The sequence below is a fragment of the Entelurus aequoreus genome, linkage group LG02, assembly GCF_033978785.1.
Source record: "Entelurus aequoreus isolate RoL-2023_Sb linkage group LG02, RoL_Eaeq_v1.1, whole genome shotgun sequence".
NCBI classification, from domain to species: Eukaryota; Metazoa; Chordata; class Actinopteri; order Syngnathiformes; family Syngnathidae; genus Entelurus; species Entelurus aequoreus.
Genome location: NC_084732.1, coordinates 62,139,452 through 62,209,048, shown reverse-complemented (window position 1 = coordinate 62,209,048; position 69,597 = coordinate 62,139,452). Strand labels below are relative to the sequence as shown.

The 69,597-nt window shown below is 42.2% G+C and overlaps 1 protein-coding gene across 1 annotated transcript; it reads left to right on the top strand.

Moving 5' to 3' along the window:
* Positions 1-30,870: 30,870 nt before the first annotated feature.
* Positions 30,871-61,755, top strand: LOC133637145 (alpha-2Db adrenergic receptor-like). Its single transcript, XM_062030460.1, has 2 exons — positions 30,871-31,507; positions 60,299-61,755. The coding sequence occupies exons 1-2, from the start codon at positions 31,208-31,210 to the stop codon at positions 61,394-61,396; spliced, it is 1,398 nt and encodes a 465-aa protein (XP_061886444.1). The 5' UTR covers positions 30,871-31,207; the 3' UTR covers positions 61,397-61,755.
* Positions 61,756-69,597: the final 7,842 nt, after the last annotated feature.

Here is a 69,597-nt window from a genome sequence, read left to right as displayed (position 1 = left end):
GGAGGTGGGAGGAAGCCAGAGGAAACCCATGCAGTCATGGAGAGAACATGCAAACACAGATCGAACCCAGAACCTTCTTATTGTGAGGCACCAGCGCATAATATATATATAATGAGTCATTATAATTACAGAAAGAAACACCACAAAAGGCTTCTTTTATGTCTGCTGTCTACTCTGTCGTTGCAGACATTCTCAGTGTATGTTTTACTGTTGAAAAATGTTTGTCCATCTTAAACATTCATTTATGTTCCAATATATTTACCCCCGTATGTTAAAAGCATTTGTGAACTGTTGAAAGTTATGTATAGCGGTAATTTTAATGTTTATATTCTACCTTACCCAGAACGCATAGCGTTTTATTTAGATTAGTACCGGAAGTAGGTCTAAGCTACGCGGGAAGATGACAATTGTTCCGTTTGATCAATGTAGAGGAACTATTGTATTACCCTTTGCTGTTCCAGCTTCATTAATAAAATTTAAAAAACATGATATTTGATTAAACAGCCTTTGCGCTCCCCTCGGAGACAAATTCGAATACGACGATGCATTGGAGCTAAGTTGCGAGGCCGTGTATATAATTTGCTTTGGGTGGTTGAGTTTGCAGAGATAACCAGGACCGAGGTTGCCCAAGCAATCAAGAGCCTCAAGAACAGCAAGGCACCAGGACTCGACGAGGTATCTGCTGAATTGCTGAAGCACGGTCAAGAGGTGGTCGTGGAAAGCCTCACGCACCCGTTCAACTTGATCTGGCATGCCGAAGAGGTCCCTGCCGACTGGAGACGGGGGGTTATATTGACGCTGCCAAAGAAGGGAAACATCGCAGACTGCAACAACTGGCGGGGCATCACACTACTGTCGATCCCAGGCAAGGTTTTCTGTAGTGTGCTGCTCCAACGCCTAAAAGACGAGGTAGATAACATCTTAAGGGAAGAGCAAGCCGGCTTCCGAAAGGGAAGGTCCTGCGCGGAACAGATCTTCACTCTTCGCAACATCATAGAACAGTGCCAAGAACTCCAGACACCCCTCATCATCAATTACATCGATTTCAAGAAAGCCTTCGGCAGCATCCACCGGGAATCACTGTGGCAGATCCTCCAGCTATACGGTATACCATCAAAGTACGTCAACATCTTCAGAGCCCTGTACCACAACTCCACCTGTCGAGTGAAAACCACCAACAGGACAACCGACGACTTTGACATTGTGACCGGGGTAAGACAGGGTTGCATCTTGTCTCCCTTACTGTTCATCATTGTCATAGACTTTGTCATGAGGAAGTCTGTCGTCGGAGCAAACCTCGGCATTTAGTGGGGAGGGGGCAGACTGGCAGATCTGGACTTTGCGGACGACTTGGCTCTGCCTAGCCATTCCTACGCTGCACTCCAAAAATTGACCAACAATCTGCATGAGCAAGGGGAAAAAGTCGGCCTAGGTATAAGCCAAGAGAAGACCAAGGCCATGACCGTCGCACAAGACCAAAACGTTCCACTGCTCACCGTAGGCGAACAAGGCATAGAGTATGTTGAGAACTTCACGTATCTTGGAAGCAACATCTCAAACACTGGAGACGCAGAAAAGGATGTACAGACCAGAATCGGAAAAGCTGCAGGAGTCTTCCAACGCCTCCGGAACATCTGGTCATCAAAATCTATCAGTACGTCCACAAAGCTGCGCCTCTATATGTCAGTGGTCATCCCTACAGTGACCTATGCCTGTGAGACGTGTATGAAGACATCAAGCATTACTAACAAGCTGGATGTCTTCCACCGACGGTGCCTCAGATACATCTTGAGGATCTCATGGAGAGACCACATCACCAATGAAGAGGTGATGAGAAGGGCATTGGTAGCACCATTGTCTGACATAGTCTCTGACATGAGAAGGAGCATGGCTGGACACGTACTCCGACTGCCAAAAGAGAGACCGGCAAGTGTGGCAATGGACTGGGTGCCAGAAGGGGGAAAGAGGAAGAGAGGACGGCCAAAGAAGACGTGGAGACAAACAGCCAAGGAAGACCTGAGAGAGATGGGAGTCAGCTGGCATGGAGCAAGAAGGGTCGCCAGTGACGGAACAAATGGAGGGGACTCGACGCCCAATGTTCCAACAGGAATGGGAGGAACTAAGTCTAAGTAAGTAAGGTTGAGTTTGCGCAATTGCAAATTCTTGGAAGGGCTGTTTAATGTTATTAGAGCTTTTCATGTGTGAAAAAAAAAACTTTAAAAACATTACAACAAAACTGCACTCTTTTGGAATTTTGCCTATTGTTCATATTAGAGATGCGCGGATAAGCAATTATTTCATCCGCAACCGCATCACAAAAGTCGTCATCCACCCGCCATCCACCCGAACTAACATTTTATCAAAACCACAACCACCCGCCACCCACCCGTTGTTATATATCTAATATAGACGATGCAAGGCAGAAAGGAGACTGATCCAATGCAGCAGAAACATTCAATGCATGCCAAAAAACACATAGTTAAATGTTGTTACCCACATACGAAAAACGAGCAGCACTCTTTGAAACAGGCAATTATTCATCAGGCACTGCTGCAGCTGTCACGCCAAATTCCCCCCCCCCCCCCCCCCCCAGCGTCCTTTCTTTCTGCTGCTCGATCGCCGTTTTCTGCTGCATATTTCACTACGTTCAGCTTGTAATCTGCAGTATATGATTTCCTTTTCGGTGCCATTTTAGTTCAGTCCTTATCGGTTTTTATAAGTTACCGCCAACGTTGATGTTGTCCATTTTAATAGCTCCGGGAGTAGCGTATAGCATATAGCAGTTAGCATTCCAAAACCCACAATGCATCTCTGCCATGACCCGCCCCCGCTGAATTCTTATTGGTTGGCATGTGTGTGACGATGGCTGCTCGATCGCTGTTTTCTGCTGCATATTTCACTACGTCCAGCTTGTAATCTGCAGTATATGATTTCCTTTTCGGTGCCATTTTAGTTCAGTCCTTCTCAGTTTTTATAAGTTACCGCCAACGTTGATGTGGTCCATTTTAATAGCTCCGGCAGTAGCGTATAGCATATAGCAATTAGCATTCCAAAACCCACAACGCATCTCTGCCATGACCCTCCCCCGTCAAATTCTTATTGGTTGGCGTGTGTGTGACGATGGCTGCCATTTGCTTCGTCGCTGACGCGAATGAGATAAATAATATTATTTGATATTTTACAATAATGTGTTAATAATTTCACACATAAGTCGCTCCGGAGTATACGTCGCACCCATGGCCAAACTATGAAAAAAACTGCGACTTATAGTCCGAAAAATACGGTATGTATTTTTTTTTTTCTGAATTGGTTCAACCGCCACCCGCCCGAATCTATTTAAAATCAATTTTTTTCATCATGCATCCGCCCGACACGCGGATTATCCGCGGAGTCCGCGGTTGTGTCCGCAAACCGCGCATCACTAGTTCATATGTATTTTTATTTTGTATTTTTTTGCTTTCTAATTTGTAATTTTTTGGCTTGTTCTAGGATTCTCGCAATACAGCTAATAGGAGCGATCAATCAATCAATCAATCAATCAATCAATGTTTACTTACATAGCCCTCAAAAAAAAACTCAAACCATAGGAACAACAAGAAACCTTGGAATGGACCGCAGATATGCTTCTACTGAGGTAGCATCTCTGACTGTTACCGGGAGGGCTTTCCAGAGTACTGGAGCCCGAATAGAAAACGCTCTGTAGCCCGCAGACTTTTTTTGGGCTCTGGAATCACTAATAAGCCAGAGTTCTTAGAACACAGATTTCTTGCCGGGAAATATGGTACAATACAATCAGCAAAATACAATGAAGCTAGACTGTTTAGTATTTTATACATAAGCAGTAAAATCTTAAAGTCGCATCCTAAATTGCATTCAGTCTCACACTGCAATGGCATTAGCAAGAGGAAAGCTAGCCTCTGTCTCAGCAGCTGAATGGCTTTTAAAGGCCTACTGAAATGATTTTTTTTATTTAAACGGGGATAGCAGATCCATTCTATGTGTCATACTTGATCATTTTGCGATACTGCCATATTTTTGCTGAAAGGATTTAGTATAGAACAACGACTATAAAGTTCGCAACTTTACACCAGCAGCGAGAGCGATTCGGACCGAGAAAGCAACGATTACCCCATTAATTTGAGCGAGGATGAAAGATTTGTGGATGAGGTACGTTAGAGTGAAGGACTAGAATGCAGTGCAAGACATATCTTTTTTCGCTCTGACCGTAACTTAGGTACAAGCTGGCTCATTGGATTCCACGCTCTCTCCTTTTTCTATTGTGGATCACAGATTTGTATTTTAAACCACCTCGGATACTATATCCTCTTGAAAAAGAGTCGAGAACACGAAATGGACATTCACAGTGACTTTTATCTCCACGACAATACATTGACGAAACACTTTAGCTACGGAGCTAACGTGATAGCATCATGCTTAACTGCATATAGAAACAAAATAAATAAATCCCTGACTGGAAGGATAGACAGAAGATCAACAATACTATTAAACCAGGGACATGTAAATACACGGTTAATGCTTTCTAGCTTGGCGAAGCTTAAAAATGCTGTTGCTAACGACGCCATTGAAGCTAACTTAGCTACGGAGCTAACGTGATAGCATCGGGTTAAAATGCAGATAGAAACAAAATACATAAACCCCTGACTGGAAGGATAGACAGAAAATCAACAATACTATTAAACCATGAACATGTAAATACACCGTTAATGCTTTCGAGCTTGGCGAAGCTTAAAAATGCTGTTGCTAACGACACCATTGAAGCTAACTTAGTAACGGGACCTCACAGAGCTATGATAAAAACATTAGCGCTCCACCTACGCCAGCCAGCCCTCATCTGCTCATCAACACCCGTGCTCACCTGCGTTCCAGCGATCGACGGAAGGACGAAGGACTTCACCACGATCATCCGTGCGGTCGGTGGATAGCGTCGGCTAGCGCGTCTGCTATTCGAGTCAAAGTCTTCCTGGTTGTGTTGCTGTAGTCCGCCGCTAATACACCGATCCCACCTACAACTTTCTTCTTTGCAGTCTTCATTGTTCATTAAACAAATTGCAAAAGATTCACCAACACAGATGTCCAGAATACTGTGGAATTATGAGATGAAAACAGAGCTATTTTGTATTGTATTCAATGGGGTACCGATACTTCTGTTTCACTGGTTACGTCACGCGCATACGTCATCATCCAAAGACGTTTTCAGCCGGAAGTTTCGCGGGAAATTTAAAATTACACTTTATATGTTAACCCGGCCGTATTGGCATGTGTTGCAATGTTAAGATTTCATCATTGATATATAAACTATCAGACTGCGTGGTCGGTAGTAGTGGGTTTCAGTAGGCCTTTAAGTTTGTAATGCTCAACACAATGCGACAGGACACCAATCTGTACTGACTGAAAAACATGAACAATCATATTACAGTATCTGTAAGTATTAGCCCACATGTCATGTTTTGTTTGTACACAGCTAGCTCGACAGTGTATGTAGTTGTACTAACAAGCATGACGTGCTGCATGTATCATGATCAACATTATAGTGACTCACTTGATGGACAGTTGTCAGGTTTGGTCCAGCTGGTGGGGACGTTTTTTTCCCAGTTGATTTTGGGTATGTGGAAAAAAGTTTCTACCACTGCAGTGTTTGTTAGTGCTAACAGTTCATCTTTCGTTGTAATGCAGTTTTTTAGAGCTGTGTCCTCCTCGCCAAATTCAAAAAGCCTTTCCATCGATAATTACATTGTGTGCCACTCAGTGTTTGAAGCTACGCTGACAGAAATGGAGTGCTTCTGCTATGCAAGCTCCACATTTACAACAGCAAGTCTGCCATGATTAGAACACACACGTTTGTTGACGGAAGTCGGAATGCACATTTGTTGTGGAAGTAGGAAGTGCTTCGCTATGAGCACTGAAATATGGCCACAAAAGAAATTCTGGTTATGCAGTGCTTCTCAAATATTTTCTGTTACACCCCCCCTAGGAAGAAGAACATATTTTGCCCACCCCCAACTCTCCAACGACATTATAAATAGTGTAATTTGTTTTGAAAATTGTTATAACTATACCTCTGCATAACATTGTAAGCTTATTGACAATAAAGGAAAGACGGTGTCTTTCCTCGTCTCCCACCGTGGTTACAGTGAATCCAAGTGCTACATACGCTTCATCATATTCTGGTACGGCAAAAAAAAACACTATTTGAAAAGGTATTGTACATATTACATGTTGTTATGAACGCGTTTGTTACTACTGAAGTGAATTAATTAACTCATATTATGTTTTGCATATGGTGAATCTTCATATTCATCTTGGAGAAAGCAAACCACCAAGTTGAAGTATGAAGTGGTATTTTAGTTTGAGCACATAATAAGATAAGGCCCCTTCGTTTGACATTCGCAGGTGGATTGAATCACTTCTCGTAGGAAAGTGGCCCTAATTGGGACTTTGGAATGCAAAAGTGATAGCCCTATCCTTGAGAAGAGACTAATAAACTATACTAGCTCAGCGCCAACATTTAAGTTATGACTTAAAGCAGTTGTTTTCCGGGCACTGACACACGAACATCTCCTTTTATGGTCAGGATGTGCTCGCCTGACTTAGCACACACACACAGAGAGACAGGAAGGAGGAATATAAAACTGATGGTTTGGCTTCTCCAAGTCAGGAGTGCCTCATTTTTTCGACTTGACCTCCTCTAGGTACTGCAGACCTGTATAATGACGCTCGCTCGTAATAAAGCAACTTTTGGTTCAGTAAAGTGTCTCCGACGTTTCTTTTGATCCAGCCGCACTGCCGTGTCACCCTTCTGTCCGGACAAGGATGACAAGACCAGTAATACACATCACTACATTATTTATATACTTGCAGTGTGTGTATAAAACGTTGATGGAGGGTTTTGTAGTTGTTTTAGAGGGCTTTGAAATCCGATAGGGAACTCCCATTAGCTGCAATGTTAGCCGCATTTTGCAAGCGTATTTTTTTAATTTTTAGAATCCAAAAAAAACATGCAGTTTTCCTTTAACAGACCAAAGGAAAATGTTTACCTCCAACACAAACCAATAGCAGTTGGATACGACCAATGCGGAGGCATCATATAAACAGTGGGGTTCGGGTTCGCTTAGGTTGGTTAGGGGTTAATCCTAAACATTGCACGACACTATGCATCATGTAGTGATGTGCGATACCACTGATTTCCTTCCCGATCCGATTAGAGTAAAATTTAGGCTGGTATCAACGATACCGATTCAATACTGATACTTTGTGCAAATAATCTAAATGTGTCTGGTTCAATGTAATGTATGTCTTCAAACAATATAAAATCACAGGGTGGACCAAAGAAGGCTTTATTCTTTATTCTTATTTATAGTCAACTCTGTATGTACTGTCTCCAAATAGCCTACAATAAAAAATACATACACTTGCTATTTTATAATACTGAGTGACTCATTTTAATAGCCAGCCATTTTCTTGCTTGGACATGACTTACTTACCTGCGCAGAACAAAAAGTAGTTCCCACCAATTGTTGTTCATTTAGACAAGATCTTAATTATTTAGGTACTTTATGAGGTGGCGACTTGTCCAGGGTGTACCCTGCCTTCTGCCCGAATGCAGCTGAGATAGGCTCCAGCACCCCCCGCCACCCCAAAAGGGACAAGCGGTAAAAAATGGATGGATGGACACTGTGTTCCTGTTAATGATATACCTTATCTCAAAAAGCTAAAGTATTAAAAGTATTGCTATTTTGGTAAAGTATTGCTATTTTGGTAAAGTATGGTATTTTTTTGTTGTTGTTGTTGTTGTTGTTGTTGTTGTTGTTTTTTGTCATATAGAAATACAATCATGTGTGCTTACGGACTGTATCCCTGCAGACTGTATTGATCTATATTGATATATAATGTAGGAACCAGAAATATTTATAACAGAAAGAAACAACCCTTTTGTGAGAATGAGTGTAAATGGGGCAGGTTTTTTGGGGGGTTGGTGCACTAATTGTAAGTGTATCTTGTGTTTTTTATGTTGATTTAATAAAATAAAAAAAAAAAATAAAAAAATATATATATGTATATATATATATATATATATATATATATATATATAGATATATATATATATATATATATATATATATATATATATATATATATATAATTTACTAATTGTAAGTGTATCTTGTGTTTTTTATGTTGATTTAATAAAATAAAAAAAATAAAAAATAAAATATATATATGTATATATATATATATATATATATATATATATATATATATATATATATATATATATATATATATATATATATATATATATTGTTTATTTTTTTTATTTTTTTTATTTTATTAAATCAACATAAAAAACACAAGATACACTTACAATTAGTGCACCAACCCCAAAAAAAACCTGCCCCATTTACACTCATTCTCACAAAAGGGTTGTTTCTTTCTGTTATTAATATTTCTGGTTCCTATATATATATATATATATATATATATATATATATATATATATATATATATATATATATATATATATATATATATATATATATATATTATTTATTTATTTTTTTTAAATTTCTTGTGCGGCCCGATACCAATCGATCCACGGACCGGTACCGGGCCGCGGCCCGGTGGTTGGGGACCACTGCTTTAGTGTATTCAATTTAGAATATTTTTAATAGCGTCTTGTTCACAGCGTCTTACAAATTAGTAAAGTTCCAATGTCATCGAGAGTTGATAACGTTAGCGTAATTGCTTTGGCCTTTTCTGTATGTTTGTATTGAATATGTTTACTGCCTGGTTTGACTCGGTGCCTCGTCAATACAATCTGCATCTGTCTCTCTGCTAGCCTGTCTCACAGCTTTGCTTTTTCTCTTTCATCAAAGTTAAAGACGTGACTCACTCAGAGGGCGCACAGACAACACGCCTCAATTCACACTTCAGGCTATTAAAAAAGCAAATCACTGCAGAGTGTTTTCTTTTCAGGCAGGTGCTGGCGTCTTATGAAGTAGCTGTGCATTGCTGTCAAATATATTCTGGCTGCAATTTCTCTTCTGTTTATAATGCATTGGTTCTAATATCCTGCGACTGTCTCCTGTTGCTCCTTTGTTTTTTTTATTGATTAATGTTTTTAATACTACGTGCCCTATTTTAACATCACTATGAATTTAAACAGCCAACAGTTCCAGAACTGTCATAGTCGAAGCCTGCATCTAGCAATCGTAACATCTTGGGGAGTTACTAAAACTAACAAAACCCAAAACCAGTAAAGCTGGCACGTTGTATAAATTGTAAATAAAAACAGAATACAATGATTTGCAAAACCTTTTCAACCTATATTCAATTGAATAGACTGCAAAGACAAGATACTTAAAGGCCTACTGAAATGAATTTTTTTTATTTAAACGGGGATAGCAGATCCATTCTATGCGTCATACTTGATCATTTCGCGATATTGCCATATTTTTGCTGAAAGGATTTAGTAGAGAACAACGACGATAAAGATCGCAACTTTTGGTATCTGATAAAAAAAAGCCTTGCCCCTACCGGAAGTAGCGTGACGTAGTCAGTTGATAGCCTCCTCATATTTTCCTATTGTTTTCAATGCAGCTAGAGCGATTCGGACCGAGAAAGCGGCGATTACCCCATTAATTTGAGCGAGGATGAAAGATTTGTGGATGAGGAACGTTAGAGTTAAGGACTAGAATGCAGTGCAAGACATATCTTTTTTCGCTCTGACCGTAACTTAGATAAAAGCTGGCTCATTGGATTCCACACTCTCTCCTTTTTCTATTGTGGATCATGGATTTGTATTTTAAACCACCTCGGATACTATATCCTCTTGAAAATGAGAGCCGAGAACGCGAAATGGACATTCATGGTGACTTTTATCTCCACGACAATACATCGACGAAACACTTTAGCTACGGAGCTAACGTGATAGCATCGTGCTTAACTGCATATAGAAATAAAATAAATAAATCCCTGACTGGAAGGATAGACAGAAGATCAACAATACTATTAAACCGGGGACATGTAAATACAGGGTTAATGCTTTCCAGCTTGGCGAAGCTTAAAAATGCTGTTGCTAACGACGCCATTAAAGCTAACTTAGTATAACGGGACCTCACAGAGCTATGATAAAAACATTAGCGCTCCACCTACGCCAGCCAGCAATCATCTGCTCATCAACACCCGTGCTCACCTGCGTTCCAGCGATTGACGGAAGGACGAAGGATTTCACCACGATCATCCTTGCGGTCGGTGGCTAGCGTCGGCTAGCGCGTCTGCTATCCAAGTCAAAGTTTTCCTGGTTGTGTTGCTGTAGTCTGCCGCTAATACACCGATCCCACCTACAACTGTCTTCTTTGCAGTCTTCATTGTTCATTAAACAAATTGCAAAAGATTCACCAACACAGATGTCCAGAATACTGTGGAATTATGAGATGAAAACAGAGCTATTTTGTATTGGATTCAATGGGGCACCGATACTTCTGTTTCACTGGTTACGTCACACGCATACGTCATCATCCAAAGACGTTTTCAACCGAAAGTTTAGCGGGAAATTTAAAATTGCACTTTAAAGTTAACCCGGCCGTATTGGCATGTGTTGCAATGTTAAGATTTCATCATTGATATATCAACTATTCAGACTGCGTGGTCGGTAGTAGTGGGTTTCAGTAGGTCTTTAACGTTCGAATTGGAAAACTTTGTTATTTTTTGCAAATATTAGCTCATTTGGAATTTGATGCCTGCAACATATTTCAAAAAAAGCTGGCGCAAGTGGCAAAAAAAACTGAGAAAGTTGAGGAATGCTAATCAAACACTTATTTGGAACATCCCACAGTTGAACAGGTTAATTGGGAACAGGTGGGTGCCATGATTGGGTATAAAAGCAGCTTCCATGAAATGTCAGTCATTCACAAACAAGGATGGGGCGAGGTTCACCACTTTGTTAACAAATGTGTGAGCAAATTGTCGAACAGTTTAAGAACAACATTTGTCAACGAGCTATTGCAAGGAATTTAGGGATTTCACCATATACGGTCTGTAATATCATCAAAAGGTTCAGATAATCTGGAGAAATCACTGCACGTAAGCGGCAATGCCCGTGACCTTCGATCCCTCAGGCGGTACTGCATCAAAAAGCAACATCAGTGTGTAAAGGATATCACCACATGGGCTCAGAAACACTTCAGAAAGCCACTGTCAGTAACTACAGTTTGTTGCTACATCTGTAAGTGCAAGTTAAAACTCTCCTATGCAAAACAGAACACCCAGAAACACTGCCGGCTTTGCTGGGCCCGAGCTCATCTAAGATGGACTGATGCAAAGTGGAAAAGTGTTCTGTGGTCTGACGAGTCCACATTTCAAGTTGTTTTTGGAAACTGTGCACGTCGTGTCCTCCGGACCAAAGAGGAAAAGAACCATCCGGATTGTTATAGGCGCAAAGTTGAAAAGCCAGCATCTGTGATGGTATGGGGGTGTATTAGTGCCCAAGGCATGGGTAACTAACACATCTGTGAAGGCACCATTAATGCTGAAAGGTACATACAGGTTTTGGAGAAACATATGTTGCCATCCAAGCAACGTTATCATGGACGCCCCTGCTTATTTCAGCAAGACAATGCTAAGCCACGTGTTACAACAGCGTGGCTTTATAGTAAAAGAGTGCGGGTACTAGACTGTCCTGCCTGTAGTCCAGACCTGTCTCCCATTGAAAATGTGTGGCGCATTATGAAGCGCAAAATACCACAACGGAGACCCCCGGACTGTTGAACAACTTAAGCTGTACATCAAGCAAGAATTGGAAAGAATTCCACCTGAAACGTTTTAAAAATTGGTCTCCTCAGTTCCCAAACGTTTACTGAATGTTGTTAAAAGGAAAGGCCATGTAACAGGGTGGTAAAAATGCCCCTGTGCTAACTTTTTTGCAATGTGTTGCTGCCTATCAATTCTAAGTAACTGATTATTTGCAAAAAAAAGAAAAATGTTCTCACTTCTAACATTAAATATCTTGTCTTTGCAGTCTATTCAATAGAATATAAATTGAAAAGGATTTGCAAATCATTGTACTTTGTTTTTATTTACAAATTACATAACGTGCTAAATTCACTGGTTTTGGATTTTGAACACAAATTGGGGTTAAGAACTATCCAATGCTAAACAGCAGTGATAGCTTAACTACATTTCCCAGTTGCGTGGCGGAAGTGTCACTACCTTTTCGACCAGTACCCATTCATGTAACTTAGCTATTTTTAGGTCTATGTAACCACATAGCGTCCATAAAAGCTACAAGCTACAACAGACAATGGAATACATCCATCCATTATTGTTCGTGGTTCGATCCCTAGCTTCTACCAACCAAGTAACGTCCGTTGTGTCCTTGAGCAAGACACTTCACCCTTGCTCCTGATGGGTCGCGGTTAGGGTCTTGCATGGCAGCTCCCGCCATCAGTGTGTGAATGTGTGATAGAGAAGTCCAATAATATCGGCCGATGAATGCTTTAAAATGTAATATCGGAAATTATCGGTATCGGTTTCAACCTCCCGATTTTCCCGGGAGACTCACAAATTTCAGTGCCCCTCCCGAAAATCTCCCGGGGCAACCATTCTCCCGATTTCCACCCGGACAACATTACTGGGGGCGTGCCTTAAAGGCACTGCCTTTAGCGTCCTCTACAACCTGTCGTCACGTCCGCTTTTCCTCCATACAAACAGCGTGCCGGCCCAGTCACATAATATATGCGGCTTTTACACACACATAAGTGAATGCAATTCATACTTGTTCAACAGCCATACAGGTCACACTGAGGGTGTCCGCATAAACAACTTTAACACTGTTACAAATATGCGCCACACTGTAAACCCACACCAAACAAGGATGACAAACACATTTCGGGAGAACATCCGCACCGTAACACAACATAAACACAACATAACAAATACCCAGAACCGCTTGCAGCACTAACTCTTCCGGGACGCTACAATATACACCCCCCGCTACTACCAAACCCCGCCCCCCCGCCACACCCCCCCACCCCCCATCTCCAAAATTCGGAGGTCTCAAGGTTGGCAAGTATACTCTAGTACAGACCTGGGCATTGTACGGCCCGCGGGCCGCATCCGGCCCTTTGCGCATCCCTGTCCGGCCCGCGTGAGGCCAATCATAAATTACAAAATAAATTTAAAAAAGTATCTATGTCGAGTGTGCAATACAACGGTGCTGCTTTTGTTTTGAAAAGCGTTATTTGTATTACTTCCGTGTGGACGTATGCGCGTGTGCGATTGTGAGTGAATTGAACGGCGCAATTACAAATTACAAAATAAAGTTTAAAAAACATCTATGTCGTGCGCGCAATACAACTGTGCTGCTTTTATTTTGAAATGTGTTATTTATGCCGTATGTCCGGGGGGAACCTGTGAGTGAAGGTGCATAGAGACAAGTGATGAGACGCTAAAAAAAAGAAAAGTTGATGAGGAATGGCGTGTTTCCAACAAGAGATGGACTGCCAAGTATTTCTTTACATAAATTAATGGTAAAGCCGTGTGCTTAATGTGTGGTACACATGTTGCTGTGTTTAAATATCATTTTAATCGCCACTACACGAAGAAACACGAGGGAAAATACCGGAATGTGTCTGATGAAGCGCGCGCAAGGGAGGCTGATGCGTTGATGGTAAAACTGCAAACCCAACAAGGACTTTGTGCCATATTTCACACCCCCAGAGATGCAGCCGTCAGGACAAGTTTCGTCATTTCTCACAAAAGCGCCAGAAAAAGTAAGGCGTTTTCTGACGGAGAGTTTATTAAGGAGTGCTTATTGGACTTTGTTGCGCTGATAATGCCCGGAGACATGGGCTGTTTTTCGCTAACTTTGGATGAGAGCTCTGATGCAGTCAATTAAAGAGACAACCACAGGTAATGACTTGTTCACAGAGGTAAATGCGTGTTGGGACACGCTGGCAGGTGTGACAATCCAATCCACTTAATTTATATAGCACATTTAAACAACAAAATGTTTCCAAAGTGCTGCACAACAATATTACAAACAATATTCAAATATTATCCTTAGCTCCACCAATGACTGAATAAAAAGAAAAAACAATTACATATAAAACCAATATAAAAAACAATATAAAATAAATATGATTAAAAACTATTTTTAACAACAGATGGTTGTCCAAATCTGATGGGGAAAAATGTTGGATAATGCAGGATAAAGTGACCATCAAAAGCAATCTGCTTTTGTATAAAGTTAAGTTAGGTTAAATTAAATTATTATTATTATTATTAATTATTATTATTATTATCATCATTATTATTTATCTTACGGTATATCAAAAATAATATTGAGCAAAATTTAATTGAAATATTGTCGTGTGGCCCTCCAGCAGTGCTCGGGTTGCTTATGCGGCCCCCGGTGAAAATTAATTGCCCACCCCTGCTCTAGTAAATGGTAAATGGGTCGTACTTGCATAGCGCTTTTTTACCTTTTTAAGGAACTCAAAGCGCTTTGACACTATTTTCCACATTCACCCATTCACACACACACATTCACACATTCACACACTGATGGTATACTCTGGACTGAAGCTGTGTGCCTTCATTGTTTTTGTAGCTGTTGTTTTGAGGCATATTTAAAAAAATAATGAACTTTGTGAAAGTCAAAGTATAGTATTTCCCATAGTTGTAGTGGGTATCAGGATTATCTCAGGGAGAGCATGTCCCATATTCCAAGCTGCTGTTTTGAGGCATGTTAAAAAAAATAATGCCCTTTGTGACTTCAATAATAAATATGGCAGTGCCATGTTGGCATTTTTTTTCCATAACTTGAGTTGAAGTTGTTCTCTTATTTGGAAAACTGTTTTTGATTGATTGATTGAAACTTGTATTAGTAGATTGCACAATACAGTACATATTCCGTACAATTGACCACTAACTTAACCTTAGACAAACTTTAATGATCCACAAGGGAAATTGTTCTACACAGTAGCTCAGTTACAATGATGGAAAGTGTAAGGATGGAAAGGACAATGCAGGTATAAATAGCCTAAATGGTAACACCCGAATAAGTTTTTCAACTTGTTTAAGTCGGGGTCCACGTTAATCAATTCATGGTAAAGTTATATTGTCTAATGCATCCAGCGGGGCATCACAACAAAATTAGGCATACTAATGTGTTAATTCCACGACTGTATATATCGGTATCGGTTGATATCGGAATCGGTAATTAAGAGTTGGACAATATAGGATATCGGCAAAAAAGCCATTATCGGACATTTTTACCAATTTACCATTATTGCTTGTCCCTCCCAGGAATCCAGGGGTAGAAAAGAACAAAAAAACATGAATAAAATCCATATTTTTTTGTGAGAAAATCCATGATGATTTGTTGGTTTACCTGTGATGAGTTGCGATTGGCTAAGGTTAGGGCAAAACATTACGGCAGGCCAATCAGAGACAAAATAGGGCGGGTCATAACGCCTTAAAACCAGTAACCAAAATGCGGTGGCAGAAACCACATGAGGCAAGAGTCTTGTTTAAAAACCTATGTTTCTTCCAGGGTCCATCAATAGGCCATTTACCGGTACTTTTATTTAATTGACCTTATTTTTAACATCTTATAAACCTTTGTTTTGTTCTGGCTAACTTGACAGTGCACAACTGTGTGAGCAAAGCACAAAGGGAGGGGGGAGGCGATGGGAAAGTGTCAATACCGACTAGCCCATCTTGCTTAGTTAACCATGGTATAAAATTCTCATAGCACTCCAGTCCTGGCACAAAGAATATGTTAACTTTAATTGATTCATGCAAATATGGAGTTTGTTAATGTCTGTTTTGTGAAACAAGTGTTTTGCACTTTTCCTTTGGCCAGGTTATTGTCATTTTGCCACTTTGGTTTCTGTTGAACCAGTAAATTATCCTGTGCTGAAAATTTCCCATTCCAATAGAGAGCATATACTGTATTTTGGTGTTCATTTATTATTATGGGCCTGCTGCAATGCCAGCGCCTATTCACTTTACAGATGATGAAGATAAAGTTAAACTTAAAGTACCAATGATTGTCACACACACACTAGGTGTGGCGAAATTACTCTCAGCATTTGACCCATCCCCATGTTCACCCCCTGGGAGGTGAGGAGAGCAGTGGGCAGCAGCGGTGGCCATGCCCGGGAATCATATTTGGTGATTTAACCCCCAATTCCAACCCTTGATGCTGAGTGCCAAGCAGGGAGGTAATGGGTGCCATTATTATAGTCTTTGGTATGACTCGGCTGGGGTTTGAACTCACAACCTACCGATCTCAGGGCAGACACTCTAACCACTTCAAGCCATACAAGTCATATAACTTGGTATTTGAAACATGCTAACTGTATGCATGTTTATGTTAGCATGCTAGCATGCTAATATTAAAGTGCTAGCTTTTTGCACTAATTTTGCAACCGTTTACCCTACAGTCAGATAACTTGGTATGTGACACTTGTTAACTGTTAGTGTGCTAATGTTAGCATTAGGGCTGTGAATCTTTGGGTGTCCCACGATTCGATTCAATATCGATTCTTGGGGGTCACGATTCGATTCAAAATAAAAAAAAATTCAATTCAACACGATTCTCAATTCAAAAACGATTTTTTTCCCGATTCAAAACGATTCTCTATTCATTCAATACATATGATTTCAGCAGGATCTACCCCAGTCTGCTGACATGCAAGCAGTGTAGTAGATTTTTGTAAAAAGTTTTTATAATTGTAAAGGACAATGTTTTATCAACTGATTGCAATAATGTAAATTTGTTTTAACTATTAAATGAACCAAAAATATGACTTATTTTATCTTTGTGAAAATATTGGACACAGTGTGTTGTCAAGCTTATGAGATGCAATGCAAGTGTAAGCCAATGTGACACTATTGTTCTTTTTTCTTTTTTTTTTTAATACATTTCTAATGATAATGTCAATGAGGGATTTTTAATCACTGCTATGTTGAAATTGTAACTAATATTGATACTGTTGTTGATAATATTAATTTTTGTTTCACTACTTTTGGTTTGTTCTGTGTCGTGTTTGTGTCTCCTCTCAATTGCTCTGTTTATTGCAGTTCTGAGTGTTGCTGGGTCGGGTTTGGTTTTTGAATTGGATTGCATTGTTATGGTATTGCTGTGTATTGTTTTGTTGGATTGATGAATAAAAAAATTAAAAAAAATTAAAAATTAAAAATAAAAAAATAAATACATAAATAAATAAAAAATTGATTTTTTAAAAATGAGAATCGATTCTGAATCGCACAACGCGAGAATCGCGATTTGAATTCGAATCGATTTTTCCCCACACCCTTAGTTGGCATGCTAACACGCTAACCATTTAAGTGCTAACTTTTTTTTTTAAATTTTACACTTTTTTCCTCTAATTCCGCAGCAATACACCTTGCAATCATATAACGTGGTATGTGAAACAAGCTAATTGTTAGCATGTTAACGTTAGCATGTTAGCATGCTAACATTAAAGTGCTAGCTTTTTGACCAAATTTTGCAACTATTTAACTTAGAGTCATATAACTTGGTATGTGGTATGTTTTCATTTTGTTTCGGACATGCTTAACAGTAAGGAACATCATTGTTACATTTGCACAGTTCAAGATAGATAAATAGATAGACTTTTATTAGTCTCACAATAGGGAGTTTATATGGTTGCAGTGCAGGTTTTTACGTACAGTAACAAGTAAAACGTAATGAAAAACCAAAAAAAATAGATTGCACCATGTATGGATAAAAATAAAACAAAAACACAATCTTAACACCTGCATTGCACACCAAGAAGAAAAAAAATCACAGTAATGACATTTGTGCAATGTAAAGTCATATAGAAAGGACCAGTGGTAGCGCTCCTTCTTGCACTGTGCAAAGTCTAATGCTGAAGGAGCGCCTCAGGGCCTCCGCAGTGTCGTGCATGGGGTGAGAGGGATTGGACATTATGGATGTCAACTTGGTCAGCATATTTTTGTCTGCCACTTCCCCAATGCTGTTTGAAAAGGAGTAGGAAGAAGCATAGCATATTTAATTTTACTATTGATTTTAACAATATATGATTATAACTATGTAACACATATTTAACAACACAACAAAGAAACAGAAATTTTTGTAAATGAAAAATAGGCTTGAACTGAAAAATATTGATCCCATCACACATCAAACTGCAAAGCGTCATTTGCCTCCCACAGCGGTGTGGGCTGCCTCCCACAGCGGTGTGGGCTGCCTCCCACGGCGGTGTGGGCTGAAGAATTGGGCTTAGGTTAATCAGGCTCTGCATCACAACTGAATGAAAAGCTAAATTGAGGGATTCATTGTAAGCATTTTCCTCCCACCACTCAACTCATGTCAAGCAGGGATTGATTGACAGCCTTTATACAGTTCAAGTTTACCCATTAAAAAGATTCTCCCTTCTTTTTCGTACACCATTTATGTAGTAGAAAATACTATTTTTACTAACCCATCTCCTTCCCTTTGTTACAAAAGCTGAATACTCAACTATAATAAAATCAGACCACACCCTAGTACTAAGTTAGATATTGCTTTCCTGCTTTACAAACTGGAGTACTACTCTTGTAAACCAGCAGTAATTGGGAGTGATATTAGTGCAAACTGAACCAAAATGAAGAGAGAACATAGACCTGAGCAAGAGAATCTAATTAAAACTAAAATGCTGTGGAAGCTCAGTAATGTGTTTCCCCCTCTCCTGAATTATTCTAAAAGAAACTGAACCTTCAGACACAATATAATCTATTAATATCGGAAAAAGCGGAATGGGTTCTGCCAAAATCACAAGAATATATTTAGGAACATGGCGAAAAAGCAAGCCGCCTCCGAGCACAACAACTTAATCAGTATCTCAACAAATTCCACACATCAGAAAAATGTATTTAGAAAAAGCCGCTGACCTTGAATAAATGAACAAAAAAAACCTATTCATTTTACTCAAAGTACAATACATCAATAAAACAGAGAAAATACATGAGGAACTATAAAATACGACACTGACATGGAACATTTGTTTTAATAATCACCATCCCTAAAACACTTTGGAATATTGGACTGAACCTGTATTAAATTGCTACTGCAATCATGGCACTGCACCCATACTCAATTAAACTCTTTAAAAAGTTCCCTAGCAAATTATGCCCAATTTTGTTGTTAAATATGTTATGTTTGGCAAAAGTTGGATCCCAGAAGCAGAGAGTAGACATTTGTAACAGTTTAAAAAGTATTTAATGATCCAAATGAGGTAAATAACAAAAAACAATGGCATGTCCTCAAAAAAACTAAGGGAATTAAGCACAAAACAAAGTGGCCGCAGGAAGGCAGGAAATAAACTGAGCTAAAAAATAAAGTAGCAAATAAAACAAATATGAAAAATACTTGCGTGTGAAATGGTTTGTTTTCCGGACTTATGGAGGAAAATAAAGGAAAACCAGCAAAGAACAGGTGTGTTGACGAGTGCCCCCGAAATCCAAGATAAATAAATAAATAAGAGCGGTCTTTAGGACTGTACCCCTCCCAGTCCATGAGGCACTGGAAACCTCTGCCCCTTAGTCTGACGTCCAAGATAGCCTTGACAGTAAAAAAAAAAAACCGGATGGCCGTCAATCAGTATAGGACACATCTATTCAACTGGCGGCCCGAGGGCCAAATCCGGCTCAGGAACCCCCAGGTTCAGTCCAAAACATGGGAAACAAACATTTTTGCAGCAAATTCCTAAAAATACTAGAGTGCTCCTGTTGTATAGAGGAACTTGGACCACTGTAAACGCATTGTCAGATCATTACATAAACATTTAACCTTGTTCGAAGACATACAGTAGAACACTGGGGTCCAAACTATTGAGTTAAAAACCTGAGGCTGTCCTCAAGCCACATCCTTAAAGTCCTCTCTTTTTTGGCAGTGACACATTTTTTTCGTAATATGTATAAGCCATTGACCTTGAATAAATGAACAAAAAATATCCTCTAGTATAAGGTGTTTCTGTAGCCTGTTTACTTTAGATGCAGTCAGTTGTCATTTGTTCAACTTTAGCTATACTAGGTGTATTCCTCAATGTTCCATTTTAGGTTCTCTCTTTTTCATTATTTGGTCTATTTAACTGGTGTTCAGTTAAAAAAAAAAACAACTTGTGAGAGACTCACATTTATGCAGAAGTTCCTCAAAACAGCAGATCTCTCCTGTAGCTCTGACAAAATAAATAAACAAAGTCAAATGTCTACTGTAGAAGACGCTAGTTCTCTGGAATAAGACTGATAATGAAGGGAGAAGTCAGGGCCCCGATCCTTAGCTTTCTGGGAATGTGGCCTCCAAAACAGTTTAGTGAAATATCCCTGGCCTAAAAAGCAGCTTAGTAGATTAGTAATGTTGTTATTGTTGAAGGAAATTGCGAACATTGTGATGCATCTGTAAAATTGATATGCTGCAATGACAAAAAATATGTAAATATTACATGTTATTGTTAATGTGCCTGTGACTACATTACCGTACATGCATACTCACAACGTGTATATTAAACTTTTTTAAAGCACTTCATAGGCTGAATAGAGCAACTCCCACTAGCAGACCTTTGCTAAAGTTTATTTCTGAGTTAGAATGCAAAACAAAAGTGTGCTTGTCTCACATAAGGATAGTGAATGATATGCAAAAATGCAGTTCTCCTTTAAGAAGAAAGAAGTGGAACACCGAAACTATAAGAAACTAATTTCAAGAGTTAAAGACTGTAAACTGTAGCTTTTTCTAAAGGATATACTGTAAATGTCCAAAATATTAGGGCAGACTGGAAGAATGAACTGGGAAGATATTTGGAGTAATGCGCAGCAACGACTGAATGTCAATTTGGTTTTTACATGGTTGGCACTAGTCAAATGTAAAAATATACCCAAATACAGATGCCAGCTGCAATAGATGTCATAACACTCCTGCCAGTTTAACTCATATGTTCTGGTTCTGCCCATCACTGGCTTCCTACTGGTCTGCACAATTTAAAAAGCTGTCAGAAGCCATACTTGCCAACCCTCCCGAATTTTCCGGGAGACTCCCGAATTTCAGCGCCTCTCCCGAAAACCTCCTGGGACAGATATTCTCCCGAAATTCTCCCGATTTTCAGCTGTAGCTGGAGGCCACGCCCCCTCCAGCTCTATGCGGACCTGAATGACGAGTCGACAGCCTGTTTTCATGTCCGCTTTCCCACGATATAAACAGCGTGCCTGCCCAATCACGTTATAACATCTACGGCTTTTAGAGAGTGCACAACTGCACACAACAAGGAGACGAAGCAGAAGAACGAGGAAGATACAGCCATGGCAACGCCGACGACTAGTAAGATGAAGAAATACGCTTGTAAGTTCCAAAACGAATGGAAACAACAATTTCAGTTTATCCAGGACAGTTCGAAGGGGAAGGGGTATGCTGCCTGTAAATTTTGTAGAACAGACTTCTCCATTGAACACGGTGGCCGCAGCGCAGCACCAGTCACAGCCCAGTATTATGGGCCACCTCGCTAAATGGAGACCCGAGGGTGTAACTTATGTTGACACAAAGATGGCTATGCTGATAGCTGGAAGCAACATCCCATTCTCATTTGTGGATGTCTTCAACAAACAATTTTGTGGAATAGCCTTCATTTCTAAGAACAAGAATAGACTGTGGAGTTTCAGATGAAAGTTCTCTTTTTCTGGCCATTTTGAGCGTTTAATTGACCCCCCAAATGTGATGCTCCAGAAACTCAATCTGCTCAAAGGAAGGTCAGTTTTGTAGCTTCTGTAACTAGCTAAACTGTTTTCAGATGTGTGAACATGATTGCACAAGGGTTTTCTAATCATCAATTAGCCTTCTGAGCCAATGAGCAAACACATTGTACCATTAGAACACTGGAGTGATAGTTGCTGGAAATGGGCCTCTATACACCTATGTAGATATTGCACCAAAAACCAGACATTTGCAGCTAGAATAGTCATTTACCACATTAGCAATGTATAGAGTGTATTTCTTTAAAGTTAAGACTAGTTTAAAGTTATCTTCATTGAAAAGTAGTGCTTTTCCTTCAAAAATAAGGACATTTCAATGTGACCCCAAACTTTTGAACGGTAGTGTATATATATATATGAAATGACTTTTGGTGAATTCTAGCTGTAAATATACTCCTCCCCTCTTAACCCTCGCTCCCAACTACGCCCCTGCCCCACCCCGACCACGCCCCCCCCCCTCCCCCATCTCCCGAATTCGGAGGTCTCAAGGTTGGCAAGTATGTCAGAAGCACTCCATGTTAATTTCCAACCGTCTGCTGCAATGGCCATATTTAGTGTAGCAGGTGGTAACCACCTCATAATTAAGAAAAATTGCAAAATCATACAACACTAGTTATTACTCCAATGGGACCACCAAAATTGTCTTTGTGGATGAGCGATTTAATGCACTTTATACAGTTAGAAAACATTAAATGCTCGCTCAGAGGGTCTAGGAATATATATTATTTATGGAACCCTGTGCTAACATACTTAAATGGACTCAAAACTATGCCCAATTACCGTACTTTCCGGGCTGTAAAGTGCACCGGTATTCAAGTCGCACCCACCAAATTTGGGAAGAAATTATTATTTTTACATACATTAGCCGTACCAGACTATAAGTCGCAGACAAAAGATTTTTACATACCTAATTATTTCCAAACAGTGCCTGTAAAACGGCTGATCAAAAAAACAGAAGTCAACGTCATGGACCCAGTAGCTGCGGAAGCTAGATCTCTAATCAGCTAAACAGACTCAATAACTCCATGGTGACGTTTTGGTGAATTTACGAAACTGGAACAATACAAACAGAATGTCTATGTAAGTTAATAATACTAACGCACACTTTTAAACATGTTAGCATATTCACTTATGCTAACAACGCTAGCTTGATTACACTACAATAACACGTACAAATATGCATAAAAGCACTCCTACAGACATTACACATGGGACGGTTTAGTCAGTATGAATAGTTTTAGTTGTATTGTAAAACTTACAAATGTTGCTTGGAGTAATGAAAGAAGAATAATTTTGAGCAAAAAACGCTATAAATGAATAGTCGACAAAACATGATATACTTCTGGTTCAAGGCTCGAAACAGGAAGTCTATTTTTAACCCGCAGCACCTGCAGTGAGCGAATTCGTACAAAAGATGGCACTATAGCACAAACAATAACACACCTTTTCATTTTCTCTGTTGGCTGTTGGCAAAGAAAACTTCATAAATTAGCTGCACCGTTTTATAAGTTGCAGGGTGTAAAGCGTGGGGGAAAAAAGTAGCGGCTTATAGTCCAGAAAATTTGATAATATTAACAGCAGTCAGTATTATTGCAGTATGTTGACTCAGCGAATTCCGTAGAGATTACACAACCTAATAAAACACATGTTATTCTTTTATTATTGTATTTATTTTACTAACGAGATTATGATTGTGCATTAGTAGTTACACTGTAGTAGCACCTTATTAATTTTTCATTCAGTTTTGGCATCAGCTGGTCCTGTATTTTGTAGAGTGATACCAACTTTCTCAGCACTGCCCGACCCTAGTACAGACTGACTGAGAGGCAAAAGAATGAGGGACCTGGAGGAGAGCATGTCGTCTCTCCTGGGATACGTCAGCAAATGTGTGGATGATATGACAATCACTCAACCATAAACATTTTTGAAACGCACAACTGCAGAGTCCACTAATAATTTACACACAACTTATCACCAGCAACATGTGTAGACGTGTAATGGACCAATTACATAATTAGTGTATTCATGGAGCTGTGTGAAAGGGTTCCCTGTTAATAATCGCACTTTCACCCGGCGTCTTTATCTGGAGCTGACAGCTGCTTCATGGTCGTGGCTGCACGGTTGGTCGTGCTTTTAATTATTTTTCTTTGGTTCGCTTGGTGTCTTCTGCGTCTTCTTCTTGGCGCTCTTTTTCGCACTCGCAATCCCATGGCTGAAAAACAGGTGTGTACGCATGTGTGCGTGTGTGTGTGTGTGTGTGTGTGTGTGTGTGTGTGTGTGTGTGGACTGGGTGTTTTGGCCGGGGCTCGCAGGATTTGTTCTGACATTTGCTGCTCCCCCTAGCAGCAAATAGGACCCGAATAGGACTCTGGACACAGATGCAGGATTTCGGAAAACAGATATTTTTTCGGACAAGGGAAGGGGTCCAAAACGGGAGAAACAAAACAGGCTGTTTTGATAGCCTGTTTTGACCTCTAAACTAACAAAAATATCAATTTCTACGGAGGGAAAAAGGTGCTAAAAACAGAATTTACCAAATACAACAAAAAGCGCTCCAAAGGAGGCGATGCTAGGAAGCTAACCTTACCTGACAACATTTTACAAACAAAGAATCTCATGTGGATCAAAAAGTACAGAAACGTGGCAATGGCTGTAGACAAGACTGTGGCAAAGGAACGCTGGAGGTAGGCACAAGAAGATACGAAACACTCTGGCACAGGACAGGAGGACGAGACATTTATACACATGAGGGAGGGTGACACAGGTGGGCACGATCAGGCAATCGGGAAAGGTGTCAGACCAGTGATACAGGAGGAAGGGCAAGTGATCTGAAACGAGAGGGAGAGTCAGCATTTCAAAATAAAACAGCAAATGACAAAACAACATGAAACCAAACGAAAGCCAGACAAGACTTCACCCAGGTGTGACAGAACCCCCCCTTCTCGGGCCGAACCCTGACGGCCCAGGGACCTCCGGGTGGAGTCTACAGAAGTCCCGGATCAGGGAGGGGTCATCAATGTTTCGTTGGAGTACCCACTGTCTTTCTTCGGGACCGTACCCCTCCCAATCCACTAAAAACTGTCTTCCTTGACCTCTGTTGCGCTAACAGTCTCTTGTACCGCTACAGAAGGCCTCCATCAACCGCTTCCGGCGGCCGGGGGGGGGGGGGGGGGGGGGGGGGTTCTCTTTGGCAGGCTTGACTTGGCTGACGTGGTAGTAGGGTGGACACGGAGCGACCTGGGTAGACGTAGGCGTACTGCTGCAGGACCGATGACCTTGGCGATGGGGAAAGGGCCCACGAATCTTGGCGCCAATTTTTTGGAGGGGACCTTGAGGTGCAAGTCTTTGGCGGTTAGCCATACTCTCTATCCTGGCCGGTAATCATGGGGCCGGGCGGCGCTTCCGGTCGGCTGATTTCTTGACCCTATCTCCTTGGCGAGCGAGCACTTGTCGGGCTGCGAGCCAGATGCGACGGCATCGGCACACCAGGGCGTGAGCTGAGAGCACGGAAACCTCTGGCTCTGAGTCTGAGAACACTGGCGGTTGGTAGCCGTAGACACACTTGAAGGGGGAGAAGCCAGTGGCAGAGGAGGGCAAGGAGTTATTGGCGTATTCCACCCAGACCAGGTGGGAACTCCACAATGTTGGGTTCTGGGACACGAGGCATCAGAGGCCGGTTTCCAATTGTTGGTTGAGGCGCTCGGTCTGGCCGTTTGCCTCCGGGTTGTATCCTGATGTCAGGCTGGCTGTAGCTCCGATGAGTATGCAGAAATCCCTCCAGAACCATGAGATGAATTAGGGCCCCCGGTCCGATACAATGTCTGTGGGAAATCCATGAATTCTAAAAACATGCTGCATCAATATCTGAGCAGTCTCTTCGGCTGTGGGTAACTTTGGCAAGGCAATAAAATGTGTAATCTTGGAGAATCGGTCGACCACGGTAAGCACCGTGGTGTTACCTCTTGAGACCGGGAGGCCCGTGACGAAGTCCATAGAGATGTTCGACCACGGTCAGAAAGGGATGGGCAGAGGCTGTAGAAGTCCAACACGTGACTCGGAGGATGTTTTATTGCGAGCGCAGACCGGACACGCATCAATGTACTCCCGGACCCCCGCCTCCATGGATGGCCACCAGAACAGCTGTGAGATGGTAAACATAGTTCTCCGGACCCCCGGCAGACAGATAAGCAGTGAGGTGTGAGCCCAATGGATCACCTATGGGCGCAGATTGACAGGGACAAACAAGCAATTCTCTGGGCACCCACTAGGTGGAGAGTCTCACTGTCGGGGTGCCTTACTTCTTGTTCTATCTGCCAAGTGACCACTCCCACCACACAGTTCAGTGGGAGGATGGGCTCTGGTACCTTGGCAACAGGCTCTGGGTCGTAGAGGCGGGACAAGGCGTCTGATTTGACATTGTGGGACCCCGGCTTGTAAGACAACGTGAAGTTAAAATGGTTGAAAAACAATGCCCACCTGGCCTGGCGTGAATTCAGTCTCTTGGCTTGTTTAATATATTCAAAGTTCTTGTGGTCCGTCCAAACTATGAAAGGATGCTGTGCCCCCTCTAACCAATGTCGCCACTCTTCTAGCGCTACCTTTACCGCCAGCAGTCCCCTGTTGCCAACATCATAGTTACGTTCCGCAGGGCTCAGCCGGCGAGACAGAAAGGCGCAGGTGCGGGTCTTCCCATCTGCATCCAATCTTTGGGATAGAACCGCCCCAACTCCCACATTCGACGCATCCACCTCGACCACAAATTGGCGTTGTGGATCTGGCAGTGTGAGGATGAGTGCAGTCGTGAAGCGGCGCTTGAGATCCTGGAAGGCCCTCTCTGCCTCCGGAGACCAGTAGAAGCGCACCTGTGGAGAAGTCAGAGCATGGAGAGGGGCAGCTATTGCGCTCAAGCCTCTGATAAACCGTCTGTAGAAGTTCGCAAAACCGAGGAATTGCTGAACCTTCTTACGACTATCAGGTGTTGGCCACTTGGCAACCGCGCTACCTTTAGCCGGATCCATTTGAACTCTTCCAGGGGCTACAATGAAGCCCAGGAAGGAGATGGTGTCGGCATGGAATTTGCATTTCTCAGCTTTTACATACATGTGGTTTTCCAGGAGCCGTTGCAAAACCTGGCTGACACGGTGCCTGTGAATATCCAGATTGTCAGAATAAATTAGTATGTCATCAAGATAGACAAAAACAAAATTGTCCAAAAAGTCTCTGAGCACATCATTAATCATGGCCTGAAATACGGCAGGGGCATTAGTGAGACCAAAAGGCATTACTAAATATTCATAGTGGCCACTAGAGGTGTTAAAACCGGTCTTCCACTCATCATCACTCTCCCTAATGCAAAGGAGGTGGTAAGCATTGCGTAGGTCAAGATTGGTAAAAACTTTGGCCTGCCGGAGCTGATCGAAGCCTGATGACATTAATGGAAGAGGGTACCGATTTTTTATTGTTATGTCGTTGAGAGGACTATGTCTATACATGGTCGCAGGGTCCCGTCTTTGTTGTCTACAAAGAAGAACCCTGCTCCAGAAGGTGATGATGAAGGACGGATAAATCCCGCCTTATCGAGGATTCTATGTAATCCTTCATGGCTTGTCTCTCGGGGCCTGAGACAGAGTACAGGGGCCCCTTGGGGATGGTAGAGCTGGAAATGAGGTCTATTGTGCAATCGTATGGACGGTGTGGTGGGAGAGATGTAGCTTTAGCCTTATTAAAGGCTTCCTTAAGGTGGTGGTAGCAGGGAGGTTTGCTGGTCAAGTCCGGGTGCTGTAGTTCTGTGGCAAATGAGCAGAAACAGAGTTTATATTCGTGGCGGTCTTTGCTGGAGCACTAACCCTTATACACTTACCTACACAGTTCCTTCCCCAGCCCCTGATCTTGCCTGTGGGCCAGTCTATGTGGGGGTTGTGGTGTCCCAGTACCAGGGTGCGTGCAGATGAGTGAAGCAAAACATTTTTCAATAGTTTGTGGTGGTTATCTATGTCTATGGCTACAGGTTCTGTGATATGGGTAATTGTGAATAAAGCGCTATCGTTAAGGGCGCTGGCTCTAAGGGGTGGTGTGATGACCCTAGTTCTCAATCCCAATTTCTTGGCTAAACCCCAGTCCATCAAGCTCTCATCGGCCCCAGAGTCAATTAAAACATCTAATACCATACTAATAGAGTCATTGGTTACCTTAATGGGTGTAAGCGCGGTAGCACTTGAGGCAGGATTCTGATCCCTCACCTGGGTTGACTTGGAAAGGGCAGGCGGGCACGAGATGCCCCACCTCACCGCAATAGAAAATCGCCCCTCCTTGAGGCGACGACGTTGGCGCTCTACCAGAGGGAGTCGTGTCCGGCCCAACTGCATAGGCTCCTCTCCGCTCTCAGGCAGGAGATGGGGAAGCCGTACTGTTGGTTGAGGACCTGGAGCATAACTGGCGGTGAGGGAAAACTGTGACTGGTGATCTGGATCCTTCGGACGGCCTTCTTGGAGAAACTTGAACTCCCGTTGTCGTTGCTCTGTCCGCATGGCGAGGCCGATGAGGTCGTAAAGGTTCTATGGGTAGAAGTCGCTCCAGAACAGGGCCGGCTAGCCCCTTGAGGAAGACGTTGTGGAGTGCTGTAGAGTTCCAGCCGCTCTCTGCAGCCAGGGTTTGAAAATGAATGGCGTATTCTGAGGCTGATTCTCTCCCCTGACGAATCCCGCTGACCTCTCTAGCCCTTTCGCGCTCGGAAGAGACAGGATCAAAAGTCTTTCGGAGAGTCTCTGTGAAGTCTCTGAGTTAGCTGCATATGTGAGAGCCCCTGGACCACTCGGTCATGGCCCATTTCCTTGCTCTCCCAGCCAGATAGGAGATCATGAAGGACACCTTAGCACGATCGATGGGAAATGCGTGGGGCGAGAGCTCAAACTGCGTCTCACAGTTTATGATGAATTCCTTGTATTGTCCGGGTTCAGCCGCAAAGCGTTCAGGAGGGGCCAATCGGGCTCCCACTCCACTATGAATGGTGGAGAGTACCTGAGTCATGGGGGATGGCTACAGCTAAGGTACAGGGGGTGCGGGACCAGGCCTGGTCATCTGGGAGAGCAGAAGTTGCACCTGTTCCGCAAGTTGGCCCGCCTGGGTGGTAACAGCGGTCCTAAAGTTCTCGTGGGTGCGGGCGATCCCCTGGATTCCTTGGCCCAAGACTGCCACCCGCTCCTCATGAGCGGAGAGGCGGGATTCCTGCGCGTGAAGCGCTGCAGCCAACTGCTTTTATTCTGCTGTGTCCATAGTGGCCAGAGTGTACTGTCACGACACGAATAGGACTCTAGACACAGATGCAGGATTTCGGAAACAGTTATTTATTCGGACAAGGGAAGGGGTCCAAAACGGGAAAAACAAAACAAACAGAACTAACCTGACCTCTAAACTAACAAAAATATCAATAACTCAAAACGCTCCGGCTGCGGAGGGAAAAAGGTGCTAAGAAGAGAATTGACCAAATACAACAAAAAGCGCTCCAACGAAGGCGATGCTAGGAAGCTAACTTTACCTGACAAAAGTTTACAAACAAAGAATCTCCCGTGGATCAAAAAGTACAAAAACGTGGCAATGGCTGTAGACAAGACTGTGGCAAAGGAACGCTGGAGGTAGGCACAAGAAGATACGAAACACTCTGGCACAGGACAGGAGGACGAGACATTTATACACATGAGGGAGGGTGTGGGCACAATCAGGTAATCAGGGAAGACGTCAGACCAGTGATACAGGAGGAAGGGCAAGTGATCTGAAACGAAAGGGAGAGTCAGCATTTCAAAATAAAACAGGAAATGACAAAACAACATGAAACCAGACAAAACCCAGACAAGACTTCACGCAGGTGTGACAAGCAGTGGGCAGGCTCGTAACTCTAATTCTTCTTGCTTTTTGGTGGGGGCTGCGAACATACTCGTAAATAAAATCGTGCTCGCAACTTAAAGCATGACACAAGCCGAGCGACAGCTTGTATCTCAAAACACTTGAATTCTTGAAATACTTGTAAGTTGAGGTACCACTATACTCTGCAGTGGTACTTCAATTTAAGATTACCCCAACTTAAAATTGTTTTGAGATAAGAGCAGTCCCTCAACTAATTGTTATGCTTTAAGTTGCGAGCAAAAATTTTTGTTACAAGCATCCACGGCACTAGTTGGTGTAGCAAGTGACATTTGGTCTTACGCCGTGGCGCAGTTGGGAGAGTGGCCGATCCCCACCTTCTACCAACCTCGTCATGTCCGTTGTGTCCTTGAGTAAGACACTTCACCCTTGCTCCTGATGGGTCGTGGTTAGGGCCTTGCATGGCAGCTCCCACCATCAGTGTGTGAATGTGTGTGTGAATGGGTGAATGTGGAAATAGTGTCAAAGCGCTTTGAGTACCTTGAAGGTAGAAAAGCGCTATACAAGTTTAACCCATTTACCATTTGTTTTCCAACCATTGTAAAGAATGTAAGCGTGAAAGACAGTGCTGAGAAGAAGAAGTAGATGATATCCATTGAATTAAAGAAATAAATCGTCAAAAACATGACCAACTGTGTCGCCAAATGGGCCAAGCCTATCACTGCTAGTCTGCACAACATTGGAGCAGAATTAGCCCAGCAACAGCCAAGGATGTTAAAATAATTTCCAAACGGCGGACATTTATTCATGAAAATATGAAAAAGCTGCTGATGGTGTGTTTGAAAGGAGATACAGTATAAATCCAATCTCCAAGATTAATGCTGTACATTATCATTTTAATACTTCATAACCCCACTTCAGTTGTTTGTAGTACATTCTTCTATCTTCTTTTTACATAAAATACAGAAAGGTGCTGCAGCAGGTGGTCAAGTCTGCTTCATAAACATCAATGAATGAAGTACATTGTTTATTATTATTATTATTTTTTTATTATTTTTGGTTAATTATCTTCTCTCCTCTCTCATTTGTTTCTCTTTATCCTGTGCCAGTCATCTTCCTTCAATCTCTCCGTGCTTATTTCCCGGGTGTTGGAGCGCTCCTCAAACATCTCTCGCTCACCACGTTCCTCTTATTCCGTCTTTCATCTCACCGTCTCTCCCCTTCCTGCTGCCTTATTCCAGCAGAGTAGCACAGCTGCACTTCCACACAGAGCTTCAAGCAGTCGCATCAATGCGAGGACCTCTTTTTTTTTAGTTAGTACCTCCTACTCTGATTTTTTTTTTGCTCTGGGATGATTTCTTTTTGCTGCCTGTGATGCTGCGACTGAAGCTTTTGCATTAGAAAGCACAGTAAGTCAACATCTGGACTGCTAAGCGAGGGAATGACTTCACTTCATTATGATTGTACATTGGGTCATTTCCCACTACTCTGATGGAGCCTTCATTCAAACAATGTTAAAAATTGTTTTGAGGTTTCTTTGACTTTCTTCTAGGGAAGGATGGACCCTGATGTGCTGGCACCTGTAACCCATTCTTCATCTTGGGAGAATATTAGCGAGGCGTCTACTTCTTTGTCAAGATCTCCTCCTCTGCCCCCACACTCTCTGGCAGCATCCGTGCTCATCCTGCTGGTGGTCACGGTCATCATTCTGGTGACGGTGGTGGGGAACGTGCTGGTTGTTTTGGCCGTCTTCAGCAGTCGTGCCTTGCGGGCTCCTCAAAATCTTTTCCTGGTGTCTCTGGCCTCAGCTGACATTCTGGTGGCCACACTGGTCATCCCCTTCTCCTTGGCCAATGAGGTGAGGACAAATATAATAATGCATAATTGGAGGTGATTCTCAACCACTCTGCTTTGGCACATTACTGTGTCAACATTCTTTACCATAATCTATCTTTCTTCACAATTAAGTGCTCTTCCAGAAGATACATCATTAATATTAATTAACATTTTTGTTTGGTGTTTGTAAGATTTTTCCAATGTGCCTCAGCTCAAAAAAAGGTCAGAAAACACACAGATACAGTGCATCCGGAAACATGTTGTTATGTTACAGTCTTATTCCAAAAAGGACAATACTTTATAATGACAATATACATTTTTTTTGAAATTTTTTTATTGCAAATTTATTAAAACAAACAAAACAAATCACATGCACATAAGTGTTTACAACCTTTGCTCAATACTGTGTTGATGAACCTTTGGCAGCAATTACAGCCTGAAGTCTTTTTGAGTGTGATGCCACAAGCTTGGCACACCTATCTTTGGGTAGTTTCGTCCATTCCTCTTTGCAGCACCTCTCAAGCTCCATCACGTTGGATGGGAAGCGTTGGTTTACATCCACAATGTCTCTGTACATTGCTGACTAGTCTCCCAGTTCCTGCCCCTGACAAACAACCCCGCAGCATAATGCTGCCACCACCGTCCTTTAATTTAGGGATGGAATTGGCCTGGTGATGAGCAGTGCCTGATTTCTCCAAAAATGACGCCTGGCATTCACGCCAACTAGTTAAATCTTTGTCTCATCAGACCAGAGAATTTTGTGTCTGTTGGTCTGAGAGTCTTTGAGGTACATTTTGGCAATCTTTTTACTCAGAAATGGATACTTTTTTGATGCACTGTATATATCTAGATGTGCATATTTATTTAAATATTCCATTTCACCCTAAATTTGTTTAGGCTTCTCAAAATGAATGCGTTAATGTGAAAGAATCCTTCATCATTATTATTCAGAGCATCACCACCTTAAACGCAGAACACGAGCTGTGGGTAATAGGGCCCTGTTGTCTATGGTGGGCCCCGTTTTGCGTGAAGAGGGGCATGTAAAATGTCAATTAATGAATGACAGAGCACTTCATATGAAATTTTACCGCAAGCGTATTCCTAGTTGCTTCCTGCGATTAGAATATAATGTCATAATTCCCCATGCAATCCTACTGGCTCCCATGGTGCACAACATAAGTGCTTGTCTCAAAAGGGCCTGGTGCTGGGATCCAACCCTAGTCGAAGTATATATAAAAGGGAAGAATTACAATATTATGTTTTTAGGTTTTAAAATTCCTAGGTTAGGATATGGACATCAAGTAGTGGACATAGAGAGAGAGAGAGAGATCAGAAGGCATAAGAAAAAGTATCTGCATTTGATTGTTTACATATGATTGTTAGCAATCCGGGGAGGGTGTTAGTTTAGGCTTGTAGCTGCCTGGAGGTGAACTTTTATTGCGGTTTTGAAGGAGGATAGAGATGCCCTTTCTTTTATACCTGTTGGGAGCGCATTCCACATTGATGTGGCATAGAAAGAGAATGAGTTAAGACCTTTGTTAGTTCGGAATTTGGGTTTAACGTGGTTAGTGGAGCTCCCCCTGGTGTTGTGGTTATGGCGGTCATTTACGTTAAGGAAGTAGTTTGACATGTACTTCGGTATCAAGGAGGTGTAGCGGATTTTATAGACTAGGCTCAGTGCTAGTTGTTTAACTCTGTCCTCCACATTGAGCCAGCCCACTTTAGAGAAGTGGGTAGGAGTGAGGTGGGATCTGGGGTGGAGGTCTAGCAGTAACCTGACTAGCTTGTTCTGAGATGTTTGGAGTTTAGATTTGAGGGTTTTGGAGGTGCTAGGGTACCAGGAGGTGCATGCGTAATCGAAAAAGGGTTGAACGAGAGTTCCCGCCAGAATCCTCAAGGTGCTTTTGTTGACCAGAGAGGAGATTCTGTAGAGAAATCTCGTTCGTTGGTTAACCTTTTTTATTACCTTGGTTGCCATTTTATCACAGGAAAGGTTAGCCTCTAGAATGGAACCTAGGTAGGTGACCTCATCTTTCCTGGTGATAACAATGTCACCCACTTTTATGGTGAAGTCATTGACTTTCTTGAGGTTGATGTGGGACCCAAACAGGATGGATTCTGTTTTACCCAAGTGTATGGATAGCTTGTTGTCAGCGAGCCAGGTGCAAGTTCTACAGAGCTCACCACTGAGGATTTTCTCCACCTGTGACTTGTCCTTGCCGGATACCAGCAGGGCAGAGTCATCCGCAAACAAAAACAATTCACAGTCGCATGCCGATGACATGTCGTTTATGTATATTAGGAACAGTAAAGGTCCCAATATACTGCCTTGGGGGACTCCACAGCTCACCGAGAGGGGGGGGGGGGACACGGTGCCGTTCACCTCTACCACCTGCTCCCTCCCCTCCAAGGAAGATTGCATCCAGCTCCATGAGGTTTTGTTAAATCCGATTGCTCTGAGCTTATCCAACAGTATAGCGTGGTTAACGGTGTCAAAGGCCTATATATATATATATATATATATATATATATATATATATATATATACACACACATACAGTCACGATCAAAAGTTTACATACACTTGTAAAGAACATAATGTCATGGCTGTCTTGAGTTTCCAATAATTTCTACAAGTCTTATTTTTTTGTGATAGAGTGATTGGAGCACATGCTTGTTTGTCACAAAAAACATTCATGAAGTTTGGTTCTTATATGAATTTATTATGGGTCTACTGAAAATGTGACCAAATATGCTGGGTCAAAAGTATACATACAGCAATGTTATTATTTGGTTACATGTCCTTTGGCAAGTTTCACTGCAATAAGGCGCTTTTGGTAGCCATCCACAAGCCAAACAGCTCAATTTTTGTTTCATCTGACATCACATGGACATAGATAAGACATTCTGGAGGAAAGTTCTGTGGTCAGATGAAACAAAAATTGAGCTGTTTGGCCAAAATACCCAGCAAAAAAAGTGAGGCCTTTAATCCCAGGAACACCATTTCTACCGTCAAGCATGGTGGTGGTAGTATTGTGCTCTGGGCCTGTTTTGCTGCCAATGGAACTGGTGCTTTACAGAGAATAAATGGGACAATGAAAAAGGAGGATTACCTCCAAATTCTTCAGGACAACCTAAAATCATCAGCCCAGAGGTTGGGTCTTTGGCGCAGTTGGGGGTTCCAATAAGACAATGACCCCAAACACACGTCAAAAGTGGTAAATTAATGGCTAAATCAGGCTAGAATTAAGGTTTTAGAATGGCCTTCCCTAAGTCCTGTCCACGTGGACAATGCTGAAGAAACAAGTCCATGTCAGAAAACAAACAAATTTAGCTGAACTGCACCAATTTTGTCAAGAGGAGTGGTCAAAAATTCAACCAGAAGCTTGCCAGAAGCTTGTGGATAGCTACCAAAAGTGCCTTATTGCAGTGAAACTTGTCAAGGGACATGTAACCAAATATTAACATTGCTGTATGTATACTTTTGACCCAGCAGATTTGGTCACATTTTCAGTAGATCCATAATAAATTCATAAAAGAACCAAACTTCATGAATGAATGTATGTGCTCCAATCACTCTATCACAAAAAAAAAGAGTTGTAGAAATTATTGGAAACTCAAGACAGCTCATGACATTATGTTCTTTACAAGTGTATGTAAACTTTTGATCGCGACTGTATGCATATATATATATATATATATATATATATATATATATATATATATATATATATATATATATATATATATATATATATATATATATATATATATATATATATATATATACACACACATACAGATGTGTTCTAGATTAAACTGGTCCTAAAGGTTCCTTGTTCACTGTGGTTTCTGAGGTGAAGGGTATAGCTTAGTGCTCTTCTGCTTGTGTATTTTTGTCATGTTCCTAAAACGTTTCATTTTTTCGATCCAAACACACTGTGAAAGGACAAGGCATAAAAAAGGTGGATGAAGAAACAGGAGAACAAAGTCTCCAAAAAAAGCTTACAAGAAGAAAACCAAAAACACAAGGGTCCAAATAAAAACTGAGGTACTTATGTGGACACTAAACCGTAGTGTTATGGGACCCCAGAAGCAGACAATGAGGTAGGCGTAACAAGAAAGTATCAACAAGTATTAGCATGCCATGCACTCATGAGCAATAAAGTGTCGAAACAGGTGGTACAACAAAAGGAAGAAAACAAATCTAAATCTAACAAAGTATTTTAAGAATGTAATTTGGGGGACACAGAGCAGGGGACCTGTCTTTTTTTTAAATAAAATGTTTTTATTCCTTTCACTTTGTACTGTAATGTCCAAATAATAATGTCAAACTGCCTAAAAGCTCATTGATTAGCTTTCACGGGCAGCCTTGCCAAGTGACAATGATTGACAGCACGAAGCTGCCGCCCAACCAGTAGTCAGATGTGACTAAGTGAGTTTGCCTCCACACTGCAATATGAATAACAAACGAGTAAAAAATACAATAATCAATAAAAGAGGAGTCCAGTGCTCTAGTCAATGGTAGTTATGTTGTCAACAAGGATTTGTGCTGATGGAATAAGGAATAAAAGGGTTTTAGCTTCATGGCAGAGGACCAGAGGACATGGTTTGATTCCCAGCCAAGACGTACAAGGTAAACATTGAACCAAATAGTAATGCAATCTTGAAAAGAAACTAAGTAAATGTATTCTGTTAATTTTGCTATTTTCTACAATCAAATCATTATAGAACAAATAATTTCCCTTTCATATTATTCTAAAACATGCATCAAATCCTTTCAAAGCCCGGTAAGGTAAACCAGTTGTGCCCAAATTTCATCCCTGAATCTAAGGAAAAAAGTAACAAAGAAAAGAGTAAGAGTGAGGCAGGCAGGCAGGAAGACGCCATATGAATAGTAGAGCAGTATAATAGTAGTAAAAGATAGTATTAAAGATGGTTGCAGTGGAATGAATCAATGTAGCAGCATGAGGTCCACTGAACTTTAGGGAAACACCACAGGAGTCCGTGAACAGCAAGATGTGATCAAATTCCGTAAGATGTTCCCGTGTCTTCCTGCTACAGCCGCTGTGCTAATAAACTAACTGTCTCACCTGCGTACGGAAACCAACGCATCTGGAATGTAGCCGGATGTAAAAGAAAGTAAATGGAAGAGCAAGTTGAGGAGCTAGGATGAGCGAGCATCTCCTGTGACTATGCATGGCACACTGCGCCGTCTTCCTGCCGCAGCCACACTACTTAGTAAGAAGCCGCTCAGGAGGTCCCGTCCCAGTGACTGCAAACTTGGGTACGACAGAGAAACTAGACACAGGCAGAAAAAGCGGATCATGAACACTTCGCAACAGAAACCATGAATTTGCTTAATATATTTTGGTTAAAAAAAAATCTTCATTAAATAAAGTCTTGATAATGTAAATACAGAGTATAAATCCTTTGTAGTTACAGTACGAGTTACAGTATGAATTACGAGTGGGTATGAATCCCCCACGATGCACAACTCATCTGTTATGTACGGCGGGGGAAGCAAGAATCGGTTCAATAGGTTTATTGAACCTCTTGATGAGTGTGTGGGAGGTGTGTTTGGTGCAAAACGATGTGTAGAATTAACAATGTTAATGTTACCAGGGTTTGTTGTAAGTGTGTGTTGGATAAATCCTTCGTCAGACCCAGAGGGGCAAGGCAAGAAGGCAGTCCGTGGGCAAGCAAGTGGTCGGGGGCTGAAGAGAAGCAACGAGGTCCGTGTCCAAGCAGGGGTCGAGGATCGAGGGAGGCAGTCCAAAATCCAGAGAGGAGTCGAGGCACACTGCTCGATCACGGGGAACAGGAAAGGCACTGCGGGGAACACAAAGGACATAAGACACGGGAACTGGGAAGTCACAGAGAGAGCAAGTACGCAGGAGGGAAGCCAGAGACGGGATGCTTACTACAAGGAGTGAACTACGTTCCGGCACTGGGTCTTCGGGTCCGCTGGTCTTTATGCTGCCTGCCCTCATTAGTCTCAGGTGTGCTGATTACTGATTGCCTGCAGCTTTGCCGGCGCTAGCAGGTGCGTTTCCTGGCGCGCTTACTGCGGAGGTGTCAGCCGAGCTTGCAGCAGAAGGCATGAGGGATTGCGCAAGCGCCGTGACATGATCTCCCATAAAGCAATAAACCAGGTGTGTCCAAAACAAAACCCAGGGGCCATTTTTGGCCTGGAGTTAGTTTTTATTAGCACTCTGTATATCCCACAACTAAAAGTAATACATATCAACGAGATACATGATTAGATAGTACTTATCATTTACAGTCACATGGCCCCATTTGTCGCGGTTTACCTGACTTATTAGACGTGACGAATTTGGGGCGAGGCGTGCACTATCCACTTTAGTCGACACTTCCTTCTTCTCACGCACGATGCACTCAAGAATGGGGCCATAGCAATCCCTTCTCTACTGTGTTGTTCAGATCGCTTACCCTATATTACTCAACTCCAAAAGTAATGCATAATATGGGTCTTAAGCCTGCTCAGTGGCCTTGTGGTTAGAGTGTCCGCCCTGAGATCGGTAGGTCGTGAGTTCAAGCCCCAGCCGAGTCATACCAAAGACTATAAAAATGGGACCCATTGCCTCCCTGCTTGGCACTCAGCATCAAGGGTTGGAATTGGGGGTTAAATCACCAAAATGATTCCCGAGCGCAGCCACCGCTGCTGCTGACTGCTCCCCTCACCTCCCAGGGGGTGGAACAAGGAGATGGGTCAAATGCAGAGGGTAATTTCACCACACCTAGTGTGTGTGTGACTATCAGTGGTACTTTAACTTTAACTTTATGTGTCCTTTGAACCATGTTTGACTTTCAAACCAGGATTTTCCACAACTCCCAATTGTCTAACTTTTAGAGTGTTTAACTTTGTGAAATTCATTTGTCGTTTTGTCGGAGTCTTTGTTCAATTTCCCTGTTCCCTCTGTCAATCGGAGGCACTCATTGCAAACCCGTGCGTTTTTTTGCATCATCTTTTTGTGTGATTTGTGTGTTTAGTTATGCCGTCGTCGGGAACGATATGTCGGATTAACACAGTCCTTCTCAAATAGTGGGGCGGGGTGCAGTGCCGGGGGTGAGACGTGTGACCTCGGGGAATGTATTTTTTTTGCCGTACCAGAATATGATGAAGCGTATAGCACTTGGCTTCACTGTAACCACAGTGGGAGACAAGGAAAGACCGGTGTGTTGTTTCCTTTAATGTTAATAAGCTTACAATGTTATGCAAGAGTTTGGCGTGCTGTAATGAAACAACTGGAAAAATGTGATGCATTACATTGTACATTGTACATTGTGTCTGTCTTGCCTCTTGGTGAGGGTGGTCGCATTTTTCCCTGCTCCTCCTTCCCTGCTTGCTCTCTTGTGTCCTTGTCTTGTCTGAACTTTTTTGAAGCCTCTTTTCTTGAGCTGTCTTCAAATCTAAACATCAAAATGAATTTGATCAACTGGACTCTCGATGCAATTGACACAGTCTTTTCGACAAGGAAAAGAGGTTCGGGGGAGCCTGGCTGCCCTGATGGAACCATTGCTGCGGGGTACGTGAGAGATTCCTGGAATACTTGGAGAATCATGTGCCTCTCAGTCCTTTCCATTGAGGACGTGGAAGACATCTACCTATTTGGAGCTGTGATCGCAGGGCATTTGCTGATTGGGCTGGGCATTGCTCTGGTGTATCGTCAAATTCGGAAGACGATGGCAGCCACTCAAGGGGCCAACAGGCTGTTCAACGCAATGGAAGGATTGGGTCGTGCTGTGGGATCACAGACTGGAGCGATTGCTGATTTGAATCGCAAAATGGATACCATCTTGATGAAGTTCGCAGAGAAAGAATAAATTGGAATTGTCGAAGCCAGCACACAGAGCAGGAATGTCATTGTTTTGACTGCTCGAAGGAAAAACAACATCTTAATCTACAATTTGACTCCCTCGAATGGCCTTGAAACAGGCTGTTTGAAAAACTCCCCTGAGGACTCCTCAAAGATGGACGCTTTTGACCTTCCTTTTTTTTCAAAAAGCACCTGGGTCGAACTCTTGGACTCTTGAGATCGGCCTCAGTCCATAAAGACAATTTCAACATCTCACCCAAGTTAATTGGGCATACATGCACGCACACGCCCCTCCCCAAATCAACGCCTTCACCACTGCTTAATTCCTCCGGAGTTGTGGGGGCTGAGTAGCGCTTTAATAGCGGCAGCCGGCCTCCAGGGTCCTAAATCTCCCCTCCTCTGTTGCGAGTTGTTGTGATTACATGTACCATGTTTATGTGTGCCATGCTATGTGAGGTTTTTTTCCTCGGACTCAGTCTGGACCACTCCTGAGGGTCCAGCCTCAGACTGATATTTTTTTTACTCTTCCCTTTTTCCCACCTTTTTAAGGAGCGCCGTAAGTGGCTGATCCGTTGGCGGTCCCGTCTTGTCTCCCTGTAACGTATGTCTGCTCTTAGCGGGATTGTGCCGAAAATGTAATTTCAGTTCTTTTGTGTCTTGTACATGTTAAGAATAGACAAATAAAGCTGCTGTCTGTCTGTATCCTATGCATGTTTGATATAAACTGAAACGGAACGGAACTGAACTGAAACTGAAGGTATAGTTATAACAATTCTATAGACCAATTATATTATCTATAATCAAGGGGGAGATTTGGGGGGGTGCATAATATTTTCTTCTTCCTGAGGGGGCGCGTGACAGAAAATATTTGTGAAGCACTGAATAACATAAGATTTCCCACTTCGCCTGGCTGAACGTAGCTGTGAAAACGGCATGAATGCGTAAGTGAACAACATTTCTAATTTTCCTGAGGGAACTCTCCTGAAGGAATCAATAAAGTACTATCTATCTATCCCTAAGTTATACAGTGCAGCCAGGCTGGGCTTAGACTCCTATTTGGTAGATTCAAGTATATATCCATGTTATATAACCACAGTCATTTCAACACTGTGACAGTTATTTTATCATTTATTCATGTGGTGAATTGGCTATCCTGGGTTGCTAAAAAATGGTGTACAAAAGGTGCAGGACAGCACTCCAATTATAGTGTTTGTTGCCACACAAATGTTTCGGGTGAACACCTTCTTCAGCGTGCACAAGTGTGTTGTTACAACTTTAATAGTGTTTCTGGTTGGAGCCATTGGAAACTTCACTTTTACCACCATTGTTTGTATAGGAAAGTTATTACATGATACAGTAAAAATATGAATAATGACAAAGTATTTTATGTGTTGTATGTGCAAGGAATGCCTGCTTAGCTTAACTGTGCGCTTGAACGATAAGTAAACCTCACTCCAAAACACCTTAAAGGGAAACTGCACTTTTTTTAAAATTGTATCTATCATTCACAATCCTTATGTGAGACAAGAACACAGTGTGGGGCGGTATAGCTCGGTTGGTAGAGTGGCCGTGCCAGCAACTTGAGGATTCCAGGTTCGATCCCCGCTTCCACCATCCTCGTCACTGCCGTTGTGTCCTTGGGCAAGACACTTTACCCATCTGCTCCCAGTGCCACCCACACCGGTTTAAATGTAATTTAGATACTGGGTTTCATTATGTAAAAGTGCTTTGAGTCACTAGAGAAAAGCGCTATATAAATATAGTTCACTTTACAACACATATGTTTTTCTTTTTTTTGATGCATTTTCATTTGTAAATAAATGCTAGCAAAAGTGAGCTAACAATGGAGGTAATGGAGAGTCGCTCCATTCCGCTGATTAAGTGCTCTGAAAATGCCCCAAAACCTCCATCAACGTTGCATATACACGTAACACGCTCTATATATATATATATATATAATGTAGTAACAGACATGTTATTCATACTTGCCAACCTTGAGACCTCTGGATTCGGGAGATGGGGAGGGGCGGAATAGCGGGGGGTGTATATATTTTCAAGTATTTCTTATATATATATATACAGTATATAAATAATCCGTTCATGAAAGAGTATATCCGTTCGGCCACCGTGTTCAATGAAGAAGTCTGATCTACAAAATTTGCAGGCAGCATACCCCTTCCCCTTCCAGCTGTCCTGGATGAACTGAAATTATTTTTTCCAATCATTTTGGAACTTGCAAGCGTACTTCTTCTTCTCACTCTCGTCGCCATGTCTCTTCTTCGGTCTTCTGCTTCGTCTCTGTTATGTTTTTGGACATTACTACTTGCCGTAGTTTTGTAGCAATGCATCATGGGAATCCGGATGTTGTGTGTCAGTGTATTAACGTGCCGGCTGGAATAAACACACGCTGAGAAATAGCTCCGTGCCTGCCTACTTTATGGGTTATACATAAACCTATGGATAACGGAGACATATATAATAGTCTCCTTTTCAGGTGAGAGAGGACGCTAAAGGCAGAGAAATTTGCGAGAATGGTTGCCCCGGGAGATTTTTGGGAGGGGCACTGAAATTCAGTAGTCTCCCGGGAAATTCGGGAGGGTTGGCTAGTATCATGTTATTAATAACGTAACATTTCTGTATTTTGATCATGCCGACTGATGCAATGTTCATATCTTCCTGTTTAGATAAAGAATTAATTATAATCCTCATGCAGGTAAAAAAAACAAAAACATAAAAACAACCATCTTTTTGTGTCCTTCTCGCCATCTCCGGGTCTAAGTTGACCAATGTATCTGATTTATTTCACAACCTTCTACCTTCTAGGCATGATTTATAATCTAGACTTGATTTTCACAGACTCAGAGGCAATGCAGCAGCTCACCGGCTCAGTATGTCGACATAGTTGCATAAGCTAGTTACCTCTCGGTGATCACGGCGCCGCTAAAAGGAGTTCATTAGCATTAGAGCTTATTATAACGATATCGCTAATATTTGGTTAATATGATGGTCATGACATACCTGTATAAGGAGTATTGTTGGCAGTTTTTGGAAGTTTTTTTAGAGGTCCTATTAGCTACATTGTTAGCCACATCATACGTATATACGTATATTGCAAATTAGAATGCATAACAAAAAGAAAAACATATGTGGGTTGAAATCCTTCTCTTAAAAGATGACTGTTGTGTGTAACACAGCTTCTTATATCTGTCCCTACAAACCTTGCAAATATGACCCATGCTGTTTGGGAATCACTTTGGAAGGCTTTTTATTAATACACAATAATACATCAAAGCAAATGAATATGCATAGATTTGAAGAATTCTGCAAACCATAACTAAATGCCTCATGACAAACCCATCATCCTCCATACTGTTTGTTAAATGACATCATAGATGAATGGATTGCAATGATGAAATAAAAATCATAGCAGCAATGGATCCAGAAGTTGACGACAGCAACCTGCTGAGATTTGTTTTTGGGATGCTCTTTTTAAAAGTCATGCAACAGCCACCTGGGAAAAGGTGATAAAGGGATTAGCACATTAGGGATGGATGAGGTTAAGTTCCATCAAGAAATACTTCCTGAGTGTTAAACATTTGACAGTGTAGTACTGCGCCAAATCCAATACTGTTGTCGCACACTTACCAAAAATGACAAACACAATTAGAGTTGTCCCAATTAAATATTGATATCAGCAAATTGTCATGACTTGTTTTGTCAGGTCTGACATGTTCTTGTGTTTCCTTATCTTGTATTTTTTTCCTGTCCAGTGCTTCTAATTTGTGTTAATTTCCTGTCTGGTTTCACCACTCTGGCCTCAGCGCTGTTTCCCTCACCTGTCCCTGATTGGCAACTTCAGCACACCTGTTCTCGGTTGCAATTCTGGCTTCCTTATAAGTTAGCCTTTGTTACTGCATGCCTTTGTTTCTGGCAGTAATTAAATACTTGTTTTACCTGCACGTCGTCCTCCTGTCGACTGCATCACAACTACCGCAGCGGCCATGCTTGCTCATGAAACAAATGTTTGCTCAAGTTAACTTAGTCAAACAGAGAACAATCATAGGTATGAAAAACACTAAGTATTATTAACCAGAGGTGTGGAATCGAGTCACATAACTTGGACTCGAGTCAGACTCGAGTCATGAATTTCATGACTTTAGACTTGACTTGACAAAATGTATAGAGACTTGCAACTCGACTTAGACTTTAACATCAATGACTTGTGACTTCACTTGGACTTGAGCCTTTTGACTTGACATGACTTGCTACTTTCCCCAAAACCCAAAGATTAAAAAGTTATTCAGGAGCGCTCCGTATCTTTCATTTTGTACTTGTGTGTCTATCAGCGTGTTATGTCTGTCAGCGTGTGTGCACTCAGTACAATAGCCAATCGGGGGGCGGGGCCGGGTTTAAGGGGGAGGAGTATATTTATAGCTAGAATTCACTGAAATTCAAGTATTCCATATATATATATATATATATATATATATATATATATATATATATATATATATATATATATATATATATATATATATATATATATATATATATATAAAAATCAAAGAAATACTTGACTTTCAGTGAATTTTAGCTATAAATATCTATATTTATATATATATATATATATATATATATATATATATATATATATATATATATATATATATATATATATATATGTATATATAAAATAAATACTTGAATTTCAGTGTTCATTTATTTACACATATACACACACAACACTCCTCTACTCATTGTTGTATTTGAAAGTGCAATGCTTTGCAGCCAGTACCACAGCCTTTGAAGGAGCATATGTATGGGCAGCATCTGTGAAATTAAATTTGCAGGAAAGGAGTGAGTTTAGGGTTGAATTGTCCATCCTCGTTCTATTCTCTGTCACTATCTTTCTAACCGTGCTCAACACCCTCTCTGATGACTTGCAAGCGTACTTCTTCTTCTTACTTGTCGTCGCCATGATTGTCTCTTCTTCGTTCTTCTGCTTTGTCTCCTTCTTGTTGTGTGTGCAGTTGTGCAATCTCCAAAAGCCGTAGATGTTATTCGACATCCATTGCTTTCGGTCTCCCCTAGAGGGGGGTGGGGTGGGGGGTGGGGGGGGGGTTACCCACATATGCGGTCCTCTCCAAGGTTTCTCATAGTCATTCACCGACGTCCCACTGGGGTGAGTTTTTCCTTGCCCGTATGTGGGCTCTGTACCGAGGATGTCGTTGTGGCTTGTACAGCCCTTTGAGACACTTGTGATTTAGGGCTATATAAATAAACATTGATTGATTGATTGATTGATGTTATAACGTGAGTGGGCCGACACGCTGTTTATATGGAGAAAAAGCGGACATGACGAAAGGCTGTCCTCACTCAGGTCCGCATGGACCTGGAGGGGGTGTGCCTTGTTGTCCGGCTGGAAATCGGGAGAAATTCAGGAGAATGGTTGTTCCGGGGAGATTTTCGGGAGAGGCACTGAAATTCGGGAGTCTCCCGGAAAATTCGGGAGGGTTGGCAAGTATGGCTATAAGTGACCAGACGCCCGAGATCAAAACTGGGAATAAAATCACAAAGAAGGGGAAAAAAAACAGTCAGCTATTTTTAAGTTCAAGAAACAATATGATTAGGTTACATATACATGTTTATACCCTACATAAACAATGTATGAATACATTAGATATCTTAATATCTTAGGGACCTATAGACTGTATCTAACCTAAGCCTAACCCTAACCGCAACCCCAAACCTAACCCTAACCTTAACCCTAACCCTAAACCAGGGGTGTCAAACTTAAATACAGAGTGGGCCAAAATTAAAAACTGAACAAAGCCAAGGTTGAACAAATTAACCTTTTAATAGGGACCCGCACAAGTTTTGCATTGAATATTGAACAAGCAAGGCTTATATAACTTTGTAGTGACATGCAAAATTGAGTTTCAAATAATAATAATAATAATTAAAAAATATCAATGGCAAATCAAATACAATTTAAATAAAAATGTACTGCCTCTTTTCTATTTGCAGGCTTCTGAGGTAAATATCAACATTAACTTTTTCCACAGGCTGATAAATTTGAAAATAAAATAACAATGAATAAACCAACCGTTCAGGACTTTAAACTGCTCAGTTTGCAACACACTGATCTAATCTGATGTGCCCAAGCCAGATACCTGGCATCTTTTCTAGGATGCTACAAATTACACCCCCCGCTACCACCAACCCCCCCCCCCCCCCCCCCCACACACACACACACAGACACACACCTTGTAGCGTCCCGGAAGAGTTAGTGCTGCAAAAGGTTCTGGGTATTTGTTCTGTTGTGTTTATGTTGTGTTACGGTGCGGATGTTCTCCCAAAATGTTTGTCATTCTTGTTTGGTGTGGGTTCACAGTGTGGCGTATATTTCTAACAGTGTTAAAGTTGTTTATACGGCTACCCTCAGTGTAATCTGTATCGCTGTTGCATTCACTTGTGTGTGCGTGCAGAAGCCGCACATATTATGTGACTGGGCAGCACTCGTTGGACTGGATGAAAAGCGGACATAACGATTTTCGGAAGGGGCACTGAAATTTGGGAGTCTCCCGGGAGGGTTGGCAAGTATGAGAATTAGCGGTGAATGCGGTGTTACCGCGGCACCGCCGCTGTATATAATCGGCGGGCCAGCTCTAGTGTTAATTTGATATTGCTTCAAGGGCCAAGTGAAAATTACACGGCGGGCCAAATTTGGCCCACGGGCCAGAGTTTGACACCCATGCCCTAAACCAGGAGTCACCAACGCGGTGCCCGCGGGCACCAGGTCGCCGTAAGGACCAGATGAGTCGCCCACTGGCCTGTTCTAAAAATAGCAGCACTTATCAGTGAGCTGCCTCTATTTTTTAAATTGTATTTATTTACTAGTGTGACAGTCCTAACTGTCGTGCGGGTTCTCAGGACCATCCAGGGAAGACATTGTCGTGAGACGGTTTAGACTTCTTTATTATTTCAATCAGAGTCTTTTGCGTGCTTTTCAGCAGCTGCCTTTTTTCTCACGTGAGCACGTGAATGGTTTCTCTCTGTCCGTCGTCTGCTTTTCAGCAGCAAGTCGCCGTCGTTTGCGTGGTAGCAGGGGATGTTTTCCTCCCGTCCGCCGTCTTTCTCCGCCTCCTCCCTTGATGTTCACGTCTCTCGCCCTTTTATACGGTCCGAGAGGGTGATTGCACTGTCCACAGCTGCGCGCTCCACGCACCTTATGCTGATTGCGGCGTCGCTCCCAGCTCGCCCCACCTTGCCGCTCGCTCGTCCACGCCACAACTAGCAAGCTGGCCTCGCTTTGCTCGACATTTTTAATTCTAAGAGAGACAAAACTCAAATAGAATTTGAAAATCCAAGAAAATATTTTAAAGACTTGGTCTTCACTTGTTTAAATAAATTCATTTATTTTTTTACTTTGCTTCTTATAACTTTCAGAAAGACAATTTTAGAGAAAAAATACAACCTTAAAAATGATTTTAGGATTTTTAAACACATATACCTTTTTACCTTTTAAATTTCTTCCTCTTCTTTCCTGACAATTTCAATCAATGTTCAAGTATTTTTTTTTTTATTGTAAAGGATAATAAATACATTTTAATTGAATTCTTCATTTTAGCTTCTGTTTTTTCGACGAAAAATATTTGTGAAATGTTTCTTCAAACTTATTATGATTAAAATTCAAAAAAATTATTCTGGCAAATCTAGAAAATCTGTAGAATATGAGGCTTTTGCCAAAGTTGCAGAAAAGTACTCTCAGGTCATAAACAGAGTTGGGCAAGAGTTTGAGAACAGGTTTTGTGACCTGGATCAGCTTGAGCCATGTATGTCGTTCATTTCTAATCATTTCATGAACTTGGACAGTTAAGTGCAACATTCAGCCTGGATGCTGAACAGGTGGAGATAGAAATTGTAACACTGCAAAATGACCTCCACCTCAAAGCCCACCAGGCTGCACCAAACATTTGGTGCCTTATTGACACAGAAAAGTACAGTGGTGTATGCGCAGCAGCTATGAAAATTGAAAGCCTGTTTGGTTCAACTTATCTTTGTGAATCAGCCTCTTCTGACATGAACTTCATCAAGAACAAACACAGAACACGCCTCACTGATGCACATCTGCAAGACTCACTCAGAGTTGCAGTGTCAAGTTTCACACCAGAGTACAACACACTAGTCACCAACATCAGCATCAAGGAGGGTGACTCCCTCATTACAGACAAAAGGGAGGTAGCTAGCAGACGTAACACCTTTTTCACCAGCATAGCCGCAACTCTTGTCAACAAGCTGTCCCACCACTCTGGTCGCTTTGGTGTAGAACACATTAAAGCCTTCTACAGAAAGCTAGGAGTATCCAACGATGATTTCAAATTAGAAATGGTCACAGCTGATGAGGTGTTTAAAAAAGTGAGCGCGCTCCACCCAAACAAGGCTACCGGCCTTGATAATATTCCCTCCAGATTCCTCAGGGACTCTGCCTCCATCATTGCCCCGATCATCACGCACACAATAAACCTATCAATTACACAAGGCCAAGTACCAAAAGATTTTAAGATAGCAAGAGTAACTCCCCTCTTTAAAAAAGGAAGCAAATTGGAACCTGGCAACTACCGACCTGTTTCTATTCTCAGTTCCATTTCGAAAGTAATGGAGAAAATAGTTTATGAACTGGTCGATAGTTACCTTGCCACTAATAAACTCATGTACAAATTCCAATCCGGCTTCAGAACTAACCACTCCACTGACACATGCCTTCTCTATCTGAGCGACCACATCAAACTTGAGGTGGACGCGGGCAAATACTGCGGCATGGTCATGCTGGACCTTCAGAAGGCCTTTGACACCGTTAACCACGCTATACTGTTGGATAAACTCAGAGCAATCGGATTTAACAAAACCTCATGGAGCTGGATGCAATCTTACTTGGAGGGGAGGGAGCAGGTGGTAGAGGTAAACGGCACCGTGTCCCGTCCCCCGCCCTCCCCCCCCTCTCTGAGTTGTGGAGTCCCCCAAGGCAGTATATTGGGACCTTTACTGTTCCTAATATACATAAACGACTTGTCATCGGCATGCGACTGTGAATTGTTTTTGTTTGTGGATGACTCTGCCCTGCTGGTATCCGGCAAGGACAAGTCACAGGTGGAGAAAATCCTCAGTGCTGAGCTCTGTAGAACTTGCACATGGCTTGCTGACAACAAGCTAACCATACACTTGGGTAAAACAGAATCCATCCTTTTTGGGTCCCACATCAACCTTAAGAAAGTCAATGACTTCACTATAAAAGTGGGTGACATTGTTATCACCAGGAAAGATGAGGTCACCTACCTAGGTTCCATTCTAGAGGCTAACCTTTCCTGTGATAAAATGGCAACCAAGGTAATCAAAAAGGTTAACCAACGAACGAGATTTCTCTACAGAATCTCCTCTCTGGTCAACAAAAGCACCATGAGGATTCTGGCGGGAACTCTCGTTCAACCCTTTTTCGATTACGCATGCACCTCCCGGTACCCTAGCACCTCCAAAACCCTCAAATCTAAACTCCAAACATCCCAGAACAAGCTAGTCAGGTTACTTCTAGACCTCCACCCCAGATCCCACCTCACTCCTACCCACTTCTCCAAAGTGGGCTGGCTCAAGGTGGAGGACAGAGTAAAACAACTTGCACTGAGCCTAGTCTATAAAATACACTACACCTCCCTGATACCGAAGTACATGTCAAACTACTTCCTTAACGTAAATGACCGCCATAACCACAACACCAGGGGGAGCTCCACTAACCACGTTAAACCCAGATTCCGAACTAACAAAGGTCTTAACTCATTCTCTTTCTATGCCACATCAATGTGGAATGTGCTCCCAACAGGTATAAAAGAAAGGGCATCTCTATCTTCCTTCAAAACCGCAATAAAAGTTCACCTCAAGGCAGCTACAACCCTAAACTAACACCCTCCCCGGATTGCTAATAATCAAATGTAAACAATCAAATGCAGATACTTTTTCTTATGCCTTCTGATCTCTCTCTCTCTCTCTCTCTCTCTCTCTCTCTCTCTCTCTCTCTCTCTCTCTCTCTCTCTCTCTCTCTCTCTCTCTCTCTCTCTCTCTCTCTCTCTCTCTCTTTATGTCCACTACTTGCTGTCCATATCCCCCCCCCCCCCCACCTCCACACCCCTGATTGTAAATAATGTAAATAATTAAATGTGATTATCTTGTGTGATGACTGTATTATGATGATAGTATATAGCTGATAGTATATATCTGTATCATGAATCATGGACCCCGACTTAAACAAGTTGAAAAACTTATTCCGGTGTTACCATTTAGTGGTCAATTGTACGGAATATGTACTTCACTGTGCAACCTACTAATAAAAGTCTCAATCAATCAAAGTTAACAGCATGCAATGCCAGGCTTCCCACTAACTGACAAAGAAACAGATAACAGATTTGGTGTCCAGTTCAAAGTGTGACATGATTTATTTAAAAATTTGAGAGTTGACTTTTGTATTTTACATGACTTATTATTTGTACAAACATGTTGCAAAGTAATTCATGATTTGTTAAAACAATGTTAGTGGCTAGCTAGTTAAAATGGGATATTGTGATTTCACAAGACTGTCTTAGAAGTGATCATTTGAAAATGTTCAATTTGAAAAAGGTGCACTTAGAGAAAATATAAAAATAAAGTGTTGCATATTGATATTTATCTGTTTCTATATATATTTATTGTGAGAAATCATTAAGATGATCAGTGTTTCCACAAAGATAAATATAATTAATTATTAATAATAACATAGAGTTAAAGGTAAATTTAGCAAATTGGCTATTTCTGGCAATTTATTTAAGTGTGTATCAAAATGGTAGCCCTTCGCATTAATCAGTACCCAAGAAGTAGCTCTTGGTTTCAAAAAGGTTGGTGACCCCTGCCCTAAACCCTCACCCTATCCCTATGAATACATTAGATATCTATATATCTTAGGGACCTATAGACTGTATCTAACCTAACCCTAACCCTAACCTCAACCCCAAACCTAGCCCTAACTTTAACCCTAACCCTAACGCTAAACCTAACTCTAACCCTTACCCTTACCCTAACCCCAACCCCAACCCTAAACCTAACCTCTAACCCTAACACAACCCTAACCCTAACCTCTTACCCTAACGCTAACGCTAACCCTAACCGGGGTTTCTCCCTTCGACCTCGGTGGAAGTCCCGCCCACGAGCATCCGGTTCGTCTTTTTTCTTTTTCACTAAAGAAACGGACTAATACAAACATTTTTACAAAAGCGAACTTACCTCAGTTTCGCTAAACCCTTGCACCACCATCCACACCAACGACATTATTAAAGTATTTGTACAAGATGTCGGACTATTACGACAATGACGATGGATGGCTTCCGCTGAGGTCCGGGCGGAAGCGCAAACGGCAGCGTCCCCAGAGAGGCTCACCAGGGAAGATGACCATTACTACGGCCGCGAAGATCATTATGCTCAACGGTTCCAGCAGCGGCCCCAGAGAACATATGCTGAGGTGGCGCGGGGAGACCAGCGTTCCCACTTTAGAGGACAGCCTCGCCACCACTCGCGGACACGCCGCTATTGGGATGACGCACACCAGGAGATGCGCCACAGCGCCCCTCAGCGGAACCTATGGAGCAACGCACGCCCCACTCAACACAGCAGGGACATTGTGCATCAGAGACATTATCTTTAGACACATTTTATGCCTGAATATTATCCCCCAAGGCGTCCCCGCAATCCTCCCCGTCCTCAGACACATCTTATGCCTGAACATTAACCCCAAAGGCATCCCCGCAATCCTCCCCGTTCTCAGACACAATTTATGCTTGAATATTATCCCCAAAGGCGTCCCCGCAATCCTCCCCGTCCCAAGCAGACACGCAATCAGCGTCAGGACGTTTCTAGGAGGAATGTGGCCCCCAATAATTTCACAACAGACATAGAGGGGAATTTAAAAGCCAAATGTTGTTATAACATCATAAAAATCACACACCATTGGAATAATGTCACAAAAGACACTTTTCCACAGTCAATATTAAAAATGGAACAGACGCTTTCCACTATGATTAGACCGGCAGTGACCAACCCTGAGACGGAAGCATTCATCAAGGACAATGCCCAAAATTGGGCACACACACAACGGTCGTCATTTTAAGAGAACATTATGAAAACAATTTACACCTGGAAATGGACAAATTAACCAAATTTATTGGTGAGGACTGGAGACCCGCTTTCCAGCTGGCCTCCACATGGACCAGGAAAAATCTGGGACGCAGACTGATGGGGGACACTCTCCGGCAGGCCGAGACTCGGATTGTCAGGGCCTTTGACGACCTCCCTGTCAACACTGAGGTGCCACGCCCGGCCCGTTCCTTGCCACTCCGGCCCGCCGCCCTGGTATCGGTGGCCACCATTACGGACCCTGTCGGCGCAGACAAGACTCCTGGCGTGGTACGGGCAGGGAGTCCTCCAGCGCAGACCGTCACCTGTGCATCGGTGGCCACCAGCACCAACGCCCCCCGCTCAGACTGGTCTCAAGAGGTGGATCAAGCAGCGGTCCCTCCATTACGGATGGCCCCGATCTTTCTTCCCCGCCGTCCGCCGGTTCCTGCAATCACGGAACCACTCAAGGAGCAGAGGGGGATACGCCGCGCTCCGTGCAGCAGCCCTGTGGATGACACCATACGTGAGGATCCGCCGACCCAGTCTCCTCCCACACGCCGCAGGGCACTTCCTCCGAGATCACCTGCAAGACAGGATCCCACCGTCGTGGTACACAGAGCAGACATAACACAGAAAGATACCCCCACCCAGACCGAGGACGACAATGACTCACCACAGGGGTCCGCAGTGTCCGTGGCTTCGCTCTTGGACCTTCGGGACGAGGAGCAGGATCGCTTGGAGCATTCCCCGGGGATGTCCCCACATAACTCTTCCACATCCTCCGAAGAGTCCCAACTCAGCCGTGAGACGGAAGAGGAGACGACATCACAGAGTGAACATTCGCCACGGGAGCCCACACCTCCCAGGGCCCCGCTTGTGGAATATCCGGACTCACCTCGGCGGGGGCAGGACCGTGGGGGGCTTCATGTATTTCCTCCCTCTTCCCCTCCTTGCTTGCCTCCCGATCGGATCCCTGATCTCCCTGGGGTGCCGGGGGAGGCGACAGGTAAGGGGCCTTCTGTCCCAGACACTCCTTCTGTCCCAGGCACTCCACAACACCTGTCAGATTCAAAGGGTACCGAGTCAAAGGAGGAATTCCCTTATGTCCCTCCCCGTAGGCCCACTAAACACGATAATTCATATAGAAAAAATATAGATTGGAAGTTGTCGGTCAGCGAGAAGCTCTTGATGATCGGCGACTCCAATCTGAGTTGCATACCAACCTCCGACGTGAAAGACCTACAAATCCGCCACGCGGAGGCCATCCTAGCTAAGGCCACAGCCGCGGGAGACATGGTGCTGGATCAGGTTGACGTGTTAGTACTAGCCTGAACAGAAGGTTAAGGAGACTACTATTAAGCAGCTCCAAGGGGCACTCAGGGCAGCCAGGGACACCTTCCCACATGCCCGGGTGCTAATCCCCCTGATTAATTATTCAGCTTCTCTGCATGCGGAGCAGAAAACCAACCTCGAGAATCTGAATAGTTACATCAGCAACCATTATGATCACATCCCTCAACAGCCAGGCATTTGAGACCCAAAAAGACCTGGGGCCGTACTTATCAGGCTTCTTAGAATTACTCCTAAGAAGTCTGCTAAGAGTTGACTTAAGAGTAAATAAATTCTTCGCTGAAAGCTGCACTTGAAAGTTAGTTATCAAGCGTCTTACTCACACTTTCAGCGAAGTGTAGGACTGAATCTTAAGTGTCACACTCAGAGCTGAATTACGACATTACTATGTGCCGTAAACGGAATTTTAGGTGACGTCATTTCTGTGTCCATAGAAATGACCAATCACGGAAGGGAATCCGTTGTCTAAGAATAAAGAAATACCTTGGAAATATTTAAGTGGACAATGGGAGTGTATATTTTGACAATAAACTACAAAATAATACAAAACAAACTAGTCCCCGCTACCGCTCCCTCTCTTCTATCGCCCACACACTCACTGACGTCACTCACCTCACGGCCACACACATACGCTACTGTCATAACATTTTCTTTCCAATTCATTAATTAGGCAACTAATTTGAAACTGGTGTGGGAGGCTCTATATATACTATCCCACTGCAGACACATGCAGAAATCAACAAGGAATCGAAAAGTATTAAATCTGTGACAAAAATAATATCCGCTCTGTCTAAACGATACCGTTTGATCAGCTGCTCGTCATAAAAAAAAACAACAACATTGTTCCGTTCCCTGAACGTTCGCGCACGTCTCTCTCGCCTCAGTGCCATCCCCTGCTGGCAACTCCTAACCACTTAAGACACCTCTGAAGGTCTCTTAAATATCGTGGAGAGTAGGAGTGATTCTTAGACTTAAGAACGTTGATAAAAAGCTTTTATTCTTAAGTTTGAGAGTAGGACTACATTTCGCAAATTCTCAGGACTTAAGTGTAAAATGGCACTCTAAGAAGCTTGATAAGTACGGCCCCTGATCCATTAGACGCAGGACACGGTCGAGCTAATGCTTGTGCACTGGCTTAATTATTTAAACTAAGAATCCCCATAATCCCGAACACTCGGGGGGGCAGTAAGAACGTGATAAATTTGGCCCATAAATTCACGCCAACCACCTCACAAATTTCCCTTCTCAATAAGGGCCTCAACTTTATTCCTTCTACTAATCTCAGTAGTGACTGGCACCATCAACTTCAATTTGACCTCCAGCGCTACCATAGACGTGTCAAACTGGCCGTGTATTATGAGAAACAAGAGACTCTCAGACCCACACCTTTTACAGTCCGCTCCTGCTGGGAGCCTTCACCTGGACTTTTGCCTCCGGTATTCCAGGCGATGGTCCGGTCTGATGGGCTCACATTGTCTGGTTCGAGCTGCGCACCTGCGGTCGCCCCCAATTTGACACACGAAGAAGTAGAGGCCCTTTATAGTCTAAAAAGAAACAAACACATTGTGATCAAACCAGCTGACAAGGGGAGCGCTGTTGTCATTTTTGACAGATCGCAATATATACTGTATGGGAGGGCTCTCGACAGTTGGGTGATTCTACTTATTATAAACCCCTGCCTGAACCAATTTATCCCCAAACCATCCCCATGGTAGACATCTGGGGCGTCTGGACTCATTCCGGTGAGGAGTTCAGCATATTTTTGAACGCGCTGAATACTCACAATAAAAACATCACCATCAAGTCGACCACGAGCATTACATCCGTCAACTTTTTGGATACCACGACATTCAAGGGTCCGAATTTTGCTAAAACGCAACATTTGGACATTAAAGTGTTCTTCAAGGAGACTGACACCCATGTGCTCCTTTACAAAAGCAGCTTCCACCCCAAGCACACCTTTGCAGGGCTGGTGAAATCCCAATTACTTAAGTTTCATCTGATCTGCACCAGGCGGGAGGACTTCCTGGTGGCCTCGAGGACCCTCTTTTCTGCCCTGAAGGGGAGGGGCTACTCCAGGTCCTTCCTCAGACGGCAGTTGAGGGTCTTCTTGGACCCGAAGGGACCTCCCCCTGGGATAGACATGATTCCCTTGATCACCACCTACTCTCCCTCGGCCGTACGGGTCGTTAGGAAGGTCAAAAACAACTTCCGGACCTTTGTGGAGAGTAGTGGGAGGCTCCCGGAGCATTATGTGGTGCCGGCCTACCAGAAGAATTCTAATTGAATGATTTGTTGGTCAGGGCCAGGGTCAGCTCATTGAGAGACCCGCCCTCCACTCGGAAGGACACCCTTGTCCGCCGCGCACAATGGTTGGTGAACCCCCACAACCGCAAGGTTTTCCGGCCGTTGTGCCGTGGCGGCCTACACACCCATAATTGTGTATATGTAATTCGGTGTCAACGATGTGGCGAGATGTACGTGGGCGAGACGGGCAATACCATAGCTAGGAGATTCGCCCAACACAAGTACAACATCGCTAGACACAAAAATACCGACACTCACCTGGTCCAGCACTTTGTCCGACACGGTTGGTCTTCCGTCCGTGCGACTGTCGTCAAGCTGAACCCCAGATGGAGCCTCGCCCAACGTCACAGGGCGGAGCTCCTCTGGATCATAAAGTTGGGCACCAGATATCCGGGGGGCCTGAACGAGATGTGAGTGTTAGCCGATTGGATTGTCCAAGGACAGCGCACATTCCCTCTTTACTTCCCCTCTTTATTTTCCTTATATCCCCCCACCCCCCTCTTCCCTAACCCTAACCATTACTTTTCTCTAGCCCTAACCCCAATCCTAACCCTAACCCTAACCTCTTACCCTAACCCCAACCCAAACCTAACCCTAACCCTAACACAAACCTAACCCTAACCCCAAACCTAACCCTAACCTCTTACCCTAACGCTAATCCTAACCCTAACCCTAACCCTAGGGTTAGGGTTAGGGTCTCTGTTGCTGCAGCAGCAGAGAGTTTATTCTGTCTTGACACTTTGTATTGATATTTTGTATTACATTCTTCCCTTAAATGATAATGTTTACAGTGATTGTTTTATATGTATTTTTTATTTATGTCGCTTTGAATAAAAGAGTCTGCCATATACTTAAACTGTTTCACTGGATTTAGAATAAAACCAAATTCTGTCTTACCCAACAATGTTAGTATTTGAATATTGTTACTTGAAGACTTATTCCTGGTTACAATTATACTGTTAAGAAAGTATTGTCTTATATTTTGCCTAAAATTAGAACACATCATAATCAGTGGCGGCTGGTGAATTTTGTTTTAGGTGGGGCTGAAAGTTTGTAAACCAAACCCCTGTAGGAGGGTCATCCTCCCCCAGAAGATTTCTTTGTGATTTTCACATACAAATATTGAAGATCTTTGCTCCTTCTCAACTCTGTGGTAATATTATTTTCACAAAATACAACCAATAGTACATTAATGTTAAATGTTACTTGTGAAAAGTATTCTCCGATTCCTATTTTCAACTGTCCGCTCATTTGAGCAGGAAAACGCTGAACACCATCATCTTTGTTTTCTACTTGTCAACGTTCAGTTTAGGCTGCTCGCCGGCTCATCATCACTACTTCAAGATGGCGGCCAAATTGATCGCGTCACAGCAGCCAATGCTGCGTCTACTTATAAGATGTCTATGGTTATAACGTCATTGCAAACACGGCAATCTGTTGCGTCCACTGCAGTTTGCTACCTTATTCATACTTTTTGTAAAGTGATTTTTTTTAAGCAGGGTTGCATGAGGTACCTATACATAACGTTACATTAGTCAATGTATCGCACACACTAACGTAACGTTAGACGGCGGTCAGCAGCACCGCATATTTTAGCCACCTACAAAAAGACAAACATAGTCAAATAAAGGTCAGTTAAAATGTATACTATATAAAGAATATGTGTACATATTGCATAGGGCCCTGACATTTAAAAAGTACAACTCTGTTCATTGTTATGTTCATGTATTTGTTATGTTTTTCATGTGTACGCACACATAAACACACATACAGTATTAGATGAGATCAATGAGATAAGGTAAGAACAGGATAGAAACTGCTGTGGAACTAGTTACAATGCAATATGCCATGGAAATACAATGTTAACACTTTTGTGCAAATAAGTACAGTTGCACTTGTTTTTTCAAATGTGTTTATTCTGTAAATTAATGAGTTAAATGTTTAAAATTTAAACATTTAAACAACATAATAGCACTGCCAAATAGTGCTATTATGAAGTGCAATGTCAGCACAATTTTTTTTCCTGCAATTTCAAATGCACTTGTTTTAATAAATAAATACAGCGTTTTAAAAGCATACACAATCTGTGTAAATATATTAGTCTGTGGTTAAAAGGACTTGAAAAGACTCGAAACTCAAAATGCAGGACTTGGGACTTGACTTGAGACTTTCCAGTCTTGACTTTGGACTTGACTCGGGACTTGCCTGTCTTGACTCGGGACTTGACTCGAAACTTCAGGGCAAAGACTTGAGACTTACTTGTGACTTGCAAAACAATGGCTTGGTCCCACCTCTGTTATTAACCATCTGGATTGAACTTACACTTGAGTATGCTTTAAATTGAAGTGGATTGGTCATTTGTTTTTGGCGACACCTAGTTGTCACAATAATGTAAATAAAACACATGTCACAAGTAGAATAATGCTGATATGTTAGTAATTAGAAACTTTCTAATACGCTTCTACCTTGGAGACTTTGAATATGTCAGTGATATGCAACTTTAATTATATGATGCTTAGTTATTTTGACAATTGTGCGGTTTCAGCCTACAATATTGTTCAATTAGGGACAATTATTACGCATGTCTAGCTTTTGTGCTATTGTGTGCTTAGCTGTTATGTAGCTGCTTGCTCCTAGCAACCTGCAGCCTACTATGTTTATCTTTTGTAGATGACTTCACTAAAATTCAGGGAAAGACCAACCTTGTGTGCTTATTGGAGGACATTTACATGTTGATTGGCTGTCAATCAAGTAAACGCGCTGCAGGATTGCTCATATCGGAGCTTGTATCAGAGATTTTACATGCAAAGCGATATCATCCGAGACTAATTTTTGTATCCGATATCTATTACGGGTCGGGACACCACAAATTAGGAATGCTAAATTGGATTTAAATGACCTTAATGGGGAAAAATATTACACAAATGAACATACCAATTATAAGGGAGACACATCCTGGCATAGGCACATGACTGTCACAAGAAAACCACTCCAAAATGTTTCCTTTACATCACTCCGGGACTTAAAATCAAGCACTAACACATTTAAAGTCAGCTGAGATAGACACAAACTATAGTGCATCCGGCAAGTATTCACAGTGCTTCTCTTTTTCCACATTTTGTTATGTTACAGCCTTGGAATAAATTCCTTTTTTTTTTTTTGTCCTCAAAATTCTACAGACAATACCCCATAATGACAATGTGAAAAGCAGAATGCAGCAATGTACAGAGACACTCTGGATGAAAACCAATGCTTCCCGGTGCTGCAAAGAGGAATGTGTCACAACTCAATTAAATGCAGAACAGAGGAACCCAAGGATGCAGATGGATTGTGAGTAAAACAGTTCTTTACTTAACGGAAAAGGTACTCACAACAATGATCCAAAAAATAGGATTTAACAAAAAGCAACGGTGCGAAAAAGAAAACACAAAATGAGCACCGTGAAAAAGAACAAAAGCTAATATGCAAAACTAACTAAACTTCTGTCGGAGTTGCAAGACGTGCAAACTACTATAGTACATACTAGTGATGGGTCCGGCAACACAGATGCATCGGCGCATGCGTCGAGCTCATAGAGCGATACCCTGTGTCGGTGCGCGTACCGCTTTTAGAAAGTCACGTGACCGATCATGAGCTGCTTTGGTCACGTGACCGATACGCGAACTGTATCGCACTGACGCCTCCTCTGTGCCCTGTGAGCAACGTTCCCTCTAAGGTGTGCGCCTGAGCAATTGCGCACTGCTCAAGCGTCCTCTGCGCACACTGTGCGCCGCACAGCAAATACATGCCGCGCACCAAATCAAACCCATCTGAATTCTAAACAAAATAAACACATTTATTCTGTGTAATTTTAAAATGCAACTTTGAGTGACAATGACAACAAGCGGCCCTAACGGTGTTCGTCAACAATACGCATACCACTAAGCCACTGGTGCGTTTATGGCCACACAAAAAGTCGGACAACTCAAACACCACACAAAGTTACACTATGACTCCTCAGTCATACGTGTGCTTATTTTTCTGTCATTTATTATTAATGTCGATTAATTGATATTAATCATGGAATGCTGTTGCTAGAGAAAGTTACAGGAATGACGGCGTGGCGAAGTTGGTAGAGTGGCCGTGCCAGCAATCGGAGGGTTGCTGGTTACTGGGGTTCAATCCCCACTTTCTACCATCGTAGTCACGATACATGTTCACATTATTTATTGACTGTATCTAAAAAAGATAAAAATATATTTTTTTTTAAATTAAGATATGAAATAATCCTAAATGAAATACAATGACTTGGTTTATATTATTGTATATACTAGGTCATAAAATCAGTGTCAGTTGAGTCGGTCCATAGGTTGCCTGTAGGGATTTTTAATGTCCAGCAAACAGTATCGACACAGTATCAATACAGTTTTGCAATGTGTCGAAACGCTTCATGACGCCTCATCACCCATCACTAGTACATACCAAGCTGGATGGCACTGGCAATAGCCAAGAAGGTAAATAGCAACAATACAAGGAGCATAGGGGTCTTCAGACATGGAGAGTCGAGGAGTGGAATTGCTGAATGCCATCCAGCTGTCAGGGTGCTGCTTAAGTAGTGCAGGGGAGATTGGACACAGCTGTGCACGTCTCACAACTCCGCCCACAAGGGGAACCAGGAACTCTAGGGGGAAGAGAGGAAGTGTAAGAGCCAGGTCTACTGCACCAACAAAGGAACACTGAACATACAAACCACAAGGTGGCAGCAGGCGGTGACAGAATGGTTGAAACTGCCCAAAGATAGGTGTGTCGAGCTTGTGGCATTGTATTCAAAAATACTTGATGTTGTAATTTCTGCCAAAGATGCATCAACACAGTATTGAGCAAAGGCTGTGAGTAATTATGTACATGTAATTGTTGTTATATTTAATATATTTGCAAAAAATTAAAACATTTTCACTTTGTCATTGTCTGTAGAATTCTGAGGACAAAAATGTATTTATTCTATTTTGGAATAATGCTGTAACATCACAAACGTGGAAAATGTGAAGCTGTGAATACTTTCCGGATGCGCTGTAAGCACCATAATGACGGAAAATGGAAAATCCTCCTTAATGGCTTGCTTAACAGGTTTGTCCTCTTTCCAGGTGATGGGCTACTGGTATTTTGGTTCTACCTGGTGCTCCTTCTACCTGGCTCTGGATGTTCTGTTTTGCACTTCATCCATTGTCCATCTCTGCGCCATCAGTCTCGACCGTTACTGGTCCGTCACCAAAGCCGTCAGCTACAACCGCAAACGGACACCCAAGCGGATCAAAGTGATGATCAGTGTAGTGTGGCTGATATCCATCGTCATCTCCTTACCGCCTCTCCTGATGACGCAGACGGAAGAACATTCGGACTCAACGGGTGAGGTCCAACACTCGCAGAGGCACGAGTGTCTTCTCAACAACCAGACATGGTATATCCTGTCCTCCTGCCTCGTGTCCTTTTTCGTACCTGGAGTCATCATGATATTGGTTTACTGTAAGATATATCGTGTTGCCAAGCAGCGAGCTTCCACTGTGTTCGTGGCCAAGAACGTGATGGAGCGCCAACCGTCTCAGTCGGAGACCTGCTTCGGGGCTGCCCCAAGGTCTTTCCAAAGAGAGGGAGCCAAGTGCACAATGTTGGACGTCCCACCGCCAGGAGGCAGACACATCTCTGCCATCATAGACGACCGCAAAAGAGAAGACTTGGACCAAATTGTCTTAGAGGAAAGAGCACGGGATGACGACGCGAAAACGTCTTCGCTTTGCGCCTCACTCCGCTTCTCCAGGAGAGCTGCTGGAAAGGACACTGAGGGACCAGCAAGAAGGTTGAAGCCTCCTCCTCCATCTTGTGCCTCCATATCGTGGGTATCATCCGACCACTGCTCCCAGCATTTCCTCCTCCCTTCTCCTGTGCCGCTTCCGAGGCGACACACTTCTTTGTCCAAAAGCAGAGTGGCACAAATGAGGGAGAAACGCTTCACTTTTGTTCTGGCAGTGGTGATGGGAGTATTTGTCCTCTGCTGGTTCCCATTTTTCTTCACTTACAGTCTGCATGCACTCTGTAGAGACAAATGTACAATCCCCGATGCTCTTTTCAACCTCTTTTTCTGGATCGGCTACTGCAACAGCTGCCTGAACCCGATCATATACACCATTTTTAACAGAGACTTCAGGAAGGCCTTTGAGAGAATTCTGTTTCACACCCAGAAATGATAACAAATTCCAACACTAATTTTTCATCCATCTTAACACTGGGCTTTAATGTAAACATAAATGACTTATTTATCTCCTACCCACCTAATAATTAATTCAATGGCACAAGCAGTAGAAAATGGATGTATCGATGGAATAATCATTTTTTATGTGATGTAAAAATTGGAAGGCAGGGTTCCTTGGTAATATGATGGTAGGACAGTTCATATTTTAATCAATCAATCAAAGTTTACTTATACAGCCCTTAATCACAAATGTCTCGAAGGGCTGCACAAGCCACAACGACATCACAGATCACATATCAGGGCAAGAAAAAACTCAATGGGAACAGCGAGAAACCGTGGAGGGACCACAGATGTGGGGACCCCCCCCCCCCCCCCCCCCCCCCCTCCCTGGGCGACCGGTGCAATGGATGCCAAGTAGTTCATCCAAACTTCTCGGGGGCCGCATTGGGTTATAATAATTTGGGGGGTGTATATATATTTATATATATATATATATATATATATATATATATATATATATATATATATATATATATATATATATATATATATATATATATATAATTATATATATATATATATATATTCCTCACGCACTAATTGTCTAATAGTCGTTATCAATGGGAAAATGCATTTTTAGACAATATGATTTGCCTGAGTGACTAGGAGATACAGAGTGGTAACATTTTTTTTTTTTTTTCCTTTTTTGTTTTTTTTTTGACTTCCCGCAGGCCGTAGTTTGGGGACCCCTGGTCTAGTCCATAGTGGGGCCAGTCGCAAGGCACGTCGAGGCACAGAGACGTCACCCACTGATGCATAAGGAGTGGTCTGCATCTTCTTTTTTCTTGTCCTGTGGCTTACCCAAAAAATAGATGAAACATGGCCTGCATCAGAAGTAGAAAAAAAGATTCTGAGATGTAAATAGTGAGTAAAAGTGGAAGGTTGAATGTTAATGAGATAAGAAGCTATCGAATAACAAAGGGTATGCCATTATCACAGTATGTACCTCGGTATTAAGGTCACGGTTCAGTTCCAGTCTAAATTTGGGTACTAAGCAGAATTAAATTTGGAGACCAATCCCTGATTTAATAAAAATCACATGTTATTATTTCGGTTAAACAATTTTTATACTTTTTTAACCAACAGCCCCCACGACCTGTGCTCCGATAAGCGGAAGATGGATAGATGGATAATCAAACATGAATTTTATTTAATGAATGTTTTGTGCCAACAAACAAAATTGTTGAGTAACCATTTGTTTTTGCAGAAAACAACAATGTTAAGATTATTAAAGGGGAACTGCACTTTTTTTGGTAGTTTACCTATCGTTTACAATCATTAGGAGAGACAAGAACACATACGTCTTTTTTAAAGGATTTTAAAGATGATAAAACACTGTTGTAGCCTTTAAAGTCCTCTAATACAACTTCAAAACGTTCCATCAATGTTTTGTATACACACTGCATGTATATATGTATAATGTATTAACAAACACGTTTATACCAATATGTAATATGTTTAATATTTACCCTATTTTGATCATATTAATCAATTCTGGGACTGACTTGTTACGCGCAATGATTTTCGACAATGTGTGTTCCTACTTCCGGATACGAAACGCCTGTGTGTGTTTTAATCATGGCAGACTTGGTAACAAACAACAAAGTTGACTATTCTTGAACAAATGAGGATTCACAACCTTATTTTTTTGAAGCTGAAAGAACGGAGGGTTGATTTCTGCTTCTAGAAGCCAGCACAAAGAAGAGGGTGAAACGTTAGAGCAAACAGAAGCCGATAGAGTGAGGTGAAGTGACTAGAAGCTGCAAATGTGGAATTTGTAGACAAGCTATTTCGACAATGGTGTGCTTACGACAAATAAACCAGAAAAAACATCTTAGGCCAGCTGGACCAAACAAACAACTGTCCATCGAGTGAGTCACACTTTATATTGATCACGGTACATGCAGCACATCATGCGTGTTATTACAACTACAGTACATACGCTGTCTGGCTAGCTGTGTACAAACAAAACATGAAATAATACTTTACAGATACTGTTAAATGATTGTTCATGTTTTTCAGTCAGTACAGATTGGTGTCTTATTGCCTTGTGTTGTGCATTGTCGCTATGGTTTAGTTATTGTACAGGTTACGGAACGTAAATTAAGTATTGATGACGTTTTTTAAATACATTTTTAAAGTGATTTAGATTTAGAATTGATTGATTCCATTTTCTGCATTGCTAGCTACCAAGTTTGAGCCAGATTTTGTATGTTAGAATGGAAAAAAAACAAAAACCTTTTGTCTTCTTGTCTCTCATGATAGTGAACAATACGCAAAATTCCAAAAAAGTGCAGTTCCCCTTTAAATTATAAATTGTCAAATTTCCCAAATATACAATAATCGTTCCCAGTTTCATCGCTTTATGAGACAAACACCAAGGTGTGCGCCACAGACATTAATCAATCAATCAAAATTTATTTACATAGCCCTTAAATACAATTAAACTAAACCCACATTACGCAAATGTAACTTGGGGATTGGGGGTGTACAAGGGCCACATGTCCCCTGCATTTTTAGTGTACAATAATAATGTACAGTATTGAATGGAGACAAGTCAAACACTTGTGCTAGGCGTAAAACCGCCGCTCAGACCCATGCTTGTACTTTTAGACTGCTCACGTTGATTGGTTCTCTGCCGCTGCCTTCTAGTCAATGTGACACTGATTGACAGCAAGCAACAGCTGACCAATCAGAGGTCAGATTCGATTCAAGAGCGAGTCGCGATCAATCCCAGAAATGATTTGATAATGTTTGTTACTTTGCTCTTCAACTGGTGGGTGGGATCATAAATGTTGTCAAACAATACTTTTGTAAAATGAAGGATATAGTTTCCAGTACATTATATCGGACCAGGAAGAGAGCAGGTTACAGGGGTGGACTGGTCATCGGGAGTTTGTTAACTCTATGCGCCGCCCCCAACATGTAAGGCAGCGTTGACAAGCAAAACGAGCTTGTAAAATGTCAATTAATAAATGTCAGGGTGCTCTATATGAAATGTAATAATAACAAACTGAATCCCCTTCCCAGAAAAACCCATCATGAATGTATTTATAATGACAGTAATAAGCAGTAGTAAGCCCAGAGTCATTTTGTTTATTTTTTGTTATTTTGTACTGTAAATAAATCATTTGTTCATCGTGTAATCTTAACGATCCAAAAATGTAGATTTTGATTCAAATAGTGTTAAAAATGTTTCACACAGATATAAAAAAAACATGCATCAAACTGTTCAAGCCACACCCACTTTAAGTCATGCCCCCTGAACTCAAGTCAATTGTCCCCCCATACTTCTAAAATACATGGGAGTCAGTGTTACTGCGTGGGGAATAATGTCCTTCTATCCTAATCAGGAGCAGGACACAGCTAGTAATACGCTAGTGGTAAAATTTCCTATTTAGCGCTGTGTCCTTCATAAATTGACATTTTACATGCTCTTCTTTATGCGAAACGTGGCTCACTACTGATTGTGGTGCCCTATACACACATTGCAATATACAGTTAGGCAGTGGGGGCACTGGTTTTTGGTATGGCAACAATGCAAAACCAAAAACTGCTTATCTTTTGTGTAAACAGCTTTAATAGTTTATTTTCAGTTGGAATATAGAAACTGTAAACCGCTGGCAGGTAATTTTCCAATTCTCTTTGCTCCATGTTTGTACATTAAGAGCATGATTTACTAAGATCTAAATACCTTGTGCTAAACAGTGTGTACAATCTATAAAACAACGTATACTATTAGTGGGCTTGTTGCGTGTGATTTACTAACACTCCGTGTGCAATTGAGAAGTGGTGCAGACCGCCTTATTTAAATGAGGATTTTGCGTGTACTATACAGGGCTTTCAACACTGGGACACTGTCATTTACTGCACATTCATGTTATCATGCTCCTATCTGTGGCGCTTCACTATGTTTTCAAACAAGCAGGAGACATGTACCATTTTTTATGGGCATTTTAGAAGCAGTTGTGCAGAGCATCTACGTTTGTCTTTTATTTACCACAGAAGGTGCATAGAAGGGAGGCTGCACTACTGTGCTCAAGACGCAAAAAATGCATCTCCAAAAAATGCATTTAATACCTTTTTTCATCGAGGATATATGTGAGTGCAAAAGTTCTATGTGAAAAAATGAACTTCATAAAAAATAAATAAATGACACCAAAACACAATAGTTGTATTTGTTTTAATCAACCTCTTAATTCATCTAGCAACTATGAAATTATAAAAGCACTCCTCTCTCACAGTGTGTGGTACTGTGTCAGTTTGCATGTCCTTTTCAAACGTGCTAAATAAAATGCAAAATAGTGCTCCCAAAGCGGTGATGGACGTTGATAAATAACATTGCCCGTGCTGTATAATTAATCTGCATATTCTTCTCCCAGTATTGTGGGTGTTTTGCTAATTAGCATATATTATGCATATTAATGAAGACAAAGACGCAAAATTGATTGCTATGAAGTTTGCACATGTTTTAGTAGACACAATCTTTTAGTAAATCAGGCCCTAAATGTGCTAAAACCAATCCAATGTACGGCCGAACAAAATATCAACATCTTAGATTTTTTTTTCAAGCGATGAAGCAAAGTGGTGTAATCCGATATTTTATCTCATTAAAAATGAATACGTTTTATTTTTATGATATGCAGAGGGCCAATAAAAAAACAAGATGCGGGACAAAAATGGTCTCCCGGCGGCACTAGAGGCCCCCCTCGGTTTAAAGTGTTGCCTCCTAGTAAAGTGAAAAGACGCAAACAAGTGCAACAGTATTCCTTCTTGGTTGAATTGCAGCATTAATAGTTTCCAGCTTGTTTCCTCGTTCTCCATCTCTCCTGAACAATGGCGGCACTCTGCTTTAATCTTGTACCTTGGTCTTTGTCCATTTCATTGAAAGACCAATTGTTCCCAAACAGGAGACTTTAACAAAGCAAGAGGGTCTCCAGGTGCTGAATATTCAATCGGCACCCTCTACTAGCAAAGACTCCCGCTAGCTAAAACTGGGCTGCAATGCATTTGTTTACGGAGTAGATGCCTGATGTGGAAATGTAATGGACCCGAGTGGTGGGATATTCAAATCTAGTAAGATTTTGCCCAATGTGGGAACCGTAGTGTAGTGAGAGCCGCCGTCCAAAATAAGGAAAGATAATTATGCTTGTTCACAATTTATTATAATCCGAATTAGGGTACAGTCACGACAGGCGTGGTCAGTGTCCTGGCTCCGCCCACTTCCACGGCATCCTCCTGCACACAGAATTAAAACAGAGGCAGGCCACGGGGATACAATCATTTAAAAACAAGGAGACGCTCTCAGGGCTGACGTCACACTTACACGCAAGGCAGGGTTTCCCCTGCCTCTGCTGTAGTTCCGCGTTGAAATATTGGGTACGCCCACTCTCCTCACCAGTCTCCGGTGGGACCTATGTGGCCGTATTCGTCCCATCTCACTCCGCCTCATGGTCTCTCCCGGGGGTCACCGCAGGTCTCTGGGTCCAGCCAGCCAGCGCACAAAGCACGAGCCCGCAAGCCCACAGCCCAAGGCAGTTGATCACCCCCACAGATCCACAATCCACGACACTTACTTTGGAGGCAGAGTTTCCTCTGCCCCTGCGTGTTGTGGGCTTCTTGGGGTTCACTCCGGTAGCCTGTGTGGTCTGCTGTGTAGTCCTGGATTCCTTCCCAGCCTGCGTGCGTCCACCCGGTCGCTCCTTGTCAAGCCTGTCGATCCTCCTGGTCGCTCCTTCCCACAGGACCACACAGCCAGCGCACAACGCACGAGCCCGCAAGCCCACAGCCCAAAGCAGGTGATCACCCCCACAGATCCACAATGCACGACACTTACTTCGGAGGAAGAGTTTCCTCTGCCCCTGCGTGTTGTGGGCTTCTTGGGGTTCACTCCGGTAGCCTGCGGGGTCTGCTGTGTAGTCCCGGGGAATTCCTTCCCAGCCTGCGTGCGTCCACCCGGACGCCTGTCGATACTCTCCGGTCGCTCCTGAAAGCCTGTCGAACCTTCCCTTTTAAAAGGTGTGCAGTCCTAATGATCCACAGGTGCGTCTGATCTCAGGTGCCGTTTGATTGGGCACTTTGGTTGTTAGGGGAAACAAGCTAAAAAGGGCAACGTCTTAAAATACCAGCAAAGTCCACAAGGAGTAAAAACATGCAATTAAAAATACAATCAAATTCCACAAAATGTAAACATGTAAATAAAATCCACAACAAGAAAAACACTCTAAGACATGCCTGGCAATGAAACATAAAAAAATAAAATCCCCAACTTGTGTCCCATCACATCTACACTTCCTAGCCCTTACTTTTATTGTGTACATTTTAATCGATACAGATCCATACCGAAAAATCCAGTTACAATGACAATAAAACAAATCTGAGATGCAGGCTTTGTCTGTTTTTTAGTGTGTTGAAGTACCTTAGGTTTACCCTTCCACCTCCAACTTTGTATGTATCCGGCCCTCAATGGAAAAAGTGTTGACACTCCTGTCCTTCACAAATATTAATACGGCCAGTGATGGAACCGCCAAAGTCAAGCAGTCAGTCCCGCTCCACATTTAATGTGTCCTTCGTCAAACTGTCACCATCATAAAACTTATAATAACTCGGCAGGTGATGTTTTAAAAGACAATCATGACAATTCATAAATATAAGTAGAAGAACCCGCAGTTTGCGTGGGCAAAAGGTAAATAACATCCATCTTTCTCCATGGAAAAGTTTACCTGTTCAAGTCCGAATTAGGATATTTATCCTGTCATACTAAAATATAAGGACCATGAAGCCAAACAACCAAAACTACATTTATTCACAGGGAATTGAATCGATTTGTTTGTCTAAGAAGACGTTTTGCCTCTCATCCGAGGAGGCTTTGTCAGTTCATATATATGATATCTTTAATCTGAGGGGATGGTGCAGAAAGTATGTATCCTCTAAGGTAGTGGCATGCCCCACATAAGAATACTTTCAGTCTTCTGGAATGCAAAAACGGCAGATATCTACAGTCATTTGGGTAGATTTTGCTTTGTTAATATACTATGGAATTCTTTGTTTTTGTCCTGTCCAGCCACTCCATCATAGTGTTGATGTACAAAACCCAAAACCAGTGAAGTTGGCACGTTGTGTAGATCGTAAATAAAAACAGAATACAATGGTTTGCAAAATATTTTCAATCTATATTCAATTGAATACACTGCTAACACAATATACTTAACGTTCGAACTGGTAAACTTTGTTATTTTTTGCAATTATTAGCTCATTAGGAATTTGATGTCTGCAACCTGTTTCAAAAAAGCTGGCACAAGTGGCAAAAAAGACTGAGAAAGTTGAGGAATGCTCATCAAACACTTATTTGGAACATCCCACAGGTGAACAGGCTAATTGGGAACAGGTGGGTGCCATGATTGGGAAAAAAGCAGCTTCCATGAAATGCTCAGTCATTCACAAACAAGGATGGGGTGAGGGTCACCACTTTGTGAACAAATGTGTGAGCAAATTGTCAAACAGTTTATGCACAACATTTCTCAACAAACTATTGTAAGGAATATAGGGATCAGGGGGTTCAGAGAATCTGGAGAAATCACTGCACTTAAGCGGCAATGCCGAAAACCAACATTGAATGCCCGTGAACTGTATTAACCTTGTAGATTGTTATATTAAAAAGTAGGTTAAGCTTTATCAGTGTGCCGTGTTTTACCCAATATTAAATAGGGTGAGTCCACCCAAAGCGTGGAAGACTGTAGAACAGGTGTGTCCATGATAATTGTTCCCTACAAAATGCGTCCACCAAAATGACTGTCTGGCAAAAATCTGACTCTGGTGTATTTTTTTAATTGACTGATGTTCTGCTTCACAAAAGATTCAAATCCTTCTTGTTGGTGCACTAGATAAAGAAAATACAGGTCCTGCACCATCCCCTGAGACTAGAGTAGTCCTATCAAGTCTTGGCTCATGAACTGATTAGGCCTGCTCTGACGAGAGGCAAAATGCCTTCCAACACATCCTGAGCAGTCCAGTGGTGAGTTGTGACCAATTTAATGAGAATGAAGAAGAATAGTCAAAGACAACAAAGCATGCATTTGCCATGAACTTTGGCGATGTATTGCTAACGGTGGAAGGAAGGATTATTGTGTTGATTAT

Bases quoted from the DNA above. Each gene is read 5' to 3' on its own strand.
- LOC133637145 (XM_062030460.1), top strand. From the start codon at position 31,208: ATGGACCCTGATGTGCTGGCACCTGTAACCCATTCTTCATCTTGGGAG. The intron at 31,508-60,298 runs GTGAGGACAAAT...TCCTCTTTCCAG, and splicing joins CCTTCTCCTTGGCCAATGAG to GTGATGGGCTACTGGTATTT.